This window comes from Haliaeetus leucocephalus, unplaced genomic scaffold (assembly GCF_000737465.1).
Source record: "Haliaeetus leucocephalus isolate CR32 unplaced genomic scaffold, Haliaeetus_leucocephalus-4.0 Scaffold484, whole genome shotgun sequence".
Lineage (NCBI taxonomy): Eukaryota > Metazoa > Chordata > Aves > Accipitriformes > Accipitridae > Haliaeetus > Haliaeetus leucocephalus.
Genome location: NW_010972920.1, coordinates 1,157,605 through 1,229,360, shown reverse-complemented (window position 1 = coordinate 1,229,360; position 71,756 = coordinate 1,157,605). Strand labels below are relative to the sequence as shown.

General features: G+C 40.8%; 2 protein-coding genes across 2 annotated transcripts; both read left to right on the top strand.

The window, feature by feature from the left end:
* Positions 1-12,581: 12,581 nt before the first annotated feature.
* MTHFD2L (methylenetetrahydrofolate dehydrogenase (NADP+ dependent) 2-like) lies at positions 12,582-50,230 on the top strand. The gene is made up of 8 exons (XM_010575583.1): positions 12,582-12,733; positions 21,497-21,681; positions 23,018-23,140; positions 28,381-28,533; positions 29,305-29,412; positions 35,159-35,251; positions 41,621-41,746; positions 50,099-50,230. The coding sequence occupies exons 1-8, from the start codon at positions 12,582-12,584 to the stop codon at positions 50,209-50,211; spliced, it is 1,053 nt and encodes a 350-aa protein (XP_010573885.1). The 3' UTR covers positions 50,212-50,230.
* A 3,857-nt stretch (positions 50,231-54,087) lies between these two features.
* On the top strand, positions 54,088-61,781 carry EPGN (epithelial mitogen). Its single transcript, XM_010575486.1, has 5 exons — positions 54,088-54,124; positions 54,631-54,720; positions 60,370-60,490; positions 61,263-61,415; positions 61,727-61,781. Exons 1-5 carry the CDS (start codon positions 54,088-54,090, stop codon positions 61,779-61,781), a joined length of 456 nt encoding a protein of 151 aa, XP_010573788.1.
* Positions 61,782-71,756: the final 9,975 nt, after the last annotated feature.

Below are 71,756 nucleotides of genomic sequence, written 5' to 3'. Positions count from 1 at the left end.
AAACATATACAAAAGCGTAGCATAAGAAATCTTAAGGTTTTAGCAGGGTTGGGAAGGGGAAGGGACTTTTTTTCCATATCAGCAAACATTAAGTTTTATCTATATTCAGAATGGTAAAAAAATGTTAAGTCAGTTAGGAACACAGCTATGTATGTGAAAGCAGATTTTCTAAAAAGCATCCTTTCTCCCAAGAAAGCTTATTTTATACCAGGAACTGTCCAAGACAAGGAACCCTGTGTTGTCAGGAAAGTTGCATCTTTGATGAAGGGGTTCACTCGAGCATGACAGTGCCAACATTGCACTGCTTGCATCCTGCTAGAAGGCTACCCTGGAAAGCTGCACAGCGAAGAATGCAGATCCGCAAGGAGCATTTTTTTCTTCCGGCACATCTACCTCACTTACTGGAAGCCCTCTAGTTAAAAGCTTGTCTGCATGTTAGGGCTTATACCCCCATAATTATGCTGCTAGAACTGCCTTGTGGTGCAGTTGTGTCTGCCCTTGCCTTCTCAAGATGAAACTGAAAGCATTTTGCAAGTAGCTTTGACAGCCCATTATTCAAAGCTGTGTCACTACCAAAAAGTTGGCAAGGCTGAAGAAGGTGATTTAAAATCATACTGCTAGTGTAACCTGAAGTCGATGAAAAGACCTACCATACCTTCTGGTGGCAGAGCTAGTGGGCAATGACATTCTCAGCTGCTCCTTGAGATCCAGAAGACGGGCACAGGTCAGAAGGCTGAGGTACGAACAAGAACAGGCACGGCAATGCTGTTGTCCCCCTAGCTAATACAGATATGCCAGCTAAGCCCCCCCAGGCAATGACATGGCTGGAGCCATCTTCATGAAATTCTAGGGACAGAGGTCAACTGATATTCTTAATTAGCTTAATCAGTGTGACCCGAACATTTTTTTTCTGCAATCTGTCAGGAAATTAGAAGTAAAATTGAATGGTGAATTCTTATCTAACTAGCTTGCGGGGTAGCTATTCTAAGTAAGCCCAAGTTTGCTGTTGCATGTTAATGGTTTAAACCTGTATTATACACGTGCACTGAACAGAAAACTCAGGTGTTCAGGGTCAAAGTCATGGATAACGAAACAAACAAGTTTTAGAATATTAAGAAAAGTGCACCCAGTTATAGCATAGCTGGCTGGAGCTGAACATTCTTTAGATGATCAATACCTGTGTTTTTTCGAAATACCCACTGTGGTAAGACTGTGTAAATTAGGTCAGAAATTTCAGAATGTTTCTAATTCATTCTCAGGGATTTAAAATAAATGGCTCATTTTATAAACAGTTCTCTCCACAAGTAATATTTTAAAATCACACAGAGAATGCACACCCACGTAAATGTGCCTGTTCGTTATTTTTTAATGCAAACTTATTAACTTTTATGAATATGAATTCCACTGACTTTAGTTAATCTACCCCGACATACTACCTTGCCCAAAATTTACCATTACAGTTCATATTTCTTAGTGTTATTGGGCCTCAACTGTGAAAACCCCAGCACTTTGTATTTAAGGCCACAAATGGCATCAAACACATGGTTGACCTTAATAGTACGGTTAACTCTTTCTCTGTATGGCAGCAACAGTCTTTAAGGAGTTCAGCCAGTCTCTCCAGCAAGTTCCCTGCTGTGTTTAATGGATTATTCCCACCCACATAAGCCGGTAACCACAGTCAGCAAAGTAAAAGATTCACGTAACTGCTTACATCCAAATACAGTCAAATAATTTGTCAACATCCCTTGTAATTAAAAAAAAAAATTAAAAAAAAAATCCAAAATTCTATTTTCTACCTCACACTGAGACTCAAACTTAGAAACAGAACATGCTTACATGACTTATGTTCTTAACTTTTGCCTCAACAACCATATTTATCCTTGACATTCATACTTTATAAGTTTGTAGCAGCAACAAAGTATCCTGGCATAAGTTTTACGCATCATCTCACAAATCTTTCTTCACACACAGGCAGTGATTAAGTCAATAGCACTGTACAGTTCACATATTTCAATATCAGCTGTCTATTAAATGGCATCTATTAATAACATTGTCAGATTACAGGCTGCTATTGATTAGGAAATCATTATTTAAACTAAAACCACGACAGTTTATATTCAGAACCACAGCTTGATTACCCTTTCTGCTCCACGTGCACCTACAACACTGAGGTGAGGACAGAGGTACAGCCCTAGAGTACAATATTGGGTCCTATGAATAACACCAATGTTTTCCAAAGAGCTGAGCATGGATCAGTTCTTTCCAAAGTCTTAAGAATCATGTGAGAGCTAATATTCAGGCATGTCACTTCAAACCTTGGCTAAAGTGACAAACCCTCTTTAAAATTTAACAGGCCCCCTGCATTTTGAACCTACATCAGAGTCAGAATCAGGACTGGACGGGCATTAAGGAAAGCTCCTCATGCTGAATAGCTAGAAGAACTACTTCACAGTTCATTCAAAATCAGCCTTTCCTCAATCCAAATGCAGCACATCTGACTGACACTGGCATGAGAGGATACACAGGCAAAGAGCTGCCTAGGACTACCCCTTTCACAGCCTCTGCACTAGATAAAAACACTTCAGCAGCAAAAAGGAAGAACCCGCTTCCTCAGCATATTAATATTTGAACATTATTACACAGAAATGTAATCAGAGGACTTCTTTATAATGTTAACAGGATCAGTTTCGTATTCTGTCCCATTTGTCTGCTACAAAGTGGATCGATTCATGCACAAAACATTCAGCAGACATAGCTGTCACACCAACTACACACACTCTAGGTTAAACAGACATAATAAAACAGAACAGGCCCCACTACTCTACCTGATCAGTGCCAGTTGCATCGTTACCACATCCACTGAATCCTGATATGTTCATGTATGGTGTTATGTAGTTATGACAAGTACGGCAATACAGAAACAGTTATGAAATATAATATATGCTCCCACTCCTTGTGCTATTTACTTATTTCTCATTTGGTTTGCCCTTGAGTGGTTTGCTTAAAACTATTTGGGGTGTAATACAGATAAATTCTTCCACGTGGATTTACAGGGCATGCCAGAGGGATGAATGTCCTCTTGGTTTATAGCATGAGGGACAGAAAGGCCCAAAATCCAGCACTTTAGGTTAGAGTGACAAATAAGGCTCTCCTGGGAGAGCATTGTGACACTGCGAACACACTGGAGAAGGAAGTGCATCCTATTTAGAGCAACGCTACACGAAGATATTTATACTGAAAAAGCCACTATATCAAGTGACCCACATTTCATCTCTTGTGTGTCAATGCCTCAGGATTGCACAGACATGGTCAGCTGCCTGACTGCAGCGAACAGGCTGGAAACCAAAGGAAGGTCGTTAATCGCATAACTTGTAGCTAAGTCATAGCAAAGGATGTTGTAAATATTAGGAGCTTACAAGAGTCTCCTATGGATAACGTGCAGACATATGGCAAGACTGTTGCCTAGCTCAGGCAGTCCACGAAGCACAAATCACTGACAGTACAGGAGCAATTCTGGGAAACTAGTGCTACGTGCCCAGTCCATTCATGTCTTCTTTCCTAGAAGTAAGTTTTTGGCTAGCATCCAGGACAGGAAGCTGGGATAGATGGATCTTCCGTCTCATCTGGAATGGCTGTTCTTATGAAAGTCATGTGTATTTTAGTCTGCAGTCTACCACTATTAGGAGAAGTTGGATTTATCCCCTACCCTCCTCATCTCTCTTGTGGAAAACAGGCACACGGATAAGTGGTGTCTTACTGCATTGCAACAAAAAAGCACTCTGCATTTTGATGAACCAGGACAGAGCAAACTAAGGTATATAAATAACTGTATCCTTCACCGGCACTAGGGAGTTGATGTAGGTACGCAACCTCCATCCCCGACCTTGGCAGTGCCAAAACACACCCGTGGATAGGTAGTATGAAACATGTTCTTCCCTTTCCCTCCCACCATTCCCTTCCTGCCATTTATAGGTGACCCAAAATTACTCCTCCCTCTCCACAACCTTGAGAAACTCCTGCCTGCACTGGCCACCACTCAACAGACTTGAGTGCATCTTCACACATAATAGTTTTCCTCCAGGGGATGGTGTCTATCAGAAACCACCATCAACGTCTGTCTCGGGAAGAGCATGGATTCCAGAGAGAGCTATATTTGGCTTCACTTGACCAGAGCAGCTGGTATCTGCAAAATCCCAAGTCTCCAAGGCAGAATTTTCACCTTCACTGCCCAGTGCACAGCGAAGACTGGGACTAAAAGACTGACAAGAACCAGTTTCCCTCCAGAGCCGAAAGACATAATTTACCTCCTGGAACAGACGCCTATTTTATATGTTATTTTTGAAAACTGTGGATCAGTGAAGACTGCTACAATTCTTCCCTCTTGCTCTATGTCATATGTTTTTCTTCAGATGCAAGTTTATCTACTAAAACAGCAATGGAAATACCTTCTTGTGCAACTCTGGATTTTTGTCTCCCACCCAATTTTCAGCATGGAAGCATATTGCCCAACAAGAAATGCTAGTAAAACAAGACACATCAAAAGCCTCTCATTTTTTTTAAAGTCCTCATGTGACTTAGGACTTTTTGTCATCAGTTCTTTGAAATTCTCAAAATACTAAGCATGAAGAAAGTTAAGTTTGACAGTACCCTAGGAGCTTCAGATAAATGCCTATAGATCGTCAAATGTACATAGTCATATTAAGCCTATTGTTGCAACTTAAAACTGGATTTAGCCCTTGCTACTATTTTTCTTGGCGGAAAAAATGGAACAGGAAAGACGGTTTCCATGTAAAGTTCCAGCTTGAGTGATTAGCATAATAGCCTTTGTGCTGTATTATAATAAACTTGATGAACTGAAAACATTTATAAGATATTTAGAGAAATGGCTAGGAAATTGCTTTTTTAGCCATAGCTGCAGACTGTGGAAGCAGAATGCTTTCATGGAGAAATTAGAAATTGCTTACTCTACAAGCGTACTCAAAAATGATGACTATTACCATCTGAATAACATGTCAGTTCTTTGCAATGACCTCCATGGGAAGCCAGGAGAGTTTCTTGAAAAGTATACTCCATTTAGCATTAAAAACAGAGGAACACCGACTTCAGCAAAGACACAGGCAAGCATCTTGCTCCACGGATATGAGTTTACTATCCTCGTCCACACAGAAAGAGTGCATTCAGTAACTCACTTGCCAAGTTAGCAACAATTATTACAGGGTTTGGGGTTTTTTTTGCCAGTACTATTTGAATAAAGTAGCTGAACGCATTGTCAGTGAAGTGCTGTATTTCAAGGGGTTTCCACAGTCAGGCTAAATAAAAAGCAGGTTCTTACACTCTGTGCAGAAATGACTTGGCACAAAAAAGAAATAACATACAGGTTTTCTATGTGAAACACCTGGTAGCATAAATAAAACTCACTAACTGACTTAAGAAATTTATCCTAAAGATAAATTTGTCCTTATCATTCCTGACTTGTGTGTCAGCACAAATCTGACTTTTCACCTCAGCCCAGAATTTCCGTCATACTCTTACCTGCTAGCAGCACAGCTTCACTTCTGACACCCACACTAAATATGTAATCTCAGTTAAGATGCTGTACTTGGTACCTACATTTGATGCTTCTCTTCAATAGATTGTTATCTCCAATACAAATTTTTAGGATGTCTTGCATATATACTTCTATAAATTCTATTATATTAGTGACCTTTCAATGAAATGCTGATTTCCTGTCAGTTTCCAGAATAACAGTTTCTGTAATATCCAGACAATAAATATAAAAAACCCCACAGCAATTACTATTTCAACAAGCTTGCCAGTCCTCTCTTCCTCATTCAATACTACCTGTAAATACCATCTATAATTAAATCCAAATTAAAGTTGCAAAGTGTCCAGTTTGCACAGCAAGGAAAATATAATTGTGTTAATCAAGTTCTTAAAAACTACAGGGAAAGCAAACAAATTTGGATCCAGAGAAATGCATTGAACATGGACTTACTTTTAAATGGCCTATATATTCTTTGTCAAATTGTGTTCATGTAACATACCAGACTTTTCTAACTTTTACTTTGACCAGCACCTTCTGCTTTCCAGGAACACTGCACTCCTCATCATAAGGGTATTAAACTAAATTTTTTACTACTACACCATCACGTAAAATGGACCCTTTTTCTTTCCACACTTAAACTAGAACATTTTGAGACATTTCTTTCTAAGTTTTCTCCCATGCCCTTGTCACCAATAGACAAGACCCAAGATCATAGATTCATTTAAGCATTTCTTCTCTAATTTTCCTGCTGATCCTAGATGGCTGCCAGCACACAGGCTTTCCAACAGTGACACACCCAAATCCCTTAGGCCCTGGATACTAATTTACCAGCCCTCATCACCACGTAAAGGTGTCTTCCAAAAAGAGGAGTGCTCAGAGCAACCCAACGCACATCACCTGTGTCCTTCCCCAACCCCAGCCCACCATGGTATTTGTAGCTTTTCCTGAGGTGATTTTCAACCCTTTACGGCCCTGCTCATAACGTTCAATCAGCTGCTCACCTCAGCCATAAATGCCAGCATTCCACCGTTCAATCAGAACGAAACACCTCTTCAGCCTCCAGAATCAAAACTTGAATAGGAACCATCTGCCCTTGCCTGAAATAAAAAACACAGAACAAAAAAGTCAGCAATGGAAAGGTAGCAAATTTCAACTCTCTACTGAACAGAAACTTTGTGTCATAAAAAACCCGAAACCAGATATGAAAAGATGGGAACTTTGCACCAGTGGCACATTACTACTGCTACGTCTCTAACTCCCCAAAAAGAAGGATGGTGAAATTGTGAAGATATATAAGGGAATAGCAACTGTAATATGTAGATGACAGCCATTTTGGAGTCGACTTAATTTTCAGGAAGATTTGGGACAATACACGTATTTTCAATAAAGAAAATGCCACGAGCTTAGAGAGTCTGATATAGATAATATTCGCGAGTCTGATGTAGATAATATTAGTGATACAACGTCTTTTCTGAATTTTTAACATGAAAACCATACTGAAAATTGTGACCTGACTTTATGTAATTTCCAGGTTTTTTTAGTTATGTGAATGAACTGGAGAGAAGTTACTTTCTGGGATTTTCTAAAAATGAGTGTTTTACCAAAAATTGTAGTCATCTAGTGAGTAGATCTACCAAAAACAAAGACAGCCGAAGGTTTGGCAAGTGACAAGAATGACGATAACTAGTATGGGTTTGCTGTGAACTTCAGTGTAGATTTACTTTGTTTTAAATTCATAGACTGTTGCCTTCAGTAGCAGTGCTAATTGTATCTGCATATCAAATTTAAAGCAACATAAAATTCCAGGTTTATGTTTTGCTGCTGTATGTTATCAGAAAAATAATTTTCATTTGTGGTTTTCTTTTTTTAATAGAATAATCTTTAACATAAGATCCACAGGAAGATCCCTTTATCAAACATAATTTGTAATGTGTGATTAAACTACATGCTAAAAGTCTTGGCAATGTTTATAATTCTTAAGGATTATTTTAAAATAACCTAAGAGAGAACATAAATGCAATTAAGATATGTCAATCAAGCTTAAGAGAAGCTTCCCCAGGCTGAAAATCATGTTCCCTGCTGTTCTACTCATAGCAAAGAGCTCAAGCACCAACTAGATACCTCATTTTCACTCATGCAGAGTTCTGTAATGAGACACAGTACTCAAGAAGAGTTGTGGCAGAGCAAATACACCTATTACAAATTTAACTGATCTAAACTGCACAGGGAAATGATGCAGTTTGAGTAGAATCTGCTTAAATTTACAGCACATTTTACATTCCTTGCAATTCAAACAGACTACTTGGTTTGACTAATAATGAAAAACAATGAAAAAGTCAAAGTGGCCTTCTTGGCCACCTGGGCACACCGCTGGCTCATAGTCAGCTGGCTGTCGACCAGCACCCCCAGGTCTTTCTCTGCCGGGCAGCTTTCCAGCCACTCTTCCCCAAGCCTGTAGCGCTGCATGGGGTCGCTGTGACCGAAGCACAGGACCCGGCACTCGGCCTCGTTGAACTTCATACAGTTGGCCCCGGCCCATGGATCCAGCCTGTCCAGATCTCTCTGTAGAGCCTCCCTACCCTCAAGCAGATCGACCCTGCCTCCCAACTTGGTGTTGTCTGCAAACTTGCTGAGGGTGCACTCAATCCCCTCATCCAAATCATCGATAAAGATATTAAACATAACAGGGCCCAACACCGAGCCCTGGGGAACATCACTTGTGACCCACCGCCAACTGGATTTCACCCCATTCACCACAATTTCACCCTATTCACCACAAAAGTGTTGCCAAAATAACTAAGATTAAAAACTCTCATTAAACAAGACTTGGCTGGGTATTTACTTCTTGAGTTCATGCCTTAAAGCTGCATATTGGAGCCAAGACTTTTCTAAACATATGGTGTTGACTGGTAGCCTGAGGACTCCCAATAGTTGCATGAAAAGCATAAGAAAAGAGTTTTTAAAAGATTGCCTGTGCTTTGAAGTCTATCTTTGTCTTAAAGATCCTAAATATGAACTTCCATCTTGAGTCTAGTTCTCTTTCATTTCCTACAAAACAATTTAATATGTGTTTGCTATTTCAGCTGATGGCTACGGCAAACAGAACTTGCGCTCCTGTTTGTCTCCCATTTCCCTGCCACCATCATCCGGGAGCAGGTCCTAAGGGAAAATAAGATATTAAAACGAGTGAAGTGACTGGAGGATCTTATTTTACATTCAGAATAATGACTATGTAGCAAGAGATGTAGTTAAGGCCATCACTAATGATCATCACGACATTCACACCGAACTCTGGCATCCCAATTAGTGTGTTTATGAAGACAGCAGCAGGAAGGATTGCTGTCAGGCAAGACTTACGTGTGGGATGAGTGCCTCCTGGTGACTAGCTTCCCCTCTGGCATTGCCAAGCAAGGAAGGCAAACACTTGCCTCGGTAACTATCCTAATACAGATTTTCTATATAAACATGAGGTGAAGGCACAGCCCGGATTGTTGATGCGCACTCTAAGCCAGTCACGGCACATAGGAACACACATGCACACACAGATACCACCCAGAACATGCTGATGAAGGAAAACCCTTCAGGCTTCAAGCGATGTTCCGTACTGCCTTCTTTTCCCCGTCGTGAACAGTGCACTTCTGAATGGAAGTTGAGTGATATTGGACCAAGGTGCAAAATACGTATCTGTTAAATAAATCGGTAACACATCTTTCTCCTTTAGTATCTTTTCTGTCTCCAGCAATAGCCATGACTCTCACTTTTGCTCACATTCCAAAAATTCCCAATATTCTGCTGTCAGGGCCCAGGTTTTATACGGTTTGTTGCTGTTAGAAAGCAGACTCTGCAGCAGGTGCTGAAAGTGCCAGATCACGTGATCTTGAGCAGGGTTTTTTAAAAAACGGTAACATGTTTGTCCTGAATACTAGGTTCATCCCCAATACTGTTGTCCTTCAAAAATAGAGGCTGCGGGTTGGGTGGGTGTAGGACTACTAGAAAGTAAAAAAAAGTCAGCAAATAAATTTTCTTAAAATACAAGGCTTCCCAAGTGTAAGAAGTTTTTTACTTAACCTGAGTTCTTCTCTAACTGTTTTTTTTCCTAAACTAAGATTCATTTTTTCCTTAAACTAAGACTGCAAAATATGACATGGTTCACCTTTCTTCTCAACCTCTTTGTCTCATACAAATGTACACCATCCAGCAGATGGGAAGGCAAAACAGAGAAGAAAAAAGTGGAGAGTGGACAGAAAGGCATAATGTCCTCCAGGATACAGAAAGAAATTACTCACTAAAATTTTTTGTAAAGCAACATTTCCTGATACAGCTTTTCACAAGATGAGAGACCACCACTTCTTACCAACCAACCATGTTTGACTTCCTCTTCACACACAAATAATTATTAAGAGATAATTTTAAGTTGATGGGCTTGTTAATGCCCAAGACAGTGTTTTATAACTATAGTCCTTCATCATATGCACATGAAAATACTCCAAGTGTAACAGACTCTGAAACAACCTGCTAAGAATACCCACCTCCTTCATAGCTGTCAATGCCTAACTCTGCTTTAACTGTTATGCAAACCAAATTGCATATTTTCAGCTTTACCCTTTGTACCAACTTCACCAGTGCATTTTTGTGGCTCATATGCATACTGTTATTTATTATTGTAGTATTTTCATAAGAAGTTCTATATAATGTACTTCACAGATCTTGAGCAATATGTGGTCATTTTTTGTAGGCTATGCTCTGCAAACTGTTAATTATAAATATTGTTATTATAGCAGTGGTGAGATTTCAGATTTTTTTTCAGGAATGATACGAAAAGGTGGTATATCATTTTGGTGTGAATGACTGACATTTTTCATATGTGCATCACTACATGTAGCTTCAGGGTCAAACTTGAGGTTGCCACAGTAAGGTGCAACTTGATTGGTGTGAAAGTTATTTTAAAATGTTGTGGTGTTTTGCTTTTTTTAAAAGCTGAGATATTTAAGTTCCAAGCTTGAATGGAATCTGAAACATAAGCAGTTAACTGAGGTCAAGAAAAAAGGTTTCATATTACTCATGTTACTGAAAACCTGTTTTTATTTGTCTGTAGGGGTCAGTATGAATAGCAGGAATCTAACTGATACAAAAGGTGAGTTTGCATAAAAGATAATGGGTAACTTTTTTTTTTTTATGTTCAGCATCACTGACTGTAAGAATATGCTTGCCTATGTTTGTCCAACATTTTGTAACTGATGTACCTTTGAAGTAAAGCAATTCTTCAGTCACAATCTGCATAGCAAATTTCAACAAAAGCATTTTTAATACAACTGCTTTTTTCTAGTGTACAAATTTGGCAGAAAGATCTGTGGTGGACGTTCCATCTGTGGAAAATTTTAACAACAGCAATTTGAAGTTTTGTAGTCAAGTATACAAACCTCGCCTAAAAAAAAAACGAGTGGACATTTTTCATCCTAGACAAAAAAAACACTTTTGATGGAATTGTCTTCTCTGTAATACCAATTTTTAGGACTGCTGATATTTTTTTCATTTGCCCATTGTGTTTTCTGTTATTCTCTTCAGCTTTTCTTTCTTTTTATATCTTGCCTATTCTTTGCGAGATATATATATATAGCCCCTTCAAATAACTTACTGCCTTTTGTAGGATTACTTGCAATTCTAAAGTGTCGGTCTATCCGTATTTGAACATCTCTGTTTTTACAGAACCAGCAATACAAGAGTCCTAAAAAAAACAGCATTCCAAAAATGGCTAGATCTTATATAAATGAGCTTAAATATTCAATTTACATTCATCATCTTCAGTTCTTTAGAAGCTGGATAGGATAGATTAGCATTTGAAGATCTTTGCTCTATCTTAAAGATATACTCTCTGCTCAGGACCGTAAATTTTCACAGGACTTCCTATCTCCTCACATGTTCATTTTTCTCTGAACAGGACAGTAACAAGAAATAATCATGGGAGTAAGGGACGGTGTACATAACTTTGTCAATGAATCTTGGGTAAGTGTCCTTTTTTAAAAAAGCTTTATAATTAATGCAGTACATAGATGCTAGATGGTGTGTAAAGTTGGTGTCGCTACTATTTATAAAATAGCAACCTAAAGGGGAAGATTTACCTAATATCTACAATACTGGAAGACAATAAAATTCTAGGAGGACAAGTAATTAAAAAACAGTATGCACATTGTCTGTGGGAACAGCTGAACCACGTTCCCTACACAAACACCTAACTGATCAAAAAATTTGCCAGTACCATAGCAGAAATTGCAGCATCAGTAATCTGTTGCATCTTTTCCAAGCTTTTGCCAGCTTCCTGAAGGAATTTGCCAACTGTCAGTAGGCTCAGGATTGCAGGTGAGGTTGCCGGTTATTATTCTGGCATGCTTTGTACACGCTATTTCAGATTGCAGTTTGTTTTCTTCTTTGCCTCTGCAAAGAGAAATTTTTCCACACTTTTTAGTGAAAAATCTGCCATAAAACACGACAGAAAGCACTAATACGAGTTGCAAGAAAGCCCACGAGGAAAACACGCGGGTGCACTTGAGAATTAGAAAGGGCATCGACGCTTGTCTGTGCGGCTCTGAGCCGGTGTCGGCTTTGCCCACACACCACATTTTGGCGGGAAGAGAAGCGCCTACGAATCAAAGGGTGCAAATGACGACCGCCTCGTGCACCATCTGCCCCAACCCCCGAAGCACCGCAGGGCGGCAGGGGCCGGGGAGGTGGGCAGGGGCCGTGCCGCTCGCCCTCTCAGCACACAAACCCGCAGGGTTTGCCAGCCCCGCGCCACCACACGGGTGGTGACGGCGGGCCCACAGGCTCGCCTTCACCGGAGCCGCCGCCGCCCCTTCAGTTTTGGCGGGCGGCGTCCTCCGCTCGCCCCTCAGGCCGGCCGTTCCTCTCACGGCGACCGGCACCTCCGCCCGTCCCTCAGCAGCGCGCCCCGCCCCGTCGCGGCCCCGGGCCCGCTACTTGCCCTGGCTCCTCCTTTCGTCGCTTGGCTGCGGCGGCGCTTCCGTCCGCCGGGAGCGACATGGCGGCGGCGACCGCCTTCTCCTTCTTTTCTTCCTCCTCCTCCTCGGTGCTGCGCCCGGGCTTGGCGCCGCTGAGCCGATGGCGAGCCCTCTCGCGACCGGCGCCCCGGGCCGCTTACGGCACCAGCAGCTCCCCTCGCAGCGCCGCCAGGTACGCCACGCCGCACCGCTGGGGGTTTCTTCATCCTCACTCCTTCCCTCCTCCTCTTCCTCCTCCCGGTGCGGCGGGGAGCCTTGTGGAGAACCGGGGGGCGGGGGCCGGCCGCCGCGCGCGCGCCCGCCCGCCGCCGTTTAACGGTCGCGCTGGAAGGTTCGCCAGCGCGCGGCGGGCAGAGCGGGCGCCAGACCGCCTGAGGGAAGGGGACGGCACCGCGGCCCGCTGCCGGGAGACCCCTCTCCTTCCTCCGTCGCCTCCGGGGGGGGAGCTGCCCCTGGAGCCCGGCTGAGTTGTAGTTCTCCCCGGGAACATGGGGCTCTGAGGGGTCTGTGACAGCGGGCAGGGGTCGTGGATCCTGCGGGGATTTAACCGGTGCGCTGAGATGGGGGAGCCCTTGAAGCGTGGCCTGCCTTCCCGCCTCCTCCCCGAGGGGAGCGCGGCCAGTCAACATTTGTTTGCTCCCGCTGCCGTAAAGAGCCTCTCAGTTCGTTCACACGCAGTTGCTATATATCTTAAATTTTTTTGGGCGTCCGTGATTATTTTTGCGGATGGCTTGTAGGCAAGCGTTTTCAATCTCTGCTGAAGAATATTACTGTTTGTATGAAGGGTTGAGTGATGATGACAGCCCAGCCCATTGCATCTCGCGGTCCTCAGCAAGGCAAGTGCTGTGATCCTGTGGCGCGCTTTTGTTCTGGGAAAAAAAAAAAACCCAAACAAATTCTAAAATAAAAGTGAATAATGATAATTTAAATAAATAAATAAGTAAACCCCACGTGGTCACGCTGTGTTTCACGTAGCACTGCAGCGGGCAGGGGTCTGCCAGTGTTGGCTGAAAGCCTGGATCCCTAGGGCAAGCAGGGCATGCTCTACCGTAGTGAGGACGGGTTTCCTGATGTTACTCATGTGTTCCATTTAACGTGCTGGCTGGACCAAGCCTTTCCTGCTGGTGTTGTGGCATGGCAACTACCAGTGCTTCTCGGGGTGTGGATGGGAGGGTTTCAGCTGAGCCCTTGCTTGGCAGCCTTTCCATTTATACTGGAGGTGTCTTAAATACTGACCTGAAAGTTTGCTTGGTTCAGCAGGTCACAAGTAGCCCACACTGAAAGCACTGTCTTTGCCTTGTGTTTTCAAACATGAAAAGATTAGTAAGCTGTATGGTGGCAATTGAAATAACCATCTGACTTCCTAGATATTTTGTATGTCCTGTACAACAGAGGATTCAATTCTGCCAGTTTTGGCGCAAATAGCTGTATTTCTGGAACGGTACATGCCTACTTCTGTTCTTCGCTGCTAGTCACTTTTTTACAGTTCTGCGAAGAGTAGATGCTCCTGTAATAATGATTTTAGAGAGGTTTTTGTGTGGTACATATGGGACTGAGAAGATGCCATTGTGATGGCCCATATGATTTTGGGCTTTTAGTGCATAGGTTGATCTAAACTAGCAGCTGACATCTTTGTTTCTATAATGTCCTGCAGGTCACTGGATGCACTAACAAGAAAGATTCAGTACGTGAGTTGTTGTGTTGTAAACTCAGGCAGGGTTCAGAATAAGATCATCCTTGAGTGGGCAGGACGATAGTGGGACAGGATGGCATAGTAACACACATTAAATCTGTCACTACACCTGGTCAAGTTTTTCGTGTGGATAAAATTTAAAGTAATAATTCACTTCTTAATTTGAATGTCTTGAATAGCGTGGTGCAGTTTAACCTTCCTGTACAGCTCATGCTTTACTTTTTCATGTAGTTCTTGTATAATATTTCCATCGAAGGACTTAAACTATCTAGACTCTAAGCCTCAGAAGCATCAACATGTTATAATATTTATTATTTATGTATTTGACAGTTGTGAAAAATTTTCTTTACTTAAGAAAATTGTATATGCATATTTGGTTATACAAATAAAAGACTTTGAAGAGCATTACAGTGCAATTAGGGAAAATGGCGAGGTATTAGAAGTTTCTCCTTGGCTATGTATTCAAAGCTTACCTTTTTTTTTTCTCCTGTGAGAGTTAATTTTATAACTGGGTGGTTTTGCTGAGACAGAGTTCTGAAGGTCCAAATAGCAAATGTGATAGTGTTTACTGAGTTGTAGTAATGTATTCTTGATATTTATTTTGTGTATGAAAATACTAGTTGATGCATCAAAGACAGCTGAATTCAGGAAGTCACAGATATTTTCAAGGTGACCTTTGTTTTACTTAAACTGGTTGCTCAGGTGGTTGCTAGAACTGGAAGGTGAGATGAATTTAAGTATATTTTGTGCAGCAGGTGTGTATGTGTATGCTGCTGCTTCATCTTTCCCTGGTGAACTCTCAGCACCTTATGCATCACATCTGGAGAAACACTCGAAGCTTTAACGGTTGCTGAGGAAATCCAGAGACTTAAAAAATGTGGGATGAATAGATGGTGACTATGTACTAGAAAGTAGGTTCTTGAAGAAATATACTTCATAAAAATAAATCAGCTATGTTACATAAAAAGTGACGTTAGTGCAAGTGGTTTCGTACTTTTGGGAAAGTATTTTCTGGAGTCATGAAGAGTAGAGAATAACCTTGGAAGTAGCAGAATGAGAAGCTTCTCCATTTGGAGAGTAAATGACAGTGCGTTGCCACCTGATTTGTTTCCTTTTTAGTATTTGCATCTAAATCCATTAATGTTGTCTGCTTTTTAGCCACTGGCATTTAAACAAGTTTCTTTCAGTAACTTGGTAGGTATTAGCAAGAAGACTGTGTTGTTTTGGGTGCAGTTAAAATGTGTAGACAGTTGTTTTAATTTTTTCCAGAAGTGCTGGCAGCAGCTCTCTGTTTCCAAATATGATCTTTAAGCAAAGAGTTCTCTTCAAGACACGGATGAACTATGTTATGGGTGGGATGATGCTCCTGGCAGTTTGTTTGTGCTTTTAGGATTAGGGGGTTTTTCCATCTTAAAGACTAGCAGAGGAAAGAAGTTGTTTCAGAACTCACCACTGTGAATTTCTTCCATATGCTGTTAGGGTAATATTTTAAAATCCTTCATGTTCTACCATCCACATGTCTATGAAGTTTAAACAAGTGTCTCTGAATAAATATGGTGTCTGCTGGCTTTTAGATATTTTCCCCATGTATTGAATTGTTAAACGTTTCTTGTGTTTGAGTATGCTGATGAACAGACAAATGAGCATCTTATTAATATAACAAAACATTAATCATCGGTTATTTTACTCCAGTTGTGTAGTTTCTTATAGTAGAGAGAGAATGCAGAACTGTTTGTAGACTGTCTTAGAAAGCATGGTGTTTCTTCCCCCCCCCCCCCCCCAATATGTTGTTCTAGGTGCGGACTTGTTCATTCCCCAGAATATGGTACAGAAAAAACCCCAACTGATCAGACTTGCAGCACTTTGAAAACCAGTCCAATTTTAACCTAAATCCAGAATGCTTTATTTTTGCAAATGACTTTGAACTACTTTCATCATGGCAAACTGACTCGACATATATTAAACATCAATGCTAAATGCGTTTGTGTACAGATGTACATTAAAGCTTCAAGCATATGTATTTGCAGAGAGTGTTGAAATGTTTTAGTTCTGGATGTTCGGGGTAGTCAGGCAAAGAAAAAGATTACCGCTGAAGGATGTCAAGCTTTTATTCTCTTAATACCTAATCAAACATAGGCCTTTTTTTCTTTTTTTTTTTTTTCCCCAGGGAGGTTTTTCTTTGGAACTAAAACCACACTTCTGTTACACAATAGGTAATGCATGTTTTCACGATACACTGAATTTGTACCCTTGTCTTAAAATTCTGGATTAAATTGTAAACCCACTAGAACTAATAATGATCAAGAGGAATAATAAATACCGCCATCTTCCTAGAAAATAGAGGTAAAATACCATCACGTACTTTGCTTATTTTATGTGTCAAGCAAAGTTCAAGCCACAGAAGTCGAAGTAGCCAAAAATTAGGTGTAAGAATAAAGTAATTAATTATGCTGATTAAATTTAATTTTTTCAAGTGTTTCATAGGGAGAACAGTATGTTGTCTTGCTATAATGATGACCAGCTGCGATAAATCATCATCAAGACTGAAATAATACATTTTAGGACCTTTCTAGATAGCCTTCACTTGCAGTACCTATTGAAGTGTTGAGGTTTCAGTTTGTGTAACTGTAACGTGTATGGTTAAGTGTAAACACTAGGTATTTGTGTTGGGTTTTTTTATTATTATTTTTTAATAAAGTAGAGTAGCAGAATGGTAATGCATGGATAGCTGCTAATTGGGGAATATCTAACCCTGTAAAAGAAGAACATAATAATCTTTCTATTCTAAGTAATGTAACATTTGTTTTACATTTGGTTTTGGCCTTGGACTTGTAAAAATTTAGGTGCTGGCTGATTTAGGGCAAAACTATTTGCTATATATGAAGGTGACATCAGCTTTCAAATCTATTTGAAAACCTCCGCTAAGAAACATGTAAGAAGTGATGAACGTTTCAACCTAAGCAGTGGTTCTTGCAGTAGCGATATTTACAGCTTGGTTACAGTGATGGCATTTTTCAATGCAGAGTTAACCTAGTGGATATGTGGAGTGCTTTTAATAGATTGGGACTCGTGACAACTGGGACACTTGGTATCTGAACCATTATAAAAATTGTTAGCTGTGTTCCAAAAAAGATTTGCATTAGTGACATTGTACTGGTATTGGTAAACTATGGGTGGTTGAGCCCTTGAGGCTCAAGAAGGTGTGTGATCATCAGCTATGATCAGATGATGGGGGGAAGCTTTCTTGCCTTAAATAAATAGTAAAATTTATGGGGTGGGGGGAAGTCACGAGATTTGCTGTTCTTTCCTTAGAAGAGAGAACAGTGCATCTGTGACTTGACAGGCTCTTTATCTGTAACTCTGTAAGATACAAAGCTGAGCTTTCACACTCAATTTTTCAATTATTTGATAATTTCAGTTGCTCTGTGGTTCATGGTCAGTCTCCAAAGCAAAGGCTGAAAGTTTTACCTAAAGATTTCCTTTTCCTGTACGTTGTCTTCATTGAGATTCTCTTTGAGACCTGGAGTCATTTTCATAAACATTTGCCATAAATGTACATGCTATTTACCATCTCCCTTCCCAGCACTTTTAAGTTACGAATATGAAAAATAGAACTGCTCTTTGCATCTATACCTTTCTTAATCTCCTCCAAGTATCTGTTTAGCTGTTGTAATGCCAGAAGAGGGTAGCTTTTTTAAAGTAGGCCCATCCTGTAACTTCTTGCTAGGGTATAATTGTACTTGTTTTCTTCTGCATATGTGAACTAACCTGGAATCATTTTGATCTTCTATACCTGGGCTGCCCCAGAGTATTAATTTTTCAGAGTAGTCTTAACTTGAAAAATTTCTGTTTTCAGGCAAGTTTTTGTCTTTTACAGTCGATGTTTGCTCAGGCTTGTAGAACTTGCTTTTTGTTGTCTTCAGAAAGATCCAGGTGTTGGAAGAGCCTTATCACAGTGCCTCCTGGCTAGGATTTATTACATGTGTTTTGTCCTAGCTTATAATGTGTGTGTGAGAGTTTTTTTTTCTTTACATTTGTGTGTGTATGGTTTTGCCTTTTTAGCACTGTTTTTCTGTTAATTTGCTTTGGTTTTGATCCTTGGATGACTGAGAAGATTGAGTGTGATGGGGTGAGAATGGTCCGATGTGAGGGAGGACAGATCTTGAGAGCTTAATGAGTCTGTGGCTAGATGTTAAGGAATAGGCACACACTTAAAATCGTTTGCTTAAAGGTTAAGAAAACTTACCCTTTGGCAACACATTTAGAGTAAAAATAGCATAGGCATGCAATACACATTCATATGGATTGAAAGTACTTTTTGGCCCCAAAATACCATTAAATCCTTGTATTCTTAAATGTATATGGCATTGCTACACAGGTGAGCATTCATTATTTATTTGGCATAATGAGTACATGGAAAGAAGTGTCTTGTGCCAGAGGCATGTATAGCTAAAACATAAATAATGAAGATGGGAGAGAGACACGTATGAAAATGAGTACATACAGAGCAGGCCATACAGGAAAAGAATAAAACCACATCTGTTGGCTTAATTATTTTTCTTTATATACATATTTAAGTTAAACAGTACAGAAACTTGTGTTTGGGAAGAAGCTAAGGCTGGTGTAAAATGGAAGGAAACAAGGTGTTTGTGTGTTGTGTGCCAATTATGCTTGTAATATTTTGCTTTCCTGACAAACGCTTGGATAAATAGTTCTCAGCACTGTGTGTTATTTTTTCTTTCTTTTTTTAATACTAGGCAGTGTGATTTTTTTTTTCTTTATTTTAAAGTTATAATGACATCTTCTTGCTGTCATTATCACTCATCTGGAGTCCTTGCTAAACTATGCCAGTTATAAATGGTAGTCAAGTTGAATTAATTTATTCAATTCAAAGCAGGGGTTACAGTCTGTGTGTATGTATGTGTGTATACATGTAAAGCTTTTCATCTCAAAGAAGGAAGTGTAGGCTGTTTGCAGAGGGGAAACCCTCTCCTACTTAGGCTCACTTTCTAGTAAGTAAGATCAAGTAATCAGTCGACAGTCTTTGGTTAGGAGTTGATGAATCAGGAGTGTGTTTTTTCTTAGTGCCGCATAGTTGTGCTCATTAGGAGAGGAGTGAACTTGTCCGCTAGTGACTTTAACTTTGTGTCTGTCTTGGTAGTTCTGCTTCTAGGGAGTTGGTGTTATTTTACTGCGTTTTTACAGATAGAACAGTATTTACTTTCTTCTTATAATATCAGAAGATTGTGCCAAGGAGTGTTAACTATATGTATGTATCACGTTAGGATTCTTGAAGTTTCTTTGAGAAGATGAGAGATTCAATTAGTGAAGAAGATAGTGTAGATAAAAGCTTGAACTGTGGTGGAATATGTCCCATGGACACGTACAAGGTGAGGAGCACCTATGCTTGCTCATAGTGAGCAGACAGGCAGGAAGATGGAGAAGACTCCAGAGACCAGGAGAACAACCAAGGTAAGATAAAGCTGACACTTGGAAGATCTGAATGAAATAGTACTGAAGGAAGTGCTGTTCAATCTAGATGCACTTGATCTTTGAGCAGTTAGCTGGTGAGGTGAGCACGGGGAGTTGATAAAAGACATTAGGAGCTTTACCAAAGGGTAAGTCTTAATATTATTGTCACCAAAGTGTCATTCAAGGGTGAGGGTAGGGCTTGTAAGATTAAGTAAGGAATTTGACTTCCTTTCCATTCGGCGGTGCCTCTTGAGCGCTGTTAAGGTTTACCTCGTATGCCATTTGAAATAAACTGTATTTAAAAATACATTTGGGGGTTGTCATGTTACTACTTACAAGTCGTTCATTTTTTTGAAGGGGTCGAGCAGTAGTAGAAGTTAGAGAGTTTGATATTATTATTTCCAATCCAGAAAAATCTATTTTCAGGTATCTTGCACTTCCCTATGTAGCAGAGTCCTCATAGAGCCGTTCTTCAGTGACCTGAAATGTACACGGGATTTCTTCATTTATCAGTCAGATATAGAGGTTAAGTTTGGATGATTTCTTTATATAAGACCAGAGATAGTCTGTGATTTTGGGTGGTCTTGTGGTCATCCTGTCCTGCGTGGTGTCATTGTCGCCACTGCTGTTCCCTCGCCTACCTTCCTTCTTTCACAGCCTTGTGCAATTAGCTTCTTTGATCATGAAGATTTACTAAGAACAATTGAAATTGCACAAATTTCTGAAATGAGTAAAATGCAACTCACTTTTTTTGGCTGCTTAAGGTTATGGGTTTGAATCTTGTAGAGTACGATGTTTTAAACCAGATCAGTGGTACTGTTTCTTGCTCTACAGCTTTCTCTCTCTTCCTGCTTTCTCCCCTCTAAGCAGCAGCACCACCACACAATAAAGTTAGTATTTAAAGGCTGATTATCTGCTACAAAAGTAATTAACCTTTTAGCATCCGAAAGTTACATGTGCTGGAGGTTTCTTGTTTGTTGCAGGTTGGTGAGGGGTGAGTGTGGGTTCCGCGTCCTTGGCTGGGGTGATGATCACAGAAATGTAGAGGGAAAGAGGGGGGCTGAGGAGTTCTGGGACAAGTTCAAGCCACAAGGCTTTCTCAGTTTTTCTCTGCTTTTCTACATGGGTAGGGCAATGGTTGTGGGCCCTTTACCCAGGGAGGGTGTTTGTCTGCTGTAGTGCTGGTTGAGGGACAGAGCAAAGTTACTGGAAGGACAGGGGATTGAAAGGATGGAAGTGGGGAGGGCATGACAGAAGCTCCTGAGCAAGTTGCCACTGGCTTACGTGAGTTAAGTCCTAAGAAAGCTGAGAAATAGTATCATCTAGGCTCGGACAAAAGAATAGTGTGAATAATCCCATGTCAAATAGATTTTTGAAAGGAATTTGGGAAGGGAGGTGGGTAAAAATTCCTTAAAACAAAAAAACTTAAGGGCGTAAGAATATTCTCATGTTCTGTTCCCAAATGCAGGAGTTCATAGATACGTTCAGCCTGGCTGGCTATGTGTGTTGGGAGGGTGGGGTGTGGCAGGTAAGCTCCTCTTCCGTATGCACTGATGGCACATTCCTGCCCTTCAAATAAGGGAGTGGGGAAACACTTCTTTCCCTGGGTGGATTTGTAATGCATTAGTGTTTTTCAAGTAATATTTGAAATACTAGGAAATTAACTAATCAAAGCATTTGCAAGTATTTAACACAGTAGATCACACACTTTAAAGTGTCTTGTTTATCAAATAATAGAGCTAAATATTGTATATCTTTTTGTCTTTATAGTGATGAAGCAACCATTATCTCAGGGACAAAGCTTGCTAAACAAGTTTTGAAAGAAGTTCAAAGGGATGTAGAATCGTGGATATCCTTTGGAAACAAGAGACCTCATCTCAGTGTCATATTAGTAGGAGACAATCCAGCTAGTCATATCTATGTCAGAAACAAGATAAAAGCAGCTGCAGCTGTAGGTATGTGTTATGTAATATAAATGATCCTTTGGTAAGCACAAGATGGTACTGTTACTTAAAAACAAAAAATTTTAAAAAGCGGGAGGGGGAACTCCCTTTATATCTTAAATTAATTTTGCACTGTTTTCTTCCTCATCTTCTCTGGTGAACCTAAAAAAAAAGAAGTTGCATTGACATGTGAAGAAAGTAGTTTTAACAGCACGTGAATGGTAGCTTTAAGTTCAGTTCCGTATCTTAAAATATTGTTAGGAAACAGTTTGCACCCTTACTGATAGAAACTGGAAACTAAAGAAGAACACTGGGTAAGTTTTTTGACAGTTAAATGTCTTAACTGGCTTTGAGACGCTTGGTGAATAAAGGTAATCAGAGAGAAATTATGTCAGTTTTTAGTTGTTTCTGCAAGACACTTTGATTATTTTTGAATGTGAAATATTTGCTTAAGAGCTTGCCTCCTCAGTACCTGTTAGATGCCTTCTTTTATATGTGGGTTTTTCAGCCCACCTCCAACTGTGGTAGCAAACCCTACTACCCCGGAATTGATGGCAACAGTGATTAAGTAACCAGTTTCACAGGAAGATACTGGGAAGAGCCTTTTTGTTTATAATGTCAATCTTCATGTGCATCTGCTGTATTTCATGGAAATGTCTGTCCTGTTGGATGCTTCAGGTCTACAGTAGAGCCAGGCAAGCCAATGCAAAACCAGGGCTTCGCAGCTCTGAATATGAAGGGCAAAATTTCAGACATAATGAATTCGAACAGAAAAGCTGAGCAACTGATTAGCTGGGATAAAGCCCAGTCACTACAACATCTCATCTCCAAATGAAAGAGTATCATAGCCTAAACAGGGAACTTCAATGTTGTTGCTATCAGTGAAACTGCAATCTTGTGAAGTAACTTGAAAAATTTTCTTTTCTAATAACAACTTTTGTCCCACAGAAGTAGAAACGCTATCAGATAAAATGCCAGTAATTCTAGCGTAGCTTTATCTGTTCAGTTTTAATTGTAATTCTCAAGAGCACATTTGTAGAAAAGTTACACACTTTATTTTCTTAATACTTCTGAAATGTTGTTTAATTTTGGAGGTACTGTGTCCAACTATAGATTTTTTATTATTATTTTTTTTGTTTTTACTGTGTGTTTCATTGGAAGATTGTACTTGACATCTAGAAATACAGTATTAAAGACCAGACAGCGAAAGCAGAATTGTTAGCAAGTCCTCTATGGTTATTTAACACAGTTGTTAAGCATCGGACAGATTTTTAGATGAAATGACTCAGCTGCCTGTAGATAAATTTCCTGATACTAATATGTGTCTTCTGGTTTTGTTTTTTCTCAGGCATTTCTAGTGAGGTCATACTGAGGCCTAAAGACGTTTCTCAGGAAGAACTCTTAGATATGACGGTAAAACTCAACAAGGATTCAACAGTTAGTGGTGTATTAGTTCAGCTACCTCTCCCAGGTAAGTGAAATCTTTTGTCTTGCTCCTCATATACAGTCAATGTCAGAGGAAAGAGTTTGATACTTGTGGGTTGCAAGTATATCAGAGTGACATAAAAAGTTCTTGAAAGAGGACATGTATAATGAAGGATTAGTTCAGATGTTAAATTTTTTGTTGTATACAAGCCTGCAGTTCATCTTAAACAAAAAAGCAAATTAAATTGTGAGAATCATTTCATATTGTCAACCCTGCCTTTTTTTAAAGTTCAGTCAGAATGCTATTTCAAGGAATTTCCACACACTTTGTCCAGCTTATTTCTCTTGGGGTTTTGTTTGTTTGTTTGTTTTTTTAACATGTTGCACTATTTTGTCTTGAACTCCAAGGCCTTTGCCATATTTTCATCACCTATATTATGCCAAGTTATGCTATCTAGCAGATGATGCTACGGTCTTTCTCACAGTGATTCCAGGTTTTGCCTTAAACATTTGTTCGTGTTTTCTGTGCTGTCCCTAATGTTCCAGGTGAGCTTTGTGTGAAGGTCCTAAAAGCTTCTCCTCTATTCTTGGTTTTTATTTCCCCGTTCCTAATTTGTAATAAAATCTTACTAAAATATCACTTCACAGTAGCTGGCAAAATGGTATTTTGGCGGCGGTAAAACTTGCAGGTTTTATCTAAATCTACATAAGTCAACTTAGTTAAATCACTGTACGCTTCCTAATGGAGCGGCACCTAAATTACTAAAGTCATTGTAATAAATTGGTTGGCATTTTGCGTTTCCCCTGTCTCGTGTGTTTCCAAGTGTTGCCTTTTATCATACGTTTATGCTGTATGCTCTGAAGGGCTAGAGCTGTCTTTTTGGCATGTATAGGCACAATTTCTAGCACTAGCTGGGACTCCAGGGGTTACTGTTTATAAGTATCTCTGACAATGGTGAAGCTGAAGCTTTGTTTCTAGGTAAGCTCTTAATTTCCAGTCTTGTTCCTAGTCTTGGTCTCCACTTTCAGACAGTTCTCGCTCCTTTTTTTTCATATCTACAAATCATCAAAAATTGGGGCAGGTTCTGAGTGTTAGACAGGAAGACATGTTTTGTTTGTATTTGTAATAAACATCAGCATTCCAGATTAGGAAGTTATGTGCTTCATATTGTATGAAAGCTGACTGAAATCGGCTACTTGTTGAAAAAAATTGGCCACAAGGTGGAAGTATAATACAAGTAAGGAGGCTGCTATCTTGGACACCAAGTAAGGAACTCTGGGAGCTGATGGAATGTGGTCGGTTTACTTTGAACAAACATCTCTCCCACTAAGAAGAGATTAGAGGAAACAGGTAATGGAACAAATTTCCATTGCAGTAGTAAGAACTCATGTAAAAGATGGAGTGCTGACAGCCTAGGGATGGAAATCTTTCTGTCTGAAGCATGTAGCAAGGGAAACAAACTCATCCATTGGACTCCCAATCCACTGTTGTGTTTCCCAGCAATGGGAGGTGTCATTTGTCACTGGTCTTACTTGTGTGGGTACTCGGTAAAATTGTTAGGTACCGCTCGCAGAAATGCATTTTTTAATGAGGAGGATATCAAGTCATTACAGTCTTCTCTTGAGCTGTCTACCTTCATCCATACATAGTTCAACAACAGTCTTGAGTCTTGAAACTTAGTGAATGTAAACCTGTTCAACATTTGAAAAGAAAAAAAACCCTGAAGATAATTCTGGTTGTGTCAATTCAAATGTCTGATGCTAGTACACTTAAATGTTTAAGCCCTTAAGTAATTGGTTCAAGATCCCTCTCAAGAATTACAGTATATCTGTCACAGTAACTGCATGAAGACTAATTAACCTTCCTCTAACCTATAAAAATGGCTAGTTTGAGGCCTGGCTGTTGCCTGCTGTAATAAAAACCTTAGAGTAATTTAATCAATAGCAGAATTTTTACAATATTGCATTGTCTGCATAGTAGGGTTAAATATGCAAGTTATCATGAACGGAAAATGTTCAGGAAGTTCTTTCCATAATACATATCAGATATAACTCTGATTCCTGTATTATTTTTTTCTCCCAAAAGAACTTCAGAAACCGAAGGGCAGAAAGCTAAATTAGCTCATTCTCCAAAATTCTTCTGATTTGCATTGTAATAGAAGGAGACAAAGCCTAGAAGTTGTGAAAACTTTATCAGTGGAGGCTGCTTATTCCAGAGTTGAGGTTGTTGTGTGAGATTTTGGGGTTTTTTTTCAGTAAACCACACACAGGTGTGGCTTTTGATCAACCTTGGGATAAAAATAGAAGCAAAAAATAGCTTTGTTCTCTTTCAGTTTTGTGAGCTGGAGCAACTTAACTTTGAGGATTGTCATCTTTGCCTGAGGAAAACTTCCTTTCTGTGCACCTTTTGAGTGCATTTCTTATGATGTGGTGATGGTTTTGTGGAGAGTTTCCTGTATCTTTTTTAAATTGTCTGGAAGATGGCTATGAAATGTTAGATATTTATTTGAGATAGAATATGAAAACCTCAACATTTTCTTAGTTGTAGAGCAGCAAAGAAGTATGAGACAAATGAATACAAACATGATGTCCCTCTGCTGTGAAACAAGTGCCAGCCTAAGTGCGGCCTGCTTTGGTGGAACTGACTGTTAAAATCATAGCAGTGTCTCAGTATAGCTTCTCAAAATTATTTCCAGGGAGCTCATTGCTGCTGCTGAACCGCTTCCTCCTTGCTCTGTGTCTGTATTTCTTGATCCATATGGTATGTTTTCAAATCCCTTTTGTGCTACGTTTTTATTTTCATCAGTCTTGCCTTTTGAAAACCAGTCTTTGTTTTTCATTTGTCAACATTAGAGGCACATGTTGTTTATTGTGTAAATCAGAGTTCCTCTGTGTGCATGTCAGAGTAGCTAGGCAAGTGATGCCTGGTGTCGTCTTGCAAGTTTGGTTAACAAGTGAAAGGGTGAGTGCAGAGGGGAACTTGGCATGGAGAATAGCTTGGAAGAACAGCAAGTAAGTTTGTATGAATATCAGTTGAGAAGAGGCTAAGCATGTTCTATGAGAGTGACAGTAACATACTTAAGAAATGATTTTGTTCCTCTGGAAATAAATGAGGCTATCTGTGGTCAGGTGGAAACAAACCAGGACAATATGTTTCTTGAGGCAAATAAAATCTACTCATTAAGTAACATAGTAACTGTCTATACAGTCTGAATTGGTTTTGTTTGTTTGGGCATGGCCTGCCCAAGATAGCATTTTAGCAGTGTCTCTGATGAAGAATGGAAGGTGTCCGCATCCTCTTTTCTCAAACCCATGTCAGCCTACTTGTCCCCAGCTATGCAGCTGCGTTTCTTCCCGGTACTATGTGCCCTTTTCTGAAATTCTGCCAATCAGTTTGGGGGGGGGGAATACACGTAAAGCATAATTTCTTTCCTTTTTACATACATGTATGTATTATCTGTCTATTTCTGAGACGCTGAAAACAGTAGTGAGGAGCTGTTTGTCAGAGCAGTGTTCTGTCCTATCCCAGGCGCAAGGAACAGCATGGCTGCCAAGGTTTTGTTTGATGAGCAACTACCTTACCTAAGGTTAACAAGTTTTCTTTTGCAAAAACTGTTTAATAGGTTACTCCAAATTTCTTTCTTAATTGTTTTTTTTAATTCCCCAAGTTGACATAAAAACAAGATTACGGTTGCCTCTAGTCTGGATTAGGCTAGTTTGATTTATAAGAGACTCTTTCATCAATGTACTTAATGTGTTAATTTCCACAGACATTTCTCATTAGGATTCAGAAGGAAACTTCCTCCCATCAGAAAATGGAGATTAAATTGTAAATCATAACAGTCCGGTTTAACTCCAGGGTTTTTTTTTAATGAAAAGCTTTTAACAAGAGATTACCAATTTTTAAGTTTTATAACATTCATGATATCTTTTAATTAGCTGGCTCCTTCAAATGCAAAATCACAAAATACCTAGAGTTAGTTGACTACTGAATTCAAACATCCTATATATGTCTATAAAATAGTTTTGTTGGGAATGTCTGAATTTTGTATTCTACACTCATTTCCCTTTATTTGGCTTTTTTAAACATTCCGTTACGCTCCCCAAATTGGACATGGGAATATTTTGCCTCACGATCGCAGAGTTCTGTTAGGAATCTAGCCTAGAATGGACATTGTATCATTATAGAAAAGATGAAAAAAAAAAATTGTTCTGAGATGGAAGTAAAGCTGGAAGAGTAATCCTGGAAGCAGTGTGGGACGTTATTAAACAATGAAGCAATAGATTAAAATGTCCCTGCTCATTGCAGGGCGGTTGGACTAGATGACCTTTAAAGGTCCCTTCTAACCCAAACTATTCTATGATTCTAAAATTGTGACTGAGGTACCCCTGGGTAAATACATTTATTAAACAAAGTTTGCTTTCTGGGTCAGTATGGGGATGTTTTGCAGAGCTGTTCCTCTGGAGTGTCTTTACGTATGCAAGCTTTATACTTGGGTTTGTAACTCCAGAGGTAGGACTGGCTAACGCACATTTTTTTTTCATAATCAGTACCAATGTTTATGCAGTGTAAACTTTAAGCAGTTGCAGACCTATCCTATATCAATAGTGCATATGAAAAATGTTCATTATGAATAGATAAGAATAGTAAATTTAAGCCATACTTAGTGTTTTGAGCTCATCAATATTAAACAATTTTATGCGTTCTCGCAGTTTTCCAGTGAAGTAGACTATGTTTTGGTCTTAATGATTAGCAAATTACTAAAACCAGTTGTGGTTGTGTAAAATGGAAAATGAAAGCTAGACCTGCAAAGTTATTTCAGCTTAGGGTTTCTGTACATTTCTTTAAAACTTAGGTCGTGTATCCTTTGTGATCTGAGAGACAGGTAACGTGCACAATAACTTTCCTCCTATGATTTTATTTTTGAGCCACTTGAAAATTAATGCTTCCAGAATGCAGATGTGACTCTGAAGTGTCTTGCTTAAACATTTATTTTTATAGTTACTAAGTCGTCATTCTCAGCTGAGTATCAGCCTCTCATATTTTGACTGAATCTGTTGTATTAGCAGTGTCACAAAATGAATCATTTAATTTTCAGTAGATGACTTGAAAAGGTGAAATCGTAACTGTTGTCTTTAGAGGGGGAGTGTAGTTTATTCATAATGAATAATAATAATTACCCTAGCTAGACCAAACTTGTGTGTTTCTCTGTGTAATTATTCAGATAGTATTGATGACACCTGACAAGCGGAAGAACTGTAATTTGAAAGCAATGTGTTTTCTAGATCACATAGATGAACGAACTGTTTGTAACGCTATCGCACCTGAAAAGGATGTGGATGGATTTCATGTTATGAATATTGGACGCCTGTGTCTTGATCAGCCTTCTATAATACCTGCCACTGCTGCTGCCGTGTGGGAAATTATAAAACGGACAGGTAAGAAACTGAACTGTCTTGAAACTCTTTTTATCTCTGAAGACGAACGAAAGATTGAGTCAGGTGTGAGTTAAAAGGTGCAGGTTATCTAAATGTATTGGGCTGATTGAAGAACAAACATTTAGAAGATTAATCTAAATAATAAGGAGGTGCCAAATAGATGAGATCTTTTGCCAGCAGCATAACTATTAATTAAGTGTAGACAGTAGTCCATGTAGAATACTTAGTGAAACACTTTGGTAACTTATTTTAGGCATTTTATAATGTTGCAAGGAACTTTCTGTGGTATTGCTGACTTCCTGATTATTTATCAAATAGAAGATTTGAATGCATAAGTTCTTGTGGGGGAAGGGGAGGAAACAAGAACAAAACGGGGAACATTGCATTCATTATTAGATGGGGAAAAGAATGCATACGTGTTCAATAGTTGTCATTTTATAAGTATAGCATACATGTTCTTATTGGTAGACATAAGAGCTTCCATTTCCCTTTGTGGTCAGAGAAGAGAAATTAAGTCCCTCCAAAGGGTGATTCAGGTAACCTGAATAAGTTGCCAGTTTTGATTCTCTTAAGGTGAAAGCTGAAAGTTGTTTTGTGGATTCATCCCTCAAGTTCAGCCCTGTGGATTTTCAAGTCATGTTGATGTCAGCAGTCCACAACAGCAAATAATTACATCTTGGGGATTGAGAAGAAGGGTTTAGGTATATCAAAACAGTGGAATACAATTTCTTTTTGATAGTGGGGTTTTTTTCCTTTTTTTTTTTCTGTAAGGAATACAAACATTTGGAAAAAATGTTGTTGTAGCAGGAAGATCTAAGAATGTGGGAATGCCTATTTCAATGCTTTTACATACTGATGGAGAACATGAAAGGCCTGGAGGTAAGTCCATGAATGTTGTTTTAATGTTTCCATTTGTGAAATCATTAATATAAAGCTGACTAGAGGATTCAGATAAAAAGAAAGCTTTTGTGTCTTGTACAATATTTGCAACCAGAGCAAGGAAATAAATTTGCTAATATATTTCCTGATGTATTCTCAGAGGAAACTTTCTGGACTTGACTTTATCTGGAGTTATGTCACCAGTTTGTCCTTCATTTGAAACAGCTACTGCTGAAACATGGTTAGCACTGAAAGTTGAGGATAATACCTGATGGTGTGACCTTAAAGAGCTGCAGAGGTTCATGTGATGTTTATACAAAGTAATATAGCTATATGCCGTATCCTTATCCTTATGTAATGTTGATTTCAAGTTTTTCATACATGTACATGCACACACACGTAATATATACATATGTACATATATGCATATATATTTTTTAAAAATGACATGATTCCTGTGTTGTGCTATGTTAGTTAGGTGGTGATTACAAAAATATCCAAATGACCAACAAAGTAACTTTTCAGTGTAAGCTCTATGATATTACATGTTGGCCTGGGGGATTTTTCTGCAGTGCAGTTTATATCCCTCTGGAAATTGGGGGTTGTAATGGAAATATTTTTAAGTAATTCTAATTACAGAAGCATGCATATGCTACTATAATTGCGCTGTAGAAAGAAAAACAAATATAATTTAAACAGAATACTGTCCTTTTGCAACTTCATTTTGATGTTAGAAACTGCCAAGGTGGTGTGCACAAATGAGGTAAACATGAATGTTTAATCCCAGGCATATTTAATAGGAGTGGAGTGAAATCTGTTATTAATATAATAAAACACTTAAAGCTTCTTACTAATCATAGAGTTGGTTTTTCCATTCAGCCTCTGTGGGAAAGTTGCTATTTGAAACTTCTCTCAGTGTTTGAATTGTAATTACCATCAGTGCATAGTTCTGGTCTCATCCCTATTCCCATGAAAATTAGTAGCATTTTTGCCATTTGCTGCAAATATCGGGTTATATATATTACTGGCAGTACAGTTTGGTGTTTTAAATAGGCTTTATACAACACAGAGTTATGTTGCATACTACTTGCGTGTTTCTCAGTTGAAAATGAGGAGACTTTGGTGACCCATGATTCTTTCAGCAGCTTGTTACAAAACCCACAGTAGTTGCATGGATGTTTTTTTAGCTGTAACTAAATACTGTTTTGTAGCTTTCAGCTTTTGAGTTAGGTGGATCCGTGGCTCAGTTTTGTTCACTTGCATCCTGCGTTCATAGTTCTTACTTGACTGCCTGGTAGTATGACTTGTTTTGGTGGGCTAGTCCATGAGTTTGTTGGCCTATGAGCAAAGTTTGTTGTGCTTCACGGTCATCTGCCTGTGTTCTGATTCCATATTACACATTACTTCACTGGCAGCCCTATTTACTGGCATTGCCGTTGATGCTGTGTATGTCAAGTATTCTATGTAGGGACAGAAAAACGTGCGGATATTCCCTTACTGACAGTGACACTGGAATCTAGATGTACAAAGTTAACTCATTGAAGGTATCTTTGCTTCTTCCAAAGAAATGGATTTATTTTTAAGGTAGTTCTTCTTGTTTCTAGCCTGCCAAGTGGTAACATACAGTATAAAGCAGCTGGCAATGAGAAAACAAAAGAACACTTGTACTTCTTTCACAATAAATTAACATTAAGTATGTATTTGTCATGTACATGGTGATAAAGACTTTTGTAGTTGGGGTAGTCTAGTATAGTTTTCATTCTTGACTCACAGATTGGGCTGTCCTTGAAGACGTGGTTGGTCTTCTGCAGTTAGCTTTCTTCTCTGCTTCTGCTCTGAGCAAAAAGAGGCCAGCCTGGTTGGCGTGTGGAAGGGAAGGTGGGCTAGGCAGTGGTTTCAGCTTTACCTCAATGGCTGTCGGAATTTCTGGATGTATCGTGACAGAGAAGAAACTGAAGGCAGTTGAGATAAAGTTGAGATAGACAGTGAAAGAGAATGCATAGAGCTAAAGTATAATGAGATCAAGGAAGTGGATCTAAAAGACAGATTGGAAATGTAAATATAATAAAAATAATAGCTTGAATGGAATAATCCTTTCCACCTGTTTTCTTAGCAGCTAATAGCAGGGCAAAATTTGTGCCTTAGGATCAGAGACATCTGTCAGGATACAGGATGAGGTAGCTTTAGCAAGTGTGTTAAGTTTCTAGATGAAGTGTGTTTTGGAGTTGAAAATCACTCACTCACAAGTGGAGTTGCTAATTTTATTTTTTTTCCAAAAGGCAGGCTTTCTTCTTAAGTACATGTTTAGAACAGTTTTAACCTGTTAATACAAATGAATTGGAAGCTTTTTTAATTCTTCTATGTTTTTTTTCATTCAGGAGAATGGGGACCAGACAAGACTTAGAGTTAAGTGCTGAAAAAGAACTTTCTCATGTTGTATCAGTCAGGATAGGGTTTTATTAGCAATTGGGCTGATTTGATTAAATAATTTTTGTTGAGAATTGATGCAAAGTGTGTGTGTGATACTATTATTTTTCTTTGGTTTTTTTGTAGGTTTTAGGGTTTTTTTTACAGATTATGAACAAAACTGAAAAGCTGCGGTATGTTTTCATCTGTAATGTTTTGTATGTAGAAATTGTAATGTCCTGCAGGTGGCAATATCTGATCAGATAGGAAAACTATCTGAACCCTTACAAAAACAAGTTGTGTTTTGTGTAGGCAGGTCAAGAGACTATCTCTACTTTATAAGCTAGTGAATTGACTCAGCAGTATCGTGCAGAATCTTAAAATCTTAATTGCTAAGTATATATTCCTCCTCTTTCAGCATAAGTAGCAGTGTAAAAATAGTTGTTTATTTTCTGTTTTGGCACGATCACAAATAAGTGGAAAACCTACCCTTTCTGAGATGTCTGTAAGCTTCTGGATTGCTATTCTGAAGGGGCGCTTTTTTTTTCTTTTTTCCTTTTTTTTTTCCCCCCTTCTTTCTTCTCTTTTCCTTTTTGGTAGTAAAAGAAATTACGTGGGTTTAGGAGCTGACTACAGACATGTTCCTCACTAAAATCCTGATGGGAAAATAGCACTGATTTTATTTCTCACAAGGTGTGAATATTTGTAACTTTCGATTTTATCCATTGGTTTTTCTCAGCCTCTCTGCGGAGTACAGGTTAAGAAGCCAAAAGAATCTCATTATGTATATATTTTTTGAAGTTATTATTTTGGTTTTGGGCAAGACATGCTTTTTCTTTTGCTTAAAATAGGTATCAGAAGACTCCTCTATTTTATTCAAGCCTGTCTTTCCAGAATCCTGTGATAAGTCTATTTGCCTTTCATGTGTGGAGGGTGACCCTTCAGAGAATCCCTAAGTTTTAGTGTGATTGATAGAACATTAGCCAAGAAGAGGAAAGTGTGTCACATCAAAGAATAGGCATGGTCTTCTGCAGGGAGAAAAGTGATTTGCTGTTAATATGTTTCGAGAATGAGGCCTCCAAAGAAGGAAATCTCTAACCATCTACACAGCCTGTATGCTGCTCACTCAAAAGAGTATATGTGTGGCCTACGTACAAATGGATCAGCAGCTGGAGACATGCTGCTTTAGACTGGCAAAATGAGGAGTATCAATGAGTAATACTTCGGTCCTGTTCCAATTGTTTTGTCTGTATGAGTTGTTATTTCGTTATCCCAAAGGCATTCAAGGAAGAAAGCTGTAGGAATTTTGACATGCAGGCTTTATGTACTGGCTGGGATGTTTCTATCACAAGAAGGGTTACTGCGGGGATGTTTTTAAGACAATTACCTGTCTAAGCTCTTGATGCAATTAAGTGCACGGGAAGTTACAGAAAGTTGGTGAGAGACTTTAACTTCTGGCAATTCCCCTTTTGGAATTGCTTATGCACATCTGTACTTTTCTGTTCTCATTATCTCAGAATGTCTTGATCTCCTTCTCTTTGAGGAGATGATATATGCTATAGAGATTGAAGGAGAAGAGGGATCAAAGATGAGGGGAAGGAGCAGAGAAGTCAAGGCACAGACAGCCTGAAGATGAGATGCTTGAGGAAGAGAGTTAATGAGATGAGAGACACAGATTAGATCAGTCAGACACATTCCAGAGGAAGCAGATGTGGTGGTAATGTCTGAGATGGCAAAAACTTTTAGTTTAATGGTTAATAATGTGGCTTGGGAGTCTGCGATGAGTGGAAGGTGGAGATGGGGAATTGTAACACCTGAACACTGTGCAGTACGAATAGTTGACAGGGAGAGTGTTGGGAGGAGTCTCCTCTGATAGCTGTTACCTTTGCTGTGTTCTTGGGCAGTCCTTGAGGGATCACGTTGCTTGCTGTTGGATGCAGTATGAGACTTCAGTCCCTATCCCCATAACAGTTTGTTCTGTGTGTAGTGGTCTCTCCTCAGTATCTCCATCAAACAGCAGAAGGTTTTTCATGTCTTACTAGGAGGGTTTATTTGTACCTTCTTGCCAAGAAATGTGGATACATGCAGGAGCAGGCCCCTGATCTTTTGAGTTTACCCAAAAGGGTATGTGCTTGTATTTGTGATAACTTCAAACACTTCCTACTATGGTGTGAAGTAAGGGTTCAGCTGTTTTTGTTTTATCAGGAGATACAAGAGATGGCAAGACACCTGCAAAAATCTGAGCACCTCTTTGTCCAGTCTTTTCCATTCCTGTCACTGCATTTGAGCTACGTAAAAGCGATGACTTAGAATGCTTTGAGTTTGTGGAAAAATATATGCAATGGATGTATTATTCCTTAAGTGGTCATGGTGCTAAGCCTTCACAGATCCATCCAATCGGAATTTTATAAATATTAATGCTGCTGTTGATTGTGTTCCACATGTATGTTCAAGAATGCTTCTCTTTGAAATGTTGTAGCGTTCCAGTCAAAAGAGGGATTTTGCTGTCTGACCCTTGCATGCAATTATTGGTCTGCAGGGTTTCTAAGCTAAGACCCTTGGCCTGAGAGTGTCCTTGTAGTCGTAGCTACTAGACTCGTTTCCTACGCAATCAGGCCCACAAAGACAAGAGCCTAAGTTATCATCTCCTGTTGTTGGCTGGATTATCAGCAGTGTTAATTCTTGAGAGAGGGAATATCAGTAAGAAATAGTGCCACTTCACTGAACTTGAATTACCAATTATTCCTTGAGCACTCAAAATCTGTCAAAAACATGGGCCAAAGACTAAACTTTGACTCGAGGGAAACGCTGTTACAAAGTTATGTCACAGGTACAGGGAAGACTCTGGTCTTCCTTCCTGTTACACAACAAAACGTCAAAGGAAGCATCTAGAGACCTTCAGGACAGATGAATGACAAACGTGGTTGAGGACAGAGATCCAAATGTGGTGATCTTGTACTCGAAGCTCTAGTTTGTGACAAACAACTGAGTCTTATGGCACACTATACAAATTGTGCTTAATAAGGTAGACGCTGGATTCCATGCTGGGTTTGCTCTGTGTAATTCCACTCAACGTAATGAAGCTGATGAAGGAATAAGTTAGTCCACAGTGTATAAATGAAATCATCCTGTGAGAATTTTTAAGAATAAATGTTTTTTATATGCGTGAACAGCAAGTGTTGTGAGCGTTCTGCCTATGCTGAAATAAATGATGCATCCCAAGACAAATCTGGTGATCATCTGTACTGTTGTTAATGTACCAAAGTCATTTGCACCTGAAAGTAAATGCTATACAGGCATTTTATATGTGACAATTAATTGATAATCTCTTACATTTCAGGTGATGCTACTGTGACCATTACTCACAGATACACACCGAAAGAGCAGCTGAAGATCCATACACAACTCGCTGACATTGTAATAGTAGCTGCAGGTAATACTAGTTGTTGTTAATATTCCAATCACAACATTTAAAACCTAAAAAGTAGACTTTGGTGTCTGTGTTGGTGGTACTGCTAGCTATTTCATGTTTCACTAAATAATTGGTGCTCATGCTTGCTGAGGGTGTTGCAGTTAGTAGGATTTCTTGTTTTAAGAAGGGCAAGTGATTTGGCTCTTTGTTCTTGCCCTTCACATTTGCAGACTCATAAACTGTTTCTCGTCACATGTGACACCTTTCCCTTAGGGAGACATTAGAGTGAACTCGAGATTGGAAACTAGTCAGTGCATAGTTTATACAGGTATAATTATGTAAATTAAAACATTCTCTGTGCAGTGCAAAAATTGTGAGTCATTTAAATTTTGACAGGAGGGTTTCTCTAAATCAGCTGGAGGCTGCATTCATAAAACAATGGTATCATTCCCTTGCTGTTAGAATTAAGGGCAACCTTGCCAAATTAACTGGTAGTTTTGGTAACAAATGTTATTAATGGCTGAAGTTTTGTTGTTTTTTTTTTCTTCTACAATTATCATGTAAAGAGGAAGACAATGGTAATTGCCTAGAGGAAGGGGTCTGAAAGATCATGTCTATATTCTTAAAGCAACGTAGAGTGAAATACTTGCAGTTTGACTAGTCTAGAAAAAGTAACAAGCAGAACTCTGCTTCTGAGCAACGTCTGTTTTTTGTTTATGGGTACTATAAATAGAAATACAAATTAATTTGAAAAACAATACCAAATAATGCAACTTACTAAAAACCTTGGTGTAGTTCTGTGTCCCTTCATAGCTCAGGATATCCTCCTTCTCTCGTACCATTTTGGAGGACTACAAGAGGATTGTGTCCTTCCTCTTTTCTGCTCCCTTCCTCCCTCTTCATCATCCTCAAGACCAAAGTCTTGCTTGCTTATTTTCTAGATGAAGACAGATAAGTACCTGTCTAAAGCTCAACACTTCCTGTTTAAGTGAGATGTCCTTTGCTTCAGGGCTTAACTGCACTATCTCTTTCTCATGCCAGGTCAGGAACAAGAACCAGCTCAGTTGTCTCACATGTGATTACTCAACTGTGGGCCTGACCAGAATTCACGCACTGTGAATGAAAGATAATAATGTCTGTGCTAACTGGAAATAAACTAGTAACTTTTCATCCAAATTCACTGCTTCCAATTTAATCATCACTTCTGATTTTTATGCTGAACATAGTTTGTCATCAGTTATGCTTGTAGTTAAACGGTTGAGTAGCAATTCAGCTGTTTGTTCTTCACATCACTTTCCTCATGTCATTTGTAACAGGAGCATGATACAACACTCATTACACAACATGACATATACTTGGAATGATGAAAAAACCTAGGGCGAGATTGTGCAAACAGTATGCAGCCCTACCCCAGTGGATGCTTTGGGGAAGATTACACTTAAGAAAGGTGGAATCCCTCCAAGGTTCCTCTTGTTACTTGAAATGTGCACACATTGTACCGTTGGGATCACGCGTTCTGTGGAAATGCGTGACCTGTTCAGTGAGTGTTGCAAAAAAGGTAACTTCTACCCTGCCAGGTAGAAACAGCTGCTGCCATAGGCCACTGTGCAAGATGTGCAAATAGAAAAGAGCTTTTCGTGTATGTCTGCATGTAAGAGCAAGATTCCTATTCTCGTTCTCCTCTTCCCTTGTAATACTTTCAGAAAAGCCATCTGTATTCTGGCTCCCAGTTTGGTGACTTGTTGCAGTGAGTCTGTTCATTCTGATGTGGTAGAGGAGTCTCTGAGGAGTTTTCTGTTCACTTGCATTCATGGTTTTTGTAACGCTTCAGGTGCTTCTGTTTTTGGTCTTGAGTTTGAGAATACCCATCTTCATATGTTGTCTCTCATTCACCCCCAGCTTTGGGACCCCAGTTTTCCTGCTTACTTTGATTGCGACTACCCGTGCTGTTAATTCTTTCTCTCCATTTCCCTCCCAACTCCTTGCATCATAAGTTCCAACAACACTGCTCTTGTCCAGCCTACCCCTCCCTGAAATCTGTCTCTCTGCTTCCATGTGGAGCTTCCTAAACTCTTTCAGTAGCAGACAGCTTTTGCGTTTCTAGCTGAAGCATAATGTTTCCTCCTAAGCATGCCCAGCACTCCTCATGCCACCGCAGCCTTTCCTATCTTTGCCCGCTATCTCTGCCTGTACAGACATCCCATGGAGTCTGTTCTTTTTGCCATCAGCCCAGACCCATAGTAGAATAAGTGCAGCTTTACTTGTGGTGCTTGTATAGCCACCGCAGTACTTCCAGGGTGATGATGGAGGCAGTAGGCAGTCTTTGACTAGCCAACCTGCTGCTTCTGCTGTCTTGGCTTTCCAGTCTGCCTTGAGAGAGAAGACTCATCTGTCTGCTAGGTTTGGAGAAGGGGTAAATAGGAGAAGGACGGGGGTGCCACATGCCAGATTAAATTCTTCTGGGACTATTTATTTGTGCCGTCCCTCGGGATGTGATCTGTGGTCCTTGTGTATAGGAATTGCATTTTCTACAAAAACTACCACTGAAAGGTTTTCCCACATTCTTCAGTCAGTGCATTTTAGGAATAGCTGCTCTAATGCTTATCTCTTCCTACTTGGTATGTAAAGTAGGTTTAAGTAAATAGATCTGCTCATTTGGTTTGGGGGTTAGTTCATTTGTTGCTATTAAGTATTTGGCGTATTATCAAACCATTTTACAAAGGGTGTAACTGTGCAGCTTCCGTTAATATGCTTCCATCCCTATCACACATAGATCATTTACCCCCATAAGGCTGAGGCATTATCCAATTACCAGCCAGCTTGCAATTGATTGCGTAAGAGTGTGATGAAGTAGATGCAACCAGATGTTATCAAATGGCATAGGAAAGAATTTGAGGTCTTGGCTTGCTCAACATCAGAAGCAGAGTTTCAAGCTTGTGTTCTATGGGGGAGTGAGAAATGGAGAGCCAAGAAGATTCTTGTATTGCCTGTATCTAAATGACTAAGTGGCTGTGATCCAGCACTTCAAATGAAGTCAAAGCCCTTGTATGCCAGTGCTTGCCTCCAATAAAACTACAGTCTCAAACCGTATGGATTTGTTTTTTTTCCTGTTATTTCTTCTTTCCACCAGAGAGAAAGCTGCTTTGGTGGGGAGAGGGGAGCTTAGACTCCCCCTTTGGGGATACTCTATTACTAGGATCAGCATTCTTCAGAGAACATGGAACTGACGGAATTTCTCAAGAAGCAAGGTGAATTGTAATTTTAAAGTTGGCGGTTGCATGGTAGGAGAGAAATTTAGGAGGTCATTTAAAGCGAATACAGAGAAAAGATGTTCAGCACTGCAATTAAGGTATGATAGGCTAATGCAGATGGTGCATAAGGACTTGATACTCTTGGCTCTCCAATAGCATACAGTGAGTTTGGTCTCACATACCGCTTTGCCTTATCATTCCAGAACACGCTTCATTTGTTGTGACTGTCCAGGCGTAAACTTTCAGATGTCCTATCACACATGATGCTGCTGTTTGTAAAACAGTGCTAGCATATTTGTTCCAAGATAGCCTTTCCTGTAATTAAAATTGCTTTCTGCAAAGAGGGATCCTACTGAACAACTGTTCTTGGAAGGGAGGTCTTTTCTGTGCATTAAGTGGAACTGTTGGCATGCCATAGGAGTCTTACTTCTAGCTTCAGCACAATGGGGAAGCGAGATGAGATTGATCTCCTCAAAGTAAATGTGTGGTGTTACCTGCAATTTGAAATCCCGTGCAGCAGTGACCTTTACAAAGTGGAAGACTTTTACTGTCCGGGACCACTGCCTTAGAAAATGCTGTTTTGCCACCCCCTTCAGGAGGACTCAGGTCACATTTTCTGTATAATTTAGTTAGTTGTCTTTTTTGTACTTAAGTGGTTTCAATATCTAAATAGCTGTTTTGGTGTGTCTTGCTATGTATATAGATAGCTCAGCTGTGATGACTGAAAACATATAGCCATTGACTGAGCTCTTTATCTGGAACTTGAAGTGACCTTTTAGGTTTTCTGAGTCCTGACTCTTGAACACCTTTGTGATGAATATCAAGGTGCTTTACATTTACATGTGCTGAAGAAATGGGGTGCATATGAAAAAGCTGAGGCGGCTTGTTTCAGCACTGTGTTTTAGTTGGAGTTTCTTAATGGCGAAGAAATCATACCCCCAGACACTACACAGATGTAGCCCGCGGAGAGATGATGAAGGTGTGTAGTGCTGAGGCCGGGCCCTCTTTGGTCAGGCGGGGAGTTCTCCCAGTTTTGTATAAGTAACAGGCCATGGTGTTTTGTAGAAGATCCCCTGTGAAAGGTCAGTGTCATGCACTGGGGTTACTAGTAACACAGTTAAAATTGCTTATTAGTTGAGTGTGTTTCTTGAACCAAACCCAATCTCATTTCACACCTTTTTGTTTGGTTTTTTTTTTGTTTTTTGTTTGGTTTTTTTTCTCTTTTCTATAGTAGTAGTAGAAACTAACATAGAAAAGCCTCATCTCTCCCAGATTCAGTCTCAGGCTGCCATCCTCCTCCTTTGAACAGATTTTGTTAAATGTGTTTGCCAAATGTCAATGGCTTCGTTATCTAAGGAGTACAAGAGACAGAGCGGTGTTTTCTGTGAATCAGTAACATTTGAATGTAGGAGGTCTTCCCGGTTCCCCTTTGCTATGTCTGTGTGGAAATGGTGGAAAAATAGGTCGAGAATGGTCTTTTGAAAGCCCATCTAGTCCACACTAGTGCACCAACAGTGGTATTTTGTACATACTAGTTCAATATGCTTTTTCAAATCTCCAGTGATAGAGACCTCCTTATTCTCTTCTCAGGCTTCTTGCTTCAATGTTCCTCTGTTCTTGTGGTTAAAAAGTTCTGGAGAGTGCAGCAAGGGAAACAAACTTAAGTCTGTTATTTTGTGTCACAGTGATCATGGATGTGGAAAAAAGTGTAGTTGTTCTTCTTATGCCAAAAGTTTTTAATATCCTTGAAGGCTGTCATGAGAACTAAAAGGTTAATTTTTTTGCAAAGTTTCCTCGTAATTCCCATTGTTCTTGGTGTTTTATAGAGATGTGAAGAGACAGATTCTAGTACTCACAGGGAGAATGTGGTATCCCAGCTGCTGTCATATGTTGAAGAGATTAGGGCTTCTACGTGTGTCTTGCAGTAGCATGATTGTGTCTGTCTGTGTTAAGTTTTTTTAAAAACTACTGCCTAACCAATTGTTTACTGTCTTGCCTTTGTGAAGGGTAATTATTTGTATGTGAATGCAGTGTCTTTCCTTCCTCCATTGAAATGACCAATGATTTTTGATGCTTAGCCCCTTTTTTCCAGTGGTGCTTGAAATCTAAGCTAATCTGTTTAAAGTTCTTTCCAGCCTTCTGTCATCTGCACCCTGTGCCACTACCAAATAATAAACATTCTCTACCATCGCATTACTTACATTATAAACAAACACCTGGCCCTTTGGTACTCCTTCTGCACACGCTTTTGTTTTCATAAAGTACCACTGGAGCCTCTTACCTGGGTATGATTACCCAACTGGTTTTCCCTCCAGTACATTTTTCTTGCTTGCTTAGGAGAAGATCAGGTGGAAAAAGTTCTACTTGAAAGGCAGTTGCTTCTCTCCTACAGATTGAGCTGACGCTGTTTATTATGGATAAATCTGAGCTGGCTATTTTATTTTTTCTTGTTGTTTATCTGTTGCTTATACATGACAGGAGTCAAAAATAAGATGGCACTATAGATGAGATTTTCTCACCATGATAGCATTTTTTTTTTATATCAGTGGTATTTCATGTAGTTCATGTTTGTTATTTAAGTCACTGCTTGAAATGGCATGCAGCTAACAAGTAAAGTATACTGGAACTCAGAAGTCAAGAGTAACACAAATCCAATACAGATATTAAAAAACCAAAGATGAAAGGAAATGCTGTGGAGGTAACACACATGGCTTGCTTCAGCAGTTGATGACACTTCTGGATCAGCAGATCTCTGACAATACCAACGGTTTCTTGTGGCTTGCAGAGCATCTTTATCGTCCAGCTTTTCTTCGGCAATGCCATGAAAAGGACTTGCTGCCACAAACCAGCGAGTACTTCCTTCATTGAGATCATGTTAGCTATGTTTGTGACCGCAGGTTTAGCTGGAAACATTTAGTCAAAATGACCAAATGTCACCTTTTCTTCTTGTAATTACAAACTGTGTGAAACTGAGGAATAATTGTTTTCTGTGTGTGATGTATCAAGAAAAATTGAAGTGAAAGAATTATCCTCCTTTTTGTGCATACATACACGTGCATGCACACCCCATGATATAATTTGAAACTGATGATCTAAGACTACCTGGCCATGTTAATCGAATATATCTTGATGATTCCAGGTATCCCAAAGTTGATTACAACTGATATGGTCAAAGAAGGTGCAGCTGTGATTGATGTAGGCATCAACCATATCCACGATCCTCTTACAGGAAAGACCAAATTAGTTGGGGATGTGGACTTTGAAGGTCAGTGAAACACTCTTGATATGTACCTGTTGGATAAATATATTGAAGTTTGTGGGATTTATTCATGATAAATACTTGGAATAGCCAGTGTCTCAAATGAGATGACAGTTGCAGGATTTTTTTCTAATTCATTTACTTAAATAAGAAAACAAACTATATGTTCGTATATCTGCTCTTAAGAAATGGTATGTTATTTAGGAGAGGAAGTGTTACTTTTAATTATACATACTAGCAACCTTTAAGAGATGCAGATGAGCTCTTATAGCAGTGTGGTGGCAGAAGGTGCTTGTCTCCAGGTTTCCTTAATCCTTTGTGAATCTGTGCAGTGTTTCAAGAGTAAGCCATAAAAAGAGTTTCTGCTCTTTCACAAGTATAGGGTCTCCCACTGTTCATAGCAAATGTTATTATACCACAGCTTCTCAAGGTTCCTTTTAGGCTCTCACTCTATACTCGTATGTGAAAATGCTAACTTCTGCTTTAGAAGTATCCTTTATGCTAAGGTTTAATGTGGGTTTATCTTAAGGTGTTGAAAATCTTCGTCCAGGCAAGCCTAACAGGTAAAAATTGGTGTTACATATTGATCTTTTTATGTTTAATGTGTTGCAGAGCAAGTTTCCAATGTAACTTGATTAAATATCTCTGCTCTGGAGGAGCTTCAGACTGGAATAGCAGGATTGTTGCAGTTGAAAATTAAAGCTTATTGGCAGAGTTGAGTGTGGGAAGCTTAGACAGCATTTACCCACATTATTAATGGTTCTCAACAGTTCCTTATTTTGATAAGTATGAAAATCACCCACAGGCCCACAGGTTTTTTTTTTTTTCCACAGTTATTAACATCTTGGCTGGCATAATGTCTCAAAGCTTAATTATATTCAAAAAGTTTCTAGCCAGCTGTATGTATTTGTAATTACATCACTCCCTTAGTTCCTGCTTCTTTTACTCATCATACATGATACCGGTCTGTTAAAGTCAATGAAATTACCTGCACGAGTGTAGCTAAGCAATTGTCTCAGCATGCATTTGGAAATATATAACTTTCCGTGTACAATAGAGCTCCAGTAGAAAAATAGTTTTAGAGTACAACTTGAATTTTTTGTTTTGTTTTGTTATTCTGCTTGTACTATCACAAGTAAAAGGTTACATTTTCTGTTTTCAGGACTGAAGTACAGCGAATTTTCATAGTTTTTTGTTTGCTTTAGCAGATATGGGAGGAAAAAAGCTATAACTTTGAGAAACATGAAATTGTATCCTTTTTGTTTGTTTTTCTTTAAATGTGAGACCTTCTGAATATAATATAGGTGTAGAGTCAATGGCAAGGCCATGATTCAGAGTTTCAGCAATGCACTGTATATGTCTCGTCATGTCTGCTGTGGGTTGTTCTCAGGATTTTACCTGGGGGGAGGGAAGATCCAAAAAAAGAGGGAGGAACTTCAACTTGGATTATGCCACTGCAGTTGCAAGTAGCATTTCACTGTGCATTGCCAAAGGGAAATTGTTGTTGGTTCATTGGTATCGGTGAAAGTTTCACTAAACCTCTAACAACAAAAAAAACACATCCCAGTGTATACAGTTGTAAATACTAAAAAGTAAATCACCCTTGTCAAGTATTTGATTTGGCAGTTAGGAAATCGACCAACCTAGTATATTCATGTAGCAAGTCATTTTATCCTTTTCTTCCATTTGATCACTTGACTGAATTTATTTTTAAGCCTAAGTGAAAATTATTTTTTGCAGATTAAGGCCAGGTACGTAAATGGCTGGCATGACATACAGCACCTGTTTAACATCATGTAGCCCACCAATATCTGTTGTCTCATCATCTACTTCTTTAAGTTGAAAAATACAGCTGTGGAGAGAGCAGAGATTTAACTGGGCAATCAGAGGTTAAATTTGATTTATAAGAAACAGGTGGAAATGGCTTACTTCACCAGGTCATCTGACTGAAAAATCTCCTGTAGTAGAAATTAAGTTTATTAGATGGGTGAAAACTGTTTTGATTCAGTTGTCATACCCTAGCAATACTTGGATGCCATCCTCTAGTCTCCAGGGATTAGGTTGGACGCTAAAGTTTATTTTTATCTCTTCAGTAACACAAGGATGCCATTTCAGTTTCGTGTTGTTTTTTGGTTGGGTTTTTTGGTTGTTTTTTTTTAATGTTGTTCATTATTAAATTCAATGTAAGAAATGCCTGGACAAAAATATTCCTACCGTAGGCCAAGATAATTTGATAGCTGCTCAAAAAATGAGTTTTGAAGTTTTGAAATCTGTTTTGAAATCTACATTTGTTTGAGTCATGTCCACTTCTGCTGTAGGCAACAGACTTGCATGCAGTCACCTGCAGCCAGAGACCTTGCCCTTTACAGTGCTTCCCACAGTGGGCTGAGGACTGACCACTGGCATGTGCTGGTGTACGTGTGTACACGCTCTCAAGGCAAGGAACACCTTTGGCTGTCCTTTAAACCCCAGTAGATGAGAGGAGGAGCAACAAGATTGTTTCATTTACTTACAAAAATTTAACGGTATCAGACTTGTGCATATCACTATTACAGCTGCTATAATGGTTGCCTTGGTAGTGATGGCATCAGGGTACCTGTGTGCTTGTCAGGCTTAACTGTTTATTTTGGGCAAAAATCCCAGGCTGCATTGTGGAATGTCTTTAAACAGTATTTGTCATTTCCCCCATCCTCATATGTCCTCTTTATTTTTACACTCCAAACTGTGTCCACATCAAAAAAGGGCGGGTTTTTTGGTTTGGGGTTGGTTGGGTTTTTTTGTCCAGAGTAGTTTACTGTGCAGTTCCAAGGTATCTAAAAGAACAAGTCAAGAAAACATTATGCGTGTGGAGGTCAACTGCGAAGTGCTGAGGTGCCTAGCCTGATATTGGTAGGATATCTTAAATTGCGTGTGTCTCTCTCCATATATAACCAGCACAGCGCATTCAGTGTACCCCTGTTTATGTTAAGAATTTGCCAAAATATATGGTCCAGGGAGGGGGCATTTTGTAGCTTCTGGGGGCCACAAGAGGTAGGGCGAAGTGACAGGAAGGAGAAGAAGTGGTGGCATCCTGAGATTATTGCCAACACCTTTCTAGTTACTTTGAGCAGCAAGTTTCAGTCGCAGAAAGGGAGATGATGTTTCTATGAACAGAGTAATGGATGTGTGGGTGTACTTGGCCCTGTTCTATAGGGCTTTTGTTGCCGCAGCAGTAATGCCAAGGGGGGCGGAGGGCTACAAGGACCAGGAACATGAACTAAAGCAACAACTTACAAAGAGCATTTAACTGGAACGGCTTTTTTGGGTGGAGCACCATTTCCAAGAGTGACTGGTACAGCAGGGTAGTAACACGCCAATGTAGTAGCTAACCTTTGAAGCTAGAACTGGAAGTGCCCGTGAAACCAAAATGTACAGAACTTGAGTGGGATTTACTTTAAATGCTGCCTATATTTCTTTATGATTTCTCCCATATCTTCAACAAGCAGACGGTAATGCTAGTTTTTGAGTCTTTATTGGATGCCTATATAGAAAAGAAAGCCTTTATGTAAGACCTTTGTAGGTGATGTGGTTGCCATATCAGTGGAGGGGTTTATAAATGAGAGTTGTTCCCCTGACTCGTCCGTTTTGCACAGCCTAGGCAATGTAAAAGAGATTCTGGAAGAGGGGTGCCACCAGGAGCAGGGAGGAGCCCCGTACTGAATAGCAGAAAAGAGTGCCTCAACAAATGATCGATATGGTGAAGGGTGATGGGTGTATATTATGAATTTCCTTTGAATGAGAGTTAATTGTACATAGTGAAGGCAGGGAAACCAGTGAAGTGGTATGTTGAATACTATTAAGGGGGAGAATGGACCAAATTCACATATCTATTCTGGATAGACCAAGTGTACCAAAAAGAAAGAATCAGTTGAATAAAAGCCAGCGAAATGTATCCTGTCCTCATCAGCTACAGGACTAATGACTACAAAGTAATCAGGCGAGCTGACAGGTTTCCGGAAACTTGTTCATGTAGTTCAAGAGATTTACCATGATAATCTTCAAATCCAATTACTTAAGGGAAATGGTGGACCTGCAGTTGAATCTTAGCTACAGTTTGCAGGGAAGCCGGGCTTTGTGACAGTAGTCGCTTCTGACGGTTGTTTGCTGCCGCTTTGCGTTCGTTGTGTTACCTTCTAGGCTGCAGGCTTCGCTTTGGATTATTGAATCCTTTCCAAATTATCTCTCTGTGCAGCTTTTCCAAACAGTGGTCGTGAAAATAGAACATGGATGTTCCAGCTGCTTTTGCTATAGCTTTTGTTAGTTAACTTCTCAGTTGATTTTGAAGACCTGGCATTCATTTTGCAATTAATAGAAGTCCAGTCTGTGTAATCTTGTCACCGTATTGCTGCTCTGCAAAAATTGGGGGAAGCGTTGCCTGTTGTTATGTTCCACTAGTGCGAAAAGTAATTAAGAATGTTAGCATTAGGCTGTGACCGCCAGAAGGCCAGACGGACTGAGTGCTAACTGGTGGCAGTAAGCTCCTGGATGGCCAAGTCTAGGGGCTCCACTGCAGAAGAGGGTCTGCAGGGGTCTAAGTAAGTAGGCTTTGATATTGTGCATTGCTGCTGCCACTGCTTATTATTCCAAGGCTACAGCGATATCCTAGCCACCTGTCTGTGCTAATTAGCTGAATGCAAAGAGGCTGTTGTGCATAATTTCATGGTGGATTTTTCTGCCCAAGATGCCTCTCTTGCTTTGCTTGTAGAGGTACTGGATGAGAAGAGGTGTATGCACTATTAGAATTACAGTACTGGGCCATAATTCCTTGGTTTTCCTTTATATTGCTGTTAAAATAGCTGCACTAAGAGCAACAAGGATAACAACAAAAAGAAGGAACTATGAGAAATGGGGTAAATGCTTGCTGGTTGGTATCCCACAGTGCTTAGTGAGAAGAATCCCAGAATGTGTGGAGCAGAGCATGGGATATCTGCTGTGATTGCTGAGCACGTGATTCGCACTTATGCAGTGCTGCAGGGATGCAGTGAACCAGAGTAGCTTTACAGGGACTCATAAAGCTGTGTGGAAACAGTGCTTAGGCAGGAATTACTCTGCATCACTTAATGCAGATGCACAAGACCCAGAACTGCCTTCAGGTTGAGACTTGCCCTTGGTTTGTGTGATTAACCCTATTAGGTGTCCTTAGCTTTAAAGGAACCTAGGAATGAAGGGCTGTTTCCAAAGCAGCGGATCCTGTTTTTCAAGGAAACGATCTACATTTCATTTCTTCTGAAGAATCAAAGGAAGATTTTAAGGTTCTACAGAAGCTGCAAAATAGCAGCTCCTCCCCCATAGGCACCTAATTTGCGTACCAACATTTTCCAGATTGGCAGAAATGCCTGGGAGAACAGCATGCATCTTGAGAAAGCAGAGTTAAAGCTAGGGACAAAGTTACACTATTCCTGAGAAACAGAAACAGGACTACTTGAAGGAACCGACAGTGGAGCACCTGGCTTCCCAACATGAAATCGGTCACACTGAAGTGCTGTCTTGGAACTGTGCTTTGGCCTACTACACTTCACAAGGAAAGGAAAATCTGTTTATGTTTTTGAGGGCCAGGTTATTTTTCCCCCTTTGGTTGCTGGCATTTATCTTGGAAAATTGCATTCATCGTATCTGTATTTACTCTTACAGATGGAAACTTATCAGATGTTAGTTTCCCCGCCATAGACACTTGTTGTGCCTTTAAAAATCTGCATCAGCTTTTGTGAATGAGCTATCCGGGTGGTTTTATGCTAACTGATACAAAATATGTCATCTGCCACACTGACCCACAGGGATTTCCATAATGATAGAGTATGGGTAGAGAAATTCCCCAACAACTTGTGAAAACAGTGTACTGTGTGTTTACTGCCGAGCACAGTTACTAACACTAGAGGCAATGAATGTTGTACATGATATTCATTAGAAGGCTTTCTTTAGGTAAGGCATGGTCCGGTTGTAGATTGTACCTCTTTGTAAGTAAGATAGGAGTAGTTTGAATAATACCACAAAAGGAGGTATGTAACATTGCCATGGAAACAAACTTATTCCAATTTAAAATGCCTAAAATATTTTTATGTTAATTACTGAAGTGTTTACTTCAGATGTGGGTGCATTTCAATAATTATGACATTAATCTGGGAATTCGTACTAACTGTATTAACCGTAAACACCAATCTCAAATGGTAGGCAGTTCAAAATAGTATAACTATTAAAAAGACAAATTATTTGTGTTTGAGAATATTAAGAATAACTGTCATATGAGATTTTAATTCATTTGTTACAATTTACATGTAAAAAAAACCACATTGCAATTTGTTTACCTTTCCAAGTATTTTCACAGTATATCTGGTGGTACTAGTCAACTGAGTAATTAAAACTCTCCCAGTTGTAATTGCCATCTGTCCTCAATGAGGCTTAATCTTCTATTCTTCAGTTCAGTGAGATATTTACCATGAACTTCTGCGAATGCTCTTGTTAGGTCCCTGCCTTGGGGAGTTCAGACAGGGAATTTTTAAATTTCATTCACCCCCACCCCCCCCCCCACCCAAATCTAATAGGTACTCTATCCAAAAAAAAAAGAATATCCAGCTCTTCAAATTCTCTTGCGATATTTCTTTTTGGGAGACCTTGTTATTTGCAACATTAAAGCACTACATACATTCAAGATGAATACACTTAAAGCAGAAGCAAGTTATCTTGTTAGTTCCAAAATCAAGGTGCCTGGTTTTCAATCCATTGATCTCTTCTCATAGCTGGGTATAGATTCTCCTCTGTAGTGACTTCAGTGGAAATGTATGTGCTTGTGTCAGAGTTATGCTTGCTCAGTTTTCTTCTGTGTATGCATGTGTGCCTTTTTAAAAACAATGCTTTTAAAAGTGGGGTGTGAGTTTCCAAGAAATTATTTCTAAGCAAGCAAAAAAACCCCAAACTAACAAACAAAAAGCCTCTCACAGTGGCACTTGAGAAAAAAAACTCTGTAGTAATCAGGTTAGTAATATGCCATTTGGACTACCCTTTATTAGCAAATAACTGCTCATTACAGTTTGTCATGCGATGAATTCCCAGTCAGTTGCATATAATTCCTTTGCAAGTAACCTGCAATTCCAGTTGATTGCATTTTGCATGGTAGATAAGAATATCAAATAAGGATTTATTGCTACGTTATATTAATTCCTCGTACAAAGAGGCTAACTTGACAGGTGTTAACTTAAATGCTTAAAAAAAAAAAATCCATACATATTTACCTCTTAACACAGGCATTCAAGGTGTATACTAAGTTTGGATGGTTGACGTGGTTCATGGTTGGAGCTAATTGGGCTGTAAGAGTTTCCTTTCTGTTTGAGACTTGGGCAAGATCTGCGCCTCCTGATCCTAGTTCAGTATAGGCACCCTACTAACACTAGTTTAAAAAAAAAAAAAAAAGTCTTGTCTGGAGGAGCTGAGTGTTTATGGCTAAAGTTGCAGTGGGAATCTTGCCACTGGAATCTATTTTTCCTTGAAGACAATTCTCGTTTTTGTTCTTTGTCCATATTGTGAAGCAGAAAACCAAATCAACCAGGAAACTGTAATTTCTCCCTCTGCAGTTTTAAGTTCCCTTTTGTGATTGTAGTATGTCTTTGTTAGAAGGTGCAAACCAGAGTTGGGGAAAGAGGCTGAATAGGTGTCTTAACTGTTGCTGTGCTCTGCTGTTGATTTTGATAGTTACAGCAGACTCCTGCTCTGCATGCTGCTCCTCAGGAAGGCACACAGTTTGGGGTGTCCTGTCTTTAACCACAGAATGAGATCCCCAGCCTCCATAGCTCTCCTGGATATTGAAGGTGCAGTATCCTAGCTGGCAGATGGGGGTGATGCAAGTTCGTGCTGCCCTCCTGGGTTGGTGCTGCCTTCCTGGGGTCATCCTGCCCTTGTGTCACCCAGATGTTATTGGGCCAGCTGGTCAGCCGGGTCAGTCAAAAACTACCCCTGACTGAAAAGGTTTGGTGAGATTAACTGTACATCTGTCTGACCACAGGCTCCGTGTGTGGTGTTCCCATGAGGAAAGGGCAGCCTGCTGCAGGTAGATCAGCTCAAACAGGTTGTGAAACCATGTCCCAGAACTAGCCCCTGGGTAATAATATTCAGATGAAGAAAACTACCTTGCAGCCCTAGTCCTGACTGTATTTTGTCACTGCCGTGGCTGTAATAAGACTTCTGCCTTAACTTTTCCCATGTTCACCAGTGCTTGACAAGTTGCAGTCCTTTATGCTCATTGCCAGTTAGGCATATGTGGGCAATGGAAGGAAAAAAAAACGTTTTGGAAACATTCTTAGTCAATACCTTTTTCTCTTTTTTTCTTAGAAGTGAAGAAGAAGGCTGGCTTTATCACTCCAGTACCAGGAGGGGTAGGACCTATGACTGTTGCAATGCTTCTGAAGAACACACTCATAGTTACTAAAAAGCTCATTTACTAGAGCAAGCGGGCTACCTTGGAAGAAGAACCCAAGTTCTATTTATTGATACACAAAACATTTATTTTTTACTACAAAGATATTTATTTCTACATTGTATTTATTTTTTCATGTAAAGTATGCTAAACCTGATGGTTTACAAAATGTTAAAATACTTTGTGTTACCTCCCACTGACTCATCGTGAGCAAAAATGAATTGGAGAATGCAGCCTATGCAGATACGTTGTTGTTAGTCAGTTCTGTGTGTGAAAATGAAGAACGAAGTATAAATTACAAATATACCTGCATATCTGGGAATGGGGTGCAATTACCAAGATCTTTTAAGCACTTGGGACCCTCAGTTTTGATCAACCAGTATAAAAACTAAGTTTCAACACACTAGATATCTTTTAAAAATATGGTTTGGGTTCTGAGGTCATGAGGCATTCTGCGTGTAGTTTGAAGTCTTGAATTTTTTTTTTTTTTAAAACACTTAGAGATAGCAGCAGAAATCTTGAATCTTAAAGGAGTGAAAGACTGCAATTTTTGTTTCAGCTGCCAGGCAGCAATGGTGACATGAATGCAAATATTCAGTACGTGTTTTAAAATAGTCAAGTAAACTTGAACGCTGGTGAAATTCTGACCTTGAACATGTGCAAGAGGTATGTGTGAATAAGTAGCTAGAATTGAGGCCAGAATTACTTTCTTTCCATGTCTGGATTTGTTTGACAAAATATTTTGGTGCACAATACCGTCATCCCACAAAAAAACCTAGATGACTGGGCTGGATCGGACTTCAGTGAGGTAGCATGTAGTTAAAACTACTATGTATGTACATTATGTGTAACAGGGGAGTGGGAGGAGACAAGAGTGAGAGAAAAGCAAAAGTTTACCCCGGATGAAATATTAGTGTTGGAATTTTAAGCCATTTAATTATTCTCTTATTTTATGAAACTGCATGAAGGATTTTTTTTTTACTCCATGATGTAAGGCTCAGCCCTGTGAATCCTTAGCTACAATGTTTTGCTGCTTAGAGAGGACTATATGGGATAATAAGATCAGTATGTTTCTATTCCAAAAAATTGTAGTTCCAAGATGGATCTAGCATAGTCTCGTGCAATGTAAAAGTTGGAGTGGAGTTACTGCTAAGATGCCCGTTGAACTGAGTGTTTGCACTATTGACATGAAGAGCCTACCCCAATTCCCACTGAAGTCAGTGGGAACTAGTTTGGACTTCTATCTTCGTGTTTTTTTCTCAGTTGGGATAACTTTGATTTATTTTCATCAAGAGCCTTAGGTGTTTGCCAGTAAACTATAGATAACTTGAAAGGAGAAGAAAAAAATATTGTGGCTAAATACTACTGCCACTAAACAAAAAAATGTGCTTACTGTAATAAAAGAAACAAGATGGAGCATCACCTCCATGCTGATTGTTCTTGTGATGGACTTTCTGAGAGTTTTGTTTAATGCAGCGTTTCAAAAGAAGTTGATAGAGTCGTTATGAAATATATAGTGCCAATAGTGCAGACACTTGATTATCTGTTTAAATTTAAGCGGTAGTATAAACGTTAGGAGGGTCAAGGTGCCTATGGAGATAATACTTAGACTGATTGACGAAGGTGGAATAAAACTTGTTCGCTGTTATATATGTCTTGGTGAAAAATTTTAATACAGTTTGGGGGATGGTCATGTTGGTTTTTTTATCAGTGTGTTAAAAGTGGAGTGAATGGAAATCTTTTGCATGTTCACTCATTACTTTTTTTTCATCTGTTCACATTGCTGTTCTAGATTCATGTTTGTGTTCTTTGATTTAACTATAATCATCTGCATTTTTTAGGCAGAATAACTATGGCTTTTTGCTTATGTCGCTCGAGTGAATCTGCCTCTTTCGTGTCCTACAAACAGTTTATTGTGCATCTTAAGCTTTTTCTCTTTTCACCTATGGTGGATGGGTTAGCATTACACAAAAGCCAGTTAGACTGAGGTTTTGCTCAATGGCATGCTATTTTCAGAGCTGCCAGACACATCTGTGAGAGTATTCTCCACTGGGAGAACATCCAGAAGGAGCATCCAGAGGGAAGGGCCAGTTAACCAACCCAGAAAGCATGCTCGTGTGCCAGACTTGGTCAAGTCTGGCCCAAGCATGAACGCCCTGTGGCGGACAGAGGCACGGCCTTATCCACTGAAGCCTTCCCACAGGCCTACCGCACCCAGCCGTATTGCCTAATGACAAAGCCACCTCTCAGATTCAAGCTGGATTAAGCTCCCATTGTATAGATGTGTGTTGAAAGCAAGGCTCATGAGACGTAGCCCTACTCGGGACTGATAGCAGAGGTTATCCAGGTAGGCACAAACACTCCTGTTGATCCAGGGAGTGCGCAAGTTGCACTCGATCAGCGTGCAGGCATGCAGCAATTCAGGATAGCGAAGGAAGGGAAAAGCCTCCTGGAATGCAGTCCATGAGCAGGAGAACGCATAATTAAAATGTGCATAACTAGCTTGTGTTTTTCCCTTAACATGTGAAGTGGTTAGATTTAATCCTACAGATCACTGAGGAGAGTAGAGGGAGAACTTGAGGTGTCTGGAGCTATTAGAGCATTTATCAGAAGATTTTTGGTTTTAAAATACAAAAATTGTGAAATGTTTTTCTTGCTTGGAGCTCACAGCTGAGAGAGCAAAGGTGGTTGCTGGGGTGAAGTGTGTAGCTCTCCTTCGGTGAGAGTCGGGTTGTTGATGTGTGTGTACATTATTGAACTGGGCCTTTCTGATGATCTGCTCTAGTATGTTTGGCTGCGTAAGTACCCTTCAGAGGGACCAGTCCTACTTGTTCCAAGCTGCCTGTGAGCGAGGAAGTTGCGCAGCATTTGGGGCTGTGGAGAGTGGTTTAGTGCAAGAAATGTGTATGACAGGCATGTCTTAGAGAGCTACAAATGCTATATGTAAAAAGTATGATTGTTCTCATGATGCATACCCGCTTCTTGAAAAGGTAGAGACGGGCTTTTATGGTAGTATAGGGGCAGGAGTAATGAAGGGATCGCCTAATGTAGGAGGCAGCAGCTTACCTGCTCTTTCAGTCTGTGTTTTCTCGGCGCCTGTGCTTTGCCAGCTTTCGACTTCTGCCCCGCACAGCCATGTGTAGCTCCAGCCAGCAATCTCAGGCCTTGCGCAGGGCTGGTGGCTTGCCTTGCTTCAGAGCGTTGTGCATACAGGGAGGCTGAATGAAAAGTGATTAGCATGCCCCTTGGGCTCGCCAGAGCCTGTGATCAAAGGCCTCTTGCTGGCAGTCACTGATGGAGAACATCATCCATTATCTTTGTGTCTGATCACTTCCTAATCTCGGCACTAGCTGTTCTCGCAGTTCCTCTTCTGGATGGCAGGGAACTGAGGTACAGGGAGGACCAAGGAAGGAACGCAAACCAAAGCAGGGGCTGGTCCCTGGACCCTGAACTCCAGAGTAGCATCCTGGATGCTGACTGTCCTCCTGGAAGTAACACAAGACCTACATTGCTGAGGGAAAGAAAGATCATGTTTTTCACAATACGTCATTTTTCATTTTGCTCACCTCTGTTTTGCTGTATTTCGTTGATCTGCTCTGGCACATAGCAGGTCTCTCTTGAAAACTGTATCTTTGCATGCACAATTATGCCCACAGGTAATAGGAAACCAAGGTTTCAAAAGAAAACCTGATCCCATTGCTAGATAATAGCAGTTTCCTAAATAAATGTGTGGTTGCCCTGGGGGTTGAGGTTGTTGCCAGATGCACCTTTTTTTGATTGGTGAGAACAGCAGATGACGCTTCATGGCATATAAGTGCAAGAGAAAACACAGGAGCGCAGATAAGCAGAGCAAGCGAGCCATCTGGAAAGAAGAGTTGAGAAGGTGTTAAAGCAGCTGCTTGCCATGGCATTTGGAATGCTAATCTATATTTTGCTGAAAGGTAGGTTTGGAGGAGGCTTTTCGATGTTGTAAGATACAAGGCTTTGTTGAACAATAGTTCACTCTTTCTGAAATAAGCAGTAGGGGTGGGAAGCATGCAAAGACGTTGCAAAACAGAATTACTGTAGAAATTTTAAAACTGGATGAGATTTTAACTGATAGGGCATAGTTTAGATGCTTTGAAAAGAAGCTACTTAGACGGGTAAATAGGTGTAACATTGTAGTATATTACAGGTATCTGTGTTGTATATTGCATAAGGTAACAGAATGGAGAACGGAATGGATGTGTATTTTGGAAATTTGCAAACAATGGTTTGTTTCCCCACAATCATTATTACGCTGTGGCATAAGGAAGTTTGAGGCAAGAATGTTTAAAATTAATTGTTATTGTATTGCTGCATCATATCAGAATTGTATTAAGTGGGTACATGTTTTCTGGATGAAATGAACCTTGAATAGATATATTGAGTTTTTCTGTTACAGTAAGCATCTATTTGCATTACACAGCAATGGGGGCACTGAGTGAAGAGTCAGCTATTACTGTTTCATCCCTCAGCACAGACCTATGGAATAATTGGACAAAAAACAACGCTGAAGGTATTTCTTTTTTGTTCTGTTCGTCTCTATTAATCTGTCACTTAAAAAAAAACCCAAACCAACAAAAAAAACCCCCAAACAACCGAAAATTCAAACAAACCCAAAACAAAAAAAAACCCAACAAAATCTATTATGATGATAGCTGCTATAATGCTCCTGTCACTTGGACACTGTTGAATTTTGTGTGCGTTTTATTTGTGAGATGAGCTGCTTTCTTCAAGGAGCCTTAAAAACCTCTCTGAAGTAATAGCTGCCACTCTGCTGGGGTAGGCTCAGTGTTGACCAGCTAAAGGATCATTTATCCAAAGTCAGTTACAATTTGAAGAAGATAATTTAAGGCTAATTGAGATGGATGATCTGCATTTCTGATGGCCATTTCTGTTACTTTTAACTAGTGTTTGGTTTCTAGCTGTCCTCAGCGTGAATTTTTATGCACTCAAGTGAGAATGCAGCAAGCATAACTTCAAGTGATGCCTTCTCATTACTGTTACTCAGTAGTTTCTTTCTTTGTTGCAGTTTTGCTTTTGGCTATCACAGCTTCCACAGCCCTCTTCAGAGTGCTAGCGCTCTCTTTTCTTTCTTTCTCTTTTCTGACTGAAATGTGAACTCAAGCTATTTACCTGCCAACATCTGAGACCAGAGCGCTGTGTTTATCCTGCAAGCTGCATTCTTGATGTTACTTCAGGTGCTAGTGATGTCATTACTTTTGGAGAACTGTGCGATTTGGAACTGAGGTTTTGGCAGGTCAGTAAAGGAGGAAAGGATTTTAACCGTGATACTTATTAATGTCTTTGTACTTTAAAAAGAACATAAACATGCATACAAATCATCTTCTGTTAATTGTAAGTCATCACAGAATGTCTTACAAGCTTTTTTTAGTAGATCCATAAGCTTTTTATTTTTCTCATGACAAGTCAAACTGTTTTTTCATTTGTTTTTTTTTTTTCCTACCTTTGTCATAGGGGTACAGTGTTAATATACACTCATCGATATACTATATACATATACAAATACTATATAAGTGGGTTTCATATATATGTATGTAAGATATATATTTTTTTATATATATACACATACATATGTATGTGAAGTTACGATGATGTTGATTTTTGAGTGCAGTAGTTTGATTTATCAGCGCAGCACTGTGGTCTGGTTTAGTGGATTTGTCTGTGACACGATTCTTCCAGAGTTGCATACAGCAAACAGGAGTATAATGAAGTAGAATTATGTTGTGACTTGTTAAGTACCCTGTTCGTGTTATTTCTAGAAAGCAGGAGTTATGGGTCATGTTTTAACAAATAAGAGGCTTATTTACAGGGACACAGCCATGTCTGTTACTGTCCCATGTACCTTTATGGTAGCTGTGACTCTTGCAATTCAGCTAGATATCAGCGCTTTTAGTTGAGAGCGTGTTCCCCTCAAAGGTGGAAGCAAATTCTCAAACATACAAGCACACGTTTACACGGGTAGTTAAAAGTATATTTCAGTGGACCTTTTACAAAGCCACTGAAAAGTTAAAAAACAGCATTTCCAGAAAGAAGATTGAAAAGAAATGCTTAAAGAGTCACCAAAGAAACTGGCTGTATCTCTCTGAAGTTTTCTTGTAGCTCCTATTCCTGTGCAAGTTAAGTTTATAGTAAGGTTTATAACCAAGGTTCAGTAATACTGGATCCGAAGAAAATGAATTCCTGGTTAAGTATCACTGGAGGAACTGGCAGTTTCTTGTGGGATTGCAAGTCCTCTGGGGATGTTAATTTCTGCTCAATCCATTTGCCTCCTATTTACAAGATCAGGCTGGGCCTAGGAAACATTAGGTTTAGTGATCAGCCGGGGGCGAAAACGTAATGGAGAGGATGCCTGGCTGGGGGCTGACATGGTAGGGATAAAGAACTTCTGACACAGTTTGGGCTGAAGGGGAGCCTTTGTAGCAAAATGGGCAGCTAGGGGTAGGGAAGGGCTTGGTTGTTTTACTGGGGGAAAAATGAGATCCTTTCATTGCCATGAGCTGCTGCTTCTGTGCAGCCTGTAAGGGAGGCCCTGAACCTGGGGCTGACCCCTTCCCTCCCTCCCGTTTCTTGACTTTCCATGACGCACCATACTTGAAGGCTGAGCTGTCGTGGTCTTAGTGGCTGACTCTTTTTGTTGCCGGTCTGTCAGTTTTGGCATGCCCAGGCTTCCAACTACCTGTAGTTTTGATTTCATGTCAGATCTTGCCAAGTGTATCTGTTTGAATGACTCAGTTACAAGCAACTGTCAAGTGCTTACACAGCATGCTTTTCTTTCCTCACGTGACATGAAAGGGCACATGGATGTGTTTATTCAACAGCTTATTTAGTATCTAGGTGGATAATATGATATGAATTAGCATAATGCTCTGGGATGGGTTAGAAAATCGTTCTTTTTGTTTTCAAGACTCATCATTCTTTCAGAGGTAGTTTGTACTTTTGCAATGTCAAAATAATGAGCGCTTAGAATTTTAGTGTGTACATTTAAGATCTGATCTTGCAACCCACAATGGACAAAGCTCTTGCTCCTGACAACGAGGGAGGAATGTATTGCTCATTTGTCGCCTGCACAGCAAGGTGTTTATCTCAAGTGCTTTCTAGGCAGGCTTCTGCTCTAGGCTGACCTTTGTTTCTAATGACAGTGCTAACTTTCACGGCACTCAGGGGAAGAGGTTTCATGTACCTGCATGAAGCGAGGTTTCTTCCAGGCGTTGGTAGATGAAAGGCTGCCACCTCTCGGCACCGGTGGGGTAAATGAGGAGGGATGTTCTGGCTGTGTGAATCCATCGGGTGGAAGTTTGAGTAGAGGTGGCTGGTGATTTCATGAGTCTGGTGTGTAGATTTGTACCTTCTTCGTTTATTTTTTTTCCCTGTGTGGCAGAGATACGAGTGAAATACTAAACCTGTGCAGTAGACATCTTCTTGGGGCCCAGTAGAAGAGTAGTACTTTGGGCAGCAGGAAATGCACATTAAAGCATCATGTTGAGTGCTTACATTTAGTGGTTTCATAGTGCACTGTTCAGCAGCCCCCTTTGGGCTGAAATGGTGATTCAAAACAGTTGGTGCCTAAGTGTTTGAGGAGAGGCACAGGGGAAGTGTGAATGTGCCATTGCCTATTTTGTGAAAGTCTTCCCTGCAGAGCTTCCGTGGCTGGTCTGCAGGTACATTAGGCCTACGTGAAAATGGGCTTTTGCAGGTCTCCTGTGTCCTGGATCTCCTTGGCATGCTGAGCTCTTCAGCTGTGTTGCGTTTACCACGTGCTCTGTTTTCCATTGTGCTTTTCCCAGCAGCGAGCATTGTACGGTCCTCCTGTGCAGAAAATAGTATCATCCATCTCTTGTCATAAAATCTGTCTTTTCTTCCTGAAATCTGTCCTTTCTTCAGTTGTTCTTCTCTTCCTTCAATCTGTCGTTCCAAGGCCTGGTCCTGTGCTGACTGTCCAAGCTGAGAAGCCTGTCCGCGGAGCTTGTCGGCGGCGTTCCCGGAGCCAGCCAGAAAAGAGCCAGACCTTGATACTAGAGCTCGCGCGTAGCCAGCGCCAGCATCTTCCTTTGCAGAGCGTGTGGTTCAAGGCTATGGGGGTGTCTGCTCTACACAGGGGCTTCCTGTAGCAGCGATACCATTCTGGTTTCAGTATATGGGGACGACCTAGCTGTGGTAGTGTAGAGCTTGCTGTTAGGTGATGCTGCACACAAATCTGGTCTGTGAGCTGCTTCAGGTGCTCCCCTGCTGCATCGTAGTGTGCAATAAAGATAGGGCCTCAGTCTGGGCGTATCCTTCAGTGTGTATGTATTGTCATTTGATTGCTAGGTCAAAACTGTGGGTTTGGTTTATAGTTTCTAGCGCTGTGTTTCGAGCTTTAGGTCTGCCATCTCCACAGCGTGAAGAGAAACTTGTGATTTTTCCTTACCAGAATGGAAAAGATGCCCTTTTCTCAGCCCGAAGAAGTTCATTTTAAAGCAAGACATGTTTTTTCCACCTCTGTAGCTTTTCCTGAGAAAGTGTAGTAAACCAACATCTTCTTTTTCAAGCTGACTTGAATTGTTACTTGTTCTGTCTAAGTCTCTTGATAAGCTGGAAGTCCGATTACTTTGTCAGGTTTGAGAGAGCACTATTTTCAAAGTACTGTTGTTTGATCTGAGTAACAGTGATAGCATCATGACTCTTAGGTGTCCAAACCACACGATTCACAACTGAAGTCGTGAACTGCTCTAGAGTGCGGGCGTAGAGTAGAGCAGCTGTTTGCCATCAGTTGTCATCTCTGTGATGAAGCTGCATAAAGGACGAAGGAAAAAATCACCTAGTTTGAGCGCACAGGGGGGATTCCTGCCATTAAATGCCTCAAACTGGAATTTGATCAGGAATTTAGGGGGTTGGTGGTGTTAATTCTGAAAAATGTGTTGTGGGATCTCGAGTTGCCCGCAGGACGGCTAGAGGCTTATGTCTATGCCAGTGGTTCCATCAGTGTAATATCTCCAGACCTTGATTCAGCACTTAGTCAGAAAGGAAGGTTTCTGCTTGCTGTACGACTGTCTTGCTGAGCAGACCTTGTCACCTTCCTGCATGATGTTATTTTTCTTGTGGTCATAACCGAAAGCTGGTGTTGACATACACTCAGTTAGGAAATCACCTTCAGCCATCACTAAACCAGTCCCTTGAAACAGTAAGACTGCTTGGACACCCCACCCCACCAGCGATTCCTGTAACTGGGTAGAGAGACCAGTTCAAACAGATACTTCCTTTGATGGTGAAGCTTTTGAGCTTTCTCTTCACTTGCCGCACCCCTGCTCCCATGTTACAGATTCATGACAGCCTCTACACTCCTACACAGCAGGGTGCCTTGCTCCTGAGCTCAGGCGCTCTTCTATCAGTATGTAACATTGATATAAGATCCCCAAGAACAGTTCTGACTTCTCCTTTATTCCCATTTGAGCCACCATGGTTGGGAGTAAGGTAGTAATTTTCTGTGTTTTCAAAGCCAAAACATGCTTACTGGCCTGGTTGCATATAATTTTGAGCAAGTTCAGGAACTTAACGGTAGTGGACCATGCTTTTGCACGGTAAGACCATCTGGGCAGTTTGGATGCTTATGAGCATAATCGGACACTGCTAACATTAGACCGTGGAGAATGGATAGAGGGAGCAATCCCACCATTCATCACTCACTCATAGCTGCAGAGCTGGCAGGCAGGCGTGTTAGAAATGCAGTCGTTTCTCTTGTGATGGGGAAAAGAAAAAAGGAATTAACTAATAATTTGCATTCAGACTGGGAAGCATACCGAGAATAATTCAATGCTCTCATGGTCCTAAACCCCTTATATTCCTGGGATGGTTTTTCTGATTGGATTGCAGGTTGGGTAGTGCTGATGTTACCCTGGATGAATCTCCCATAATCATTTTTATACATGCTTCTCAAGAGCAAGCAATTTATTTACCATTTGTTCTTTCTCTAAAGCTATGCTGGAATGTCTTAGAAGCTTGTTCTGCTTAGCGGTGTTTGAATTTGCTCACAAGACATATTGCAGTAAATCTGTGCGTTAAGTGTCTTCTGCAGGCAATGTCTGTTCAACCTGAGTTGTGAAAATATATTCAAATGATTATTTTTTTTTCCCTAAATATAACATGACTTTTTCCCCTTTCACAGTAGACTACACAGAGCAGCCAAAGCTCTTGAAGCTTATGCAGACCTGTCTTGAAGAACACCACAGCTATTGCATCAATGGGCTCTGTGCTTTCCACAGCGAATTGAGGAAACCCATATGCAAGTAAAGAATACTGCTTATAAGTACCCTTCTTAGAAAATAACAACAGTAGCATTGTTTCTTTGTCTGCTACATGTTAACTAATGTTATGTGACTAATTTTCAGCAGAGCGTAGCTTTCAAGTGCCAGTCAAGTATTTGCAGGCTTAAAGCTTGGCACAGGCTCGAGTGCTGTGGTGGCTCAGGACTGTTAACGAGGCAGTAGTGCTGTGCTAGTGTAATACTAAGGAAGGGAGAGGGAGAATACATAGCTCTGTAGGTCACTGCCATGGTGGCATCTCAAATCATAACTGGTGCTAGAGTAAGTAGTAGAGGAATAAGTAGATTTCACAGTGAGCACAATGAAGGAGGCAGGATCTTCGAAGATGGCAGCTGCAGCTCCCTTGTTCCACAACTGCTTACACAACAATTGGGACTACGGTGTCCTTAAAATTTTCTAGGATCCATACTGGGCAGCTTTGGCCTTTGGAGACATAGTGGCAGCTAAGGATCAGCAGAGCACAGTGCTCTTTGTCCACACCCTCCATGATGAGGGTATGTTTAGACTGCATTTGCTGCTGTGACTGCAGTACTTGAGCTAGCTTTAAACTAGATAGACTGGGGCAACTGGTAGTCTTGGTGGAATGAAGAGGTTCTGACTGAGCACCAGATTCAGACCATCCTCATTTAGACTTGTTCTAAACTGTTTAAAACTGATGAAAACTAACATATGTTTCTGAAATACAAAGCATAAGGAATTCTGAGTAATTTTTGCATGTTGTATATTTATTTTGTAGGTGCCTCGCAGGTTACAATGGTGAGAGGTGTGAACATTTAACACTAAATTCATACGCTCATAATTCTTATGAACGCTACATTGCTGTGGGAATTGGTGTAGGAATACTGACAAGTGGGATACTTGCTGTCATCTACTGCTACGTAAGAAAGAGGTATGGGAGATATGTAACCTTGCTACATTCATCTGAATTATAGTGGGCCGGAAGAAACAGTGTGCAGACTTTTGAGGGCCCTGGGAACATGTTGGTTTTGCCTGTTACTGATTTGCAGTGTGATCTTAAAGGAGCTCACATTCTATACTTCTGCTTTCCAGTCTGCTGGTTGGGTCAAATGGTGCGATTATCTAAAACATGGGTTTCACTGGGGCTGCCTGAATGGGTTGGGTGATTAGATTTAGGCTCTGTTTAGACGGCTGTGGGTTTAGATTTGTCTGATTAAAATCACATGATGTTGTCCATTTTAGATGCAGGAAGTTGAAATCACCCTACAAAGTCTGCATGGGCGAGACAGCATTATGAAGATCTGGCATTGGGACACTTGCCAGTTTGCCTGTAAACGAGAGGAAGTTCTGCTAGGAAGGGCACCCCGCGCCATCCGGCAGGTACCCCAGCCTCGCTGATGAGATGAAATAAAGGGAATGACAGAGCGAGTACATAAAACAAACGCCTGCAGAACTGACGGGCTCCATTCACTTTTGAAGAAAGACTTCCTCTTTTTAGTAAAGGTTGCTAGACGAGCAGGTCCAAACAGCTAAGGATGCTTGTAGCCTTCTCAACGCTCTCCTGTGGTTGATATTTGCTGAGGGGAGGACTGGTTGGTTTTAGCTGTTTTCAGTCATTTCAAGTCCTAGTACAGTGTTCTGCTCTGGTCTTTTCTGTCAGTTTTTTGTTGTTTGTTTTGTTTTTTTCTTTTTTTCTTTTTTTCATCTTTTTTCTCCTCTGGAGGAAAAGCACAACCTGTCTCACAATGGAGTTGTATTCTGAACGTCATATGCTGACAAGAAACCGTTTGTGTTCCGATTTCAGTGTCTGCTGCCTATGTGTGTGGATAAACAGCCCTCTTCCAACACAGCAGTTATTTTCAGTGTGCTAAGCAAAGTATAGGCTTCTGTTGCCACAAAGGACAAAGTCTTAAAATGCTTTGGACTGAGGAAAATGGATGGTTCTCAAAAGCTTACTTAAACTTGGGAATAGAGAGTAAGCAATTCATGGAAAATTACATCATGACACCTCTGGGCATGGCAAGTTCTCACTATTTTCATAAGCAAAGGAATCAGACATCTTTCTCAAAATGGATTATTGTGTTCTTGACAAAGAACTCTACTTTTCCCTAACATCATATAGCAGCTCATGAAATTCACAGAACTTCATGCAGAACATTACCTTGCTGCACCGTGATTTCAGCGCAAGACTTGAGTTGCTAGAGAAGCTGGAATTTTGTTATGAAACTTCAGTATAGCTTTTCCCAGGAAACAAACTCTCTTTATTCCATTCTTACATTATGTGCACAATGTGACCACTCAAATAAGAAAGAAATGACCATAAGGATTTTGTTCACGCTGGACAGACAGATACATATTAGATGCTTGTTTTTCTTCATCTTGTCTATGAAGAATTACAAAGGTAAAAAGATTTTGTTCAAGGAAAAGTGGAGAAAACTGGTTCTGAAGACAGTGGCACTAACTGTGACTACTCACTGACAGCTGGAGTGTTTGCTAGTGCTGATGAGACTGGAGATGGCTCTAAGAGATTTTAATTTCAGCTGTTGCACATTGTCAATGCATCCGCTATGCTTAGTCATCTACAAGAAAAAGGCGATTAGGTACTTGGGGATTTTATGTGATGATATAGGCTCCTAACTCTAGGTGCCCTGCTGGAAAGCTCAATTTCTTTGTTAATGTGAGTTAATTTTCACAACAGGATGCATGTCATTTGTTGAAAAACCCTTGTGTATTTGTGAGACTACAATGATAATGCTGAAATGTGTATGAAAGACTGGGTTTTGAACGGGTAAATGTACATTTGGCACTCCAGTGGTCTGAAGTTCAATGGGCTTCTCCCACAGGGGGATCTTGGTCAGTAGCTGAGTCATCTTGGCTCTCCATTTGATACCAATAAATAAAACAACACATCACACACTGTTTGGTTGGAGTCCCCATGCAACAGACTGGAGCAAGTGACACGTGCATACATGGAAAGGATTGTTGGTGAGGAGCTGGATGGAGACAGACAGTCCTTTCCTTTGTGCATTGACATGAGTGTTTTCTAAGAGGCACTGAACTGATTTTCCAACTCTCAGCCTTTTTGTTTTCTTCATCTCAAGTTAAATCTTCAGATCTTTGTATTGTTTGCTCCTTTCCGTTCTTCTGACTTTTTCTTAGTATTCACTGAGAGACAATTTCTGCTCTTCACAAGTTTCACGTCAGCTTTCAGTAGTTGCCCTAATGTTTGCTGTAGTGAGAGTGCAATTAGATATGAATTACAATCTGGGCATTGTCACGCACACACATACACACACATACACACACACCACCCTTCACCCTTCGCACAGACATATTAGAAACACGTGTGTCATCAGGAAAACACAGGTGAGAGATCTTTCTCGTCGATCTTGGAGACAATTTTAGAGCTGGACAGGCCAGAGGATGAAAAGCCTCAAAGCTTTTGTCATGTGAGTGAATCTCCTTTTCTGCAGCGAGTTGTGTCTTCCTGCATGCACATTGCAAGTGTTGCATTAATTTCTAGAGGACCGGCCCTTCTGCATCACAGAGGTTGGGTCTTGGAGCAGGCACATGCAATAACACAACTTGCTCAGGGTGTACGTGCAGTTGTTAAAGGAGTTCTAAGGGCGGGAGTTTGACCAACTGGACTTTCACTTGTGCAGAGAAAGCTGTCAGGGAGAGATGGATTTTGTTTGAGTTTAACCGTTTGCATGTCCTCTTACTTTTTTGTCACCCTTTACATACCAGTGACCAAGCAGGTGCCTTGCATGATATCCAAGTGCTTCTTTGACAGTACTGATGGCAGTGAGACACTCTGTACCTATACAAACACATAATGACTTCTTTTTTTTAATGTTTGGTTAAACATAACTGGGAAGGAAGGTTTATTTCTAGACCACAATTTAGCAGGAGACTAAATAGTGAAATATTTTTTCTAGTTTGCTTTCTGGTCCAAGGCAGCCAGTGGAAGTTTGCTGAGATATTTCTGCTAGTGGAAAAAAAGCTTGAGCATGAAACACCAGATGAGTCTGTGCCATGCAAAATGAGACTTTGTCTGAGGGCAGAATGAGAATAAAGCGGAAAGATGAAGATGGGAAGAAGGAAGGAAAAGCAGGTCTTTGCTTTATTTTCGTTTTCTTTTTCCAAGTGGTATTGAGGCTTCCAGAAATGGGTTCCTTGCCACCTGGGTGCTGTATGCCCTGCATGCTGAAGCACAACCTTGGAGCAGGCTACCAGCTTCTCAGACATCCAAGGCTGGTGGCACCAACACAGATGGCAACTTTCTCCATCAGTCTGCAGTGTTTACAGGCTGTAGCCCATGTGAGAGAAGAGTGTTGTCATTGCAGTTTTAAGGGATTTCATCAGGCCCAAGCTGTGTTTGAGGCATCACTGCATGAATGAATCACTCTGCTGTTTGATGCAGTGACCTGGCTGAGGAAGTCTGCATTGCCTCAGATTGCTTCGTGGATTCAGCCGTGCTGAGCCCTGCCTTGATAAGTGACAGATGCTACTGGGCTAGTATGGTGTGTTGCTGCTTACGGTGCTGAATTTCCTGCAGAACAGGCCTGTCAGAGGATCAGGATCATCTTTCCTGGCTCATTTATCAGGCTCAGACTCCTTCTGTAATGGCATAATTAACAGAATCGTAAGCTTCTGCTTCCTATTAGCTGCACGTGCCAAAACATGTCATTTCAAGAGGAGACCCTGTGTTTGTGTGGCTTTTAGGCAGTCCTGCGTCAGCTTTGTTGGGGCACCAGCTCAGCAGGGCCAAGAGAGAGACCTTAAAGACTGGTACCTGCCTTTCCAAAGGACAGAGCATTTGCCCTGTGTGTGATCCTGGCTGGTGGAACCACATTGGCTTTTCCTGCAGCGCATCTCTCAAGCGTAGTTGCCCTTAAGCGACCCAGCCCTCTACCTGCTTCACTGACATCTGCAGTCACCACACAGGTGTACTTTGTTGCTAATGCTTGGCTGTGACTTGAATACCTCCCCTGAATTTGACACCCATTTTCTATTGAAGTGTGTGGGTGGCCTGCAGTTTTCCTGATCCCAGCGAGGTCTATTTAAAATGGTGAGATGCAAGCCTGTGGAAAAGATGACTGTCCTTTCAAAACACTGCTTTTAATCTTGGAAGGAAGTGTAACGAAGTGTATTGATGGCTAATGTTTGGAGTATGCAGTGTCCCTGTCCGTCCTGCCTGCCTGTTAGGGTGCACTGTTGATTAACAGCGGTGCCCGTGACTGCACACGGCTGATTCGGCAACCTGAGCTGCAAGGGCACAGGGGCAGCCAGGCCACTGGCCCGTGTAGTCCGATAGCCAGCCAGCAACTGCAGACAGTGCCAGAGCATCCTGAAGAAGGCTTTAGACGTCTGGTGGCAGGCAGGTAGGTAGGAGACAGTTTTACCTCAGAGAAGGTTTTCTCTTACTCTTAGTAACCAAGAGCATGTTTTGCATAATAACCCAGCAGGGTTTCTGGTCCTTCCCACTTACTCTGGCAACCCAGCTTCTTCTAGTGCATATTAAAAGTAAAAAACTGATTTGTGCTCATGTGGCTAGAACAAGACTAACTAGCATATAGTCTGAGTGTAAGTACTGGGTTGTGTCCTAAGAACTAGCTGTGAAACTGGTTACTTGCTAGTGATTCTGGACTTTATGCAAAAAAACCCCAAACAAACAAACCAACCCCAGCCCCCCCCCCCAAAAAAACCCAAACCCGCCAAAATCACGTGGCTCTCTGCAAAATGTTATAGCTTTGTCATTCTTTACCCCCATTATATGTTTTATTTAATTTCTGGTCCATGAAATACACTAGTTGGAAAAGTATCTTGCGAAGAGAAGGCTAACTTGGCAAAATAATTGATTTAATAATTAAGTTCAGAATAGCTCCCATGACCCCTGAAGCTTGTGGTCCCTAATGGATTTGTCTTTAGAGCATCCCTGTGAAGCAAGGCAGTGCTTTGGGGATGATGTGCTGTGGAGAGCTAAGACGGGGAGACATTAAAAGTCACATGAAGGCGAGGCATCAAACTTTTCAAACCTGCTCATAGTGCTGTAGCTGATGGATCGTTCTTCTGCCTCTTTGAATTCTTTTGAGAAATGGTTCTCTAATAGATCGATAACACAGTAGCAGTACTGAGAGAGGGGAAAAAGGGGTCAGTCTTGGTGAAATGGAAGTTTGATGGCAAACAGCAAGAGTTTCTTTCTGAATATTCATTTCAACTCTATATCTTGTATGACATGAGTGCAATTTTTTTCTTTTTGGTTTCAACTTCTGGAGCTATTCAGAGAAGTATCATGATGCAATATAAGTGTTTGAAATAAGACAATTTGCACAATGCAGATAAATAATTTAAAGGCTGTGTTCAGTCGACTCTGGCCCATCATAGGTAGGGTCTTCAATAGCCCTGCTCATTTCAGTAGCTCCTGGCATGGAACCGAACAGCTTCATGGCAGTGGGGTAGCTGGATCCAGCCTCTAGAAAAAGCAGCATGAAAAATGAGGAGTGGGAAAAAATCTCCTGGTTATTGCTTGCATTTCAAGGTATCACTTCAGTGGCCCAAAGGTACCAGTGAACAACTTGACCTGCCGACTGAGAGACTGAAAGTGCTGTCTGCACAGCTCAGCGCTCTACAGTCTCTCTGCATTGCAGAGCATTGATGGCATCTGCAGTGATGTGTGGCTGCTCATACATGTCATGTCGTTAGCCTTGCTCTGAAGAGGGAGATGCCTGTAGAGGTCCCTATTGTACTATAAATCCAGGAAATCATTTGGGACTCCTTTACGACCCAGTTAACAAACAAACAAAAAAAAAGTGCAGGTACTCATTAAAAGCTCAGTGTAAGTAGTTATTAATCATTATGACAGCAATAAAATCTTGTACTATGAGTAGACTTTGGGCTGCTCCTACTCTCGCTGAATTGAATGGGAGCAAGAGCAGGCTCTGTAAGAAGCAGCTCTTAGCAAGCTGAAGGAGGTGTCACAGCACAGCTGACACGGCTGATTTGCGCAGAAGAGGGAAATGTTTATTGTGGTATTGCTGGGAGCACTTTTATGCCAGGCCCCTTTTGCTAGTTGCTGCGCAGATGGTAATAGCACGCTCTCAAGTGGCTGCTGGGGTTAGAAGCTGGGGCACAGACTGGTTTTGGTTGAGTGCGGAGTTTGGCTCAGTATGTAAGCTCATTGCCTGTGTGGGCCGGTGGACCCCTAAATGAGAGGTTGGATAACTGCAGGGGGAAGAGGTGAAGGCTTCTTTTCTAGGAGGCCAGATGAAATGATACAAGAGGAAACAGACACAGAAAAGGGCAAGTTGCTTTATCCAAGTTGCATGAAGCCAGACATTGGCATAAACCCTGGGCCTTTGGCCTCCCCATCCAGGATCCAGGTGACTACTTTTCTCCTGTTTGCAGGCCAAGATTCTGCCTTTGTATTGAAGGGAAACAGCAGAGGCCTAACGTCTGGCAAGAGAGCCAAGCTGCCGTTTGCTGGATGTGGTGAACATCTTAGTGGAAGGATAGGAATGGGTAGCACCAAAGTCTATGTACATCTTTTTGTCCATCTTGTTGGGGCTTCAAATTGATAAATGTTCACATAGAAAAGGAAGTAAAAATGTAAGCAGTAGGTGACACACAAAAATAACCATAACAGTCAGAAGATTTGTGTCATGGAGTTTTCCATGTAGGTGATTTTTAAGGATTAGTTATGGTCCACGTCCTGCTATTAAGTCCATGTAGAAGCAACAGTTCACATCCCAACATAGAGGCTGTCGTATAGCTGGTCCAAACCGATTGTTAGATTGCACGAGTCAAATGAAAATTCTAATTTTATTTTTTAAAGATATAAGCATAAAAGCAGTCTGAGACAAAATTTCACAGACAAATTAGGGTGAAAACTGTTTTAAATGCTCGCTATCTGGAGCAGTTCAAGATGAACTGAACTTGGGAGTTGAGGCATGTCTTGCATAGCCATTTTGGGGGAGTTTTCCATCTGATGGTTTGAGGGGGTCTTGCCCTATTGTGAGAATAAGGCCACTTGCGAAATTGAGCTGTAACTCTGGGCTCAGTTTTCCAACTCATAAAAAGGTCAGAGGTGTCCAAATACGAGGTTTTGGTTCCATGTCTAACACTGAGTCACTTAAACACTAATTTTTAATGAAAACTTCATGTTTAATTTATCTGCTGAATGTTGGTAAACAAGTCCTTGTAAAGATTCCCTAGTGACGTTTCTCTTTAACAGTATTTTGTCCTTTAATAAGCAAAAATACAGTTCGCTGTACTTTGAATACCTGATATTCAAATGCCAAGCTGTGTTTCCTGTTTGTGACTGACCAAAATGCAGCACTGCAGCATTGCCGTTGGCTGATTAGAGACGAGCTGATGGAGAGCCAGCCTGAGGTGGCCAGCGTGGGAAAGCTTCCTGGGCAGCGTCTGTCTGTGAGCCCGGAGCTGAGTGCCCATATCTGTTGTCTCAGACCTGAATTGCTCCTGGAAGCCCAGTCTTTGGAGTAGCTATTGCTGTTTGCAAATTGATCTGCCATCACCTTCAGCTTCCCAAGGCAAGAAGCCATGATATGATCCAGGGACGGGAGTGTTAGAGCTTTGTCCCTATCACTCCATGAAATATGTTATGCTCTTTGCTTTTTTTGGGTTGTTGTTTGGGTTTTTTTGTTTGGGGAGGGAGGGGGAGGGTGAGAGACCCTCAAGAACTCTTCCTGTGCCCTCCATGTTCAAGACTGGTTTGCAAAGATGTCCCTCCATAGCTCCATCTGACAAATAGCACAACCAGGGTTGAGACATGAGAGGACAGGGCCACGCTTTGCAAGAGCATCTGACTAACTTGGGCAAAGCTAATTTGGTTGACATCATTTCTATACGTAAGACTAAGTCTGTTTGTGTCCCATTGTTATGGCAAATCCCATGATGAACTGGATTTTATTGACTTCTGCCGGCCGTTTGACAGAGCCCGGCAGCAGATTTGTATGTGAGTACTGTTCCAGGAAGCTGTCTTAATAGATACTAATTCAGAATTTAAAGGTTGCGGGGCAACAGATGGGCCTCACAGGTAGCTGTGACAGCTTTACGTAACAGGGAGGACCCAGGCGCTTTGGTGCATCCCTGCTTCGTGAGCCGGGCGGCCCAGCAGCCACCCACTGGGTGGGTGAAGCAACCTGAGATGAGTCAGTGGCAGGCAGAGGCGGCGAGGGGGGATCCTGAGTTATAGGCCATGCTATGTAGCCAGAACATGCAGTATTTGGCTAATAGTTTTGTGCCTTTTCCTCTCTTTTCAAGGCTACAGCATCACGTGTTGACGTGTGTTTATTGGAGGGATGCTGTTCAGGAAGAGAAACGCAAGGAGGGCCCCCAAGTGGCCTTCCCTGTGTTTGTGATTTTTGGAAACTCGTAGCATCTAAAGTGTTGGTTTGCTGGGTACTAGGCTTTGTAGCTCTGACATGACCCGTGGTGGACTTAGGCAGCTTAATCTGCCTTCTGTCTCTAGCAGTGCAAGCACTGAAGCTTGGCATGCTGGGATTTATCATCATTGGAGATGTGGGCAGGGAGAGGAGGGAGAGGGAGCTACTGGCAAGGGCGGGAAGGCAGATGCTGCAGCTGGACTGCTGAACAGGACATTGTGTCTGCCCTGTCCAGATGAACAGGACTTAGGTACGTGTTGGTCCCAATCTTGGCTGCTTTCAACAAATGCAGCCTTACTGATGTTAGCAGTGTAGGTGTTGATCTGTGAACGCTGAGGATTTCCCTTGCGGTGGATAACGCAGGTCTAGAAGAATAGCCAGCCTGTCTTTATACTCTTATTTTTCTTATCCAGCAAGGGAAATAATTGAATGCACAGTTCCCATTTGTTTAGGCTATGGGGCCTAATCTTTCTGTTCGACTTGAGAGCAGACCTGGGTCCACACATAGGAGCAAATCCTTTGATACCTGAGGATTGTAACAAATCGGTAGCTGTGAAAACCTTCAAGTAGGAGTTTCTGCTAATTTCTCTTGCTGCCTTATTCTCAGGGTGGTGGTGAGGTGCAGAACTGTGAATTTCAAGATAGGTGTGGACAAGAAGACAAAGGCAGGTCGAGCCTGGCGAAAGGCACTGTGCTTAATGAACTTGTAAAATCAGTCACTTCCAAGGTGATCCTGTAAAACAAGTCAAAAGAAACAGGATGGAGTATTTCAAAGCAAAACAAAATTCAAGACCCAGAACTACCTTTGGGGACAGCTGACTAGTTCCACTAATGGCAGAGTGAGATCTGTGGAAAGTCACAGGAGATGCATATCTCGCTGCAGCAGCCTCTGTTTCAGCTGCGTTCTGGTTTCCCGCTTACGCTTTTACGGCTGAACAGCTCATCGTAGCCCCTATACAAGCATGAACATGTGGAGCTGGGCAGCTTGCATAGCCTAAAACAACAGCTCTTAACTTTCCCTGCTGGATGTGTGGACCCCTGTTAAGTGAGCGCAGGTGCCAGCAGTTGAGCTGGTAGTTGTGTTGCAAACCCCTTTTCAGTAGTTCATGGGCTGGTGGTGTAAAGGATCTGATTGAACAAAGGCACATCTGATTTTGCTCTGGTTGCCAAGCAGGCAGAAAGTTAGCCCTGTTAAAGCAGTGCCTGTGGCTCACTGTGTGCTCTTATAATCATGTATCACTTGCATGAGCTCCCGTGTGTGTCCAACAGCTAGAGGTTAAAGCATGGTGTTTTCTCATTTTCCACCTAAAAGTAATTTTACAGCTCTAACTGCCCGTGGATGACTTCTGCGGCATCTGCTGCCACTTTCAGAGCAGTGCCAGGTTTCAGGCTGTCCAGGTTTACTGGCGTGAACCGGCACATTGAAATGCAGGCGGAACTTGTGAGGAGCTGAAAGACAGGAAATTCTCTTGCCCTTTCCCCTTGCCTTGTTAATACTACTTCTCTTGACTTTTTTGGTGGCACGTTCACAACTTCTCATGTGCAAATACATTTGAAAGTTCTCCTCCCTCAGGCACTTCTCAGCCATCTCCTGAATTCCTTCCTCCATCGCTAACTACTTTTTCCATCAAGATTAAAGCAGCAAAAAAATGTTCTCTATGGGCTAGGTGCTCCCCTGTGCGTGAAAAATGTGTGCAGGAGCCAAGAAACACCAGGAGTTTCTTCCTGATTGTTCCCAAGAAGAATGGGGAGTGACGCAGGCAAAGGGCATGATCTTACACCAACAGACACACGCTCTGAGGCCTGCACAGAAATGGTCATGACCTCAGCGAAACAATAAGGAGTTTGGGGGCAGCCACACTGAG

What these genes read in the sequence shown, in the direction of transcription:
- MTHFD2L (XM_010575583.1), top strand. Translation starts at nt 12,582, where the DNA reads ATGGCGGCGGCGACCGCCTTCTCCTTCTTTTCTTCCTCCTCCTCCTCG. An exon ending in AAAAGCAGCTGCAGCTGTAG is followed by an intron (nt 21,682 to 23,017) that starts GTATGTGTTATG and finishes GTTTTTTCTCAG; the next exon opens with GCATTTCTAGTGAGGTCATA. An exon ending in AGAACATGAAAGGCCTGGAG is followed by an intron (nt 29,413 to 35,158) that starts GTAAGTCCATGA and finishes CTTACATTTCAG; the next exon opens with GTGATGCTACTGTGACCATT.
- EPGN (XM_010575486.1), top strand. Translation starts at nt 54,088, where the DNA reads ATGGCATTTGGAATGCTAATCTATATTTTGCTGAAAG. An exon ending in AATCTATATTTTGCTGAAAG is followed by an intron (nt 54,125 to 54,630) that starts GTAGGTTTGGAG and finishes TGCATTACACAG; the next exon opens with CAATGGGGGCACTGAGTGAA. An exon ending in GACAAAAAACAACGCTGAAG is followed by an intron (nt 54,721 to 60,369) that starts GTATTTCTTTTT and finishes CCCCTTTCACAG; the next exon opens with TAGACTACACAGAGCAGCCA.